Source organism: Toxorhynchites rutilus, chromosome 2, assembly GCF_029784135.1.
Source record: "Toxorhynchites rutilus septentrionalis strain SRP chromosome 2, ASM2978413v1, whole genome shotgun sequence".
Classification (NCBI taxonomy): Eukaryota; Metazoa; Arthropoda; class Insecta; order Diptera; family Culicidae; genus Toxorhynchites; species Toxorhynchites rutilus.
Genome location: NC_073745.1, coordinates 31,736,980 through 31,809,068, shown reverse-complemented (window position 1 = coordinate 31,809,068; position 72,089 = coordinate 31,736,980). Strand labels below are relative to the sequence as shown.

The 72,089-nt window shown below is 39.3% G+C and overlaps 1 protein-coding gene across 1 annotated transcript; it reads right to left on the bottom strand.

Annotated features, from left to right (window-relative positions):
- Positions 1–30,728: 30,728 nt before the first annotated feature.
- On the bottom strand, positions 30,729–44,444 carry LOC129769609 (galactose-proton symporter-like). The gene is made up of 3 exons (XM_055771986.1): positions 44,233–44,444; positions 31,978–32,174; positions 30,729–31,913 (listed from the first exon to the last, which is right to left on the bottom strand). Exons 1-3 carry the CDS (start codon positions 44,300–44,302, stop codon positions 30,738–30,740), a joined length of 1,443 nt encoding a protein of 480 aa, XP_055627961.1. The 5' UTR covers positions 44,303–44,444; the 3' UTR covers positions 30,729–30,737.
- Between the last annotated feature and the right edge of the window lie 27,645 nt (positions 44,445–72,089).

Here is a 72,089-nt window from a genome sequence, read left to right as displayed (position 1 = left end):
AATTTATCTTCTAATCGATCCCGTTGAATTTACCTTTTACTTTGAAATTCCTAGTACTTCTACCAAAACTCATCATTATAATATCAGATTATTTTCAGACACAATTCTCGTTCAAGATTTTCCAACCACTTGCAAATAACATGTTTCTTCGTTACATGGAATACATGTTTGATACAGAAAATATGATAGAATAAAAACAGACCCCTCCCCTCTTCTTCCCTTAGAGAGGGGGAAGAATATCTATTCACCATAGAAAGGTTTCGTGCCCCCTAAAATCTTCGCATACCAAATTTGGCTCTATTTGCTTGATGAGTTTTCGAGTTATGCAGAAATTTGTTTTTCATTTGTATGACAGCCCACCCTAAGAGAGGGGGAGGAGTGTCGAACCACCATAGAATCATTTATTGCACCCTAATATCTCCTCATGCCAAATTTGGTTTCGTTTGCTTGATTAATTCTCGAGTAATGTAGAAATTTGTGTTTCGTTTGTATGGCAGCATGTACACGATTAAATCCAGCTCTGTTACAGCTCAAATACCAATGAGCATAAAATAAATAAACAAATGGGATAGTAAAAAAAAACATGATAGAGCAATAAAAATACACATTAAATTTGAAAATTGTAATAATGAAATTTGAAAATGATGCGAGAGACTTCGCTGATTCATTTTTAGAGATTAGTGTAGGCTCAATTAATATGCCGTCTTCTTCCCTATTCGTCTTTGAGGCCGAGAGATCATTTAAAAATGAACATGGACTTTGAAATATGTTTTTTTTTAAATGAAGTAGATAACTCTAACATGAGCATACATACATAACATAAAGCATATCTTAAAAATGTGAAAAGAATTGGTGAAAAAAGTAGAAGGGTATGAGCCTAGGGGCATGGACGGAAGTTTGACGTAGGACTAGGATTGTTCAAAACAGTTGTTTTTTTTAAACGTAATTCTTTTCATTGTTCAGAAATCTGTTAGTTCAACTCTTTTGAAACTCCAAATAGTAGCCCTGAAAAGGGACGTTAGTTATATGTACTCATAACCCTCAAACGGTTTGTAACGAACAATAAAACAAAATTAGCTTCTGGCAGGAAGTTCAACTGTCTACTGAAAATAATTAATGAATATCAGTGTGATAGGTTCATGTGGAGTGAAGATGAGTTCGGTCGTTGGTTACACACGATTATCCCTAAGGTCTCGACGAGTGCATGGTTCAAGGGATTGAATGTAGGTCGTGATTTCATTCGCGTGATATCTCGGCTTATGTCCAATCACTACAACCTAAACGCGCATCTCTATCGCATTGGGCTCGCAGCAAACAATCTTTGTGATTGTGGCGATGGCTACCACGATATCGAGCATGTTGTCTGGTCGTGTATCCGGTTCCATGCTGCTCGCTCTCAGCTCTCTAGAGCACTGAGAGCACAAGGCAGAAAATCGGATATCCCCGTCCGGGATATCTTAGGTAGCCGGGATCCTGATCTTCTGCTTCATCTATACCTGTTCCTCAGAAACGCCGATGTCAACGTTTAATGATGTTTCCTTCGTTGTGTCCCCGTTTCATATCCCTCCTATCCGATCGATAAACTTTTACTTAGTCGCGGCAATACATACACACACTCTTTACAGATGCACGGGCCGAAGGTTGTGCAGTCCACTGATCATTCAACAAGAGCCAAAGGTTGTACCGCTCATGACAACTCTACACGAACTGATGATTGCGCCGGCTAGTGACCATTCTATCCTGGATTCCTCGAGTCGAGAAAGACGCACCACGCTAGATATGGGGTACAGACTAGGGAGCGTTGCTGATTAATGGTCAGCTGCATCCCAATAGGAAGTAGCCCGTGTCGGGCACACGTATAGAGCATCGAAGACTGCAACATACCAATTATGAGAACACTTGTAATACTAACCTCGAGCCAACCGCGAGTAATCGGTTACATATTACTAACATAGTTGTAAGACAAAAATTGTCAAAATATTGGACTCCCGGCCCCGTCAGGCTAACGCCACATGTGCCTTAATAAAAAATATATTTTGGAAAAAAAAAAAATCAGTGTGACACATAACAGGGTGGAATGATAGATGAAGTATATGTGTATTGGTAAACGAAAAAAATATCGTCATTGATTACATTGAATATGAAGTTTATGGGGAAGAAACAAAAAACAAGTTAAAAATACTTATGATTTCGTGATATGTTGAAGTAAAATACGCATTAACTCATGAAGTTGCATTATTTTTAATGGATAGATAATGGATAATGGATTGTAAATTCTTTCCATTGTATTATTCTTATTATTAGTCTTATTCTAAGGCATCGGTTTGCAGACTATCACAATCAAGCCGTATTGGTTTTACTGCTCGATCTGTCATAGAAGGACATGAGTCACTGAAAACTATGAAAATGAGTCATAAAGATTATTAATATTTCTTTTCGTTTCATTTTTTTGATGCGATGTAATGCCGATCTCAATAAGTTTTCACATGATAATCGCTGCCATCCTCCTTGTATTGATATAATTTTTCGCTGTACAATTGTCCATGTTGCTGCAGCCAGGAAGACACTCGCTTAAGATGTTTGTCACCCCGCCATATACAGAAGTCATTCGAAAACTGAACTATCTTCAGCTGGACTAGACTGCGTCAGTCACCGGTGACTGACATTATAAAATATGATAATAACGGTAACTAAATAAGCATATAAGCTTATAAGCATTACTTTACGACCAAAAATAGCTTCCACTACGATAAGAAACGATGGCCCTAATACGTTTAACAATTTCCATAGAGTCGCTCTAAAACCGTGACACTCAACGTGTTAACGAACGATCACTCTAGGGGTGACACTTTCCTCGTTGCTTTGATGGAATCTTGCATGAAATTTGGGTGATGCATGAAATCTTGCATCTGATTACTTCAACATTTTTACATTCGAAAAGGGTTTGCTAATTTGTTCGATAGAACGATTTATTGCACACAATTTTGTGTTGTATACAACATTCATGGGGACAAAGTTGAAAGAACTAATGCATAATACATGATTTACCTTCGCATCCGCTCGCAAAACATACCTCTTTTGATTGTTAAATTGCTCACTTGTTTTATTACTTCCACTGTTGATCTCTCAGGCGAAAATAATGTTGGATAAATTTGCCGTCTAATGGTATATATTATAACATATATCTTATGAACGATTCTGCGTTATCAGCATTCGATAACTCTTAATAAACGTTACATTCTTCGTAGAGTGACCCCCCTATATAGAAACCAAAGACGTAGTACGTCAAAACTGTTGTTACGTATTAATGCCACCGCAGCGCATTTTATTATTAGGAATTAATTGTTTTGTTATGAAATTTATTCTGAGTTCAATGTAAAGGGGGCGAAGTCACCATTCTATGAGGATAAGAAGCCGTTCGAAGCGGGGCTTCTCGCAAGCAAACCTGTGTTCCACCGATTGCCCGGTTAGTTACATAGGAGATAATGCTTTAGTTGGGTTTAGTTATTGAAAGTTATTGAAATTAACCGGGAATACGTTTGCCCGGTTTTTGTTTGCTTTGAAATATACCATTCATTTTCATATTTGTAAAAATTACATACATATCTGAATCAGTGTTGCCACTCGTATATATTCGTTGCGGAAGGGACAGATTTTTCGTTTTTTCGGTACAGATTCTGTACGGTTCAGACTACAAATTTTCTTCATGAAGTACAGATTGGTACAGATTTTTTCCGCTTGTGGGATTTCTCAATTTTTTTTTCTCAGTGTTATTACTTGAAATCACCACACTGAGAGGAAAATTTAGTATATATGCCGAATTTTTTTCGTAAATGTTACCAATTCGCTAGTCATTTTCTACCCTACTAATCATTGGTACATCTTACAAAAGAAAATTGGTAGGCATTATTTTTGTAGGATGGTGGGCATGTTGGCCCACCACCTTTTATTTTCCCGCAGCGAAAACAAGTTCTCGATATCTTTGTGGTCGAGAATTTGTTTTCGACGAAGAGAAACAAAAGCTACATATATTTTAATCTAATAAAAACCAAAAAACCTTACCTCCGAATGGCTTTGTTTCCTCAAGAAGAATGACGACTGCGAAGTACGCACATTACAGTTACTAGAAATGAAAACAATCAAGGTTACACATGCTATGAAGTAAAATGTACGAATCTTTAGTAGGGATGTATATTGCATAAAACATCCGTTTTACAAAGTTTTGGTAATATGTACAAAAAATGCGTACATTTTACCAATGTTTCAACTACTAAAGATTTGGTAGCTGCATTTACTAATGTTTTCCTCTAGTGCAGAGATACATCTCTTGGTATGAATTATTTGTGCTAATGTGAAGAACAGATTTGTGATTCATGCATGCTTCTGTTGTTATCCTGCTCCGAGATGAAGAATAGAAAGTGGGAAGATTCACGGGTTTTGGTTGTGTTGAACTTTGATTGTGTTAGTAGCCAGGAAGATAGTAAGTTCACATACCAGGCATACCAGTCAGTTACTCAAATGGTACAAAATTGAATGTGTCAACGAACAACGTTGAAAGAGGATATACAGAAGCTAATTACAGATTTTCAAATCATATTTTTCGCATTATGAAAAAAAAAACAGAACATATCACGAACTAAAATGTTTAATTTTTTCTTTGATTTCAGAAATAGTATCCTAATGTGTTTAGATTCTAGAGTAACTTCGTGGAAGTTTGACTTCTGTCAACAATTGTAATTACTTTTTTCACAATTAGTGTGCTGAAAACTGTACACGTACAACGCTAGTACAGCTGTATGTCTGTCCCTGGTATAAGACGCAAGCGGAAAACTTTTCGTCTCAATCTAAGTCATACGGAGTCAATTAAATTAATTTTTCAAGTTCATTTTACATGAAAAAAACTTGTAACCTTTTCTCCCATGCACTGTCAAATGTTTATCTGTCAAAGGAACAAAAGATTGTGTGACTCTGACTTTGTTCGTTTACGTTTTTGGTCGACGTAACGAGAAGTAAAATTGAATTGAAATTAAGTTTAAAGGGTGTGTCACATCAAATTGCATCACGGAGAAAACGCTGTAGAAATTCGCCCAGTAGACCGATCCTTTTGAAAATTTTAGACAGTAAAATAAAAACTATTAAACAACTTTTGGCATTTTCTTTTTATTCATACTTCGAGCCCAAGCCCGTATGCTCGCACCATCCTCTTTACCCCGTCCATAAGGTTCTGTACAACGTCAGGTTGTAGTTTTTTTTTGAACAGAAATCCATTTTCCCTTGAAGTCCGCCTCCGATTTGACAACTTTTGGGTTCTTCCGGAGGGCCTGCTTCATAATCGCCCAATATTTCTCTATTGGGCGAAGCTCCGGCGCGTTGGGCGGGTTCATTTCCTTTGGCACGAAGGTGACCCCGTTGGCTTCGTACCACTCCAACACGTCCTTTGAATAGTGGCACGAAGCGAGATCCGGCCAGAAGATGGTCGGGCCCTCGTGCTGCTTCAATAGTGGTAGTAAGCGCTCCTGTAGGTACTCCTTAAGGTAAACCTGCCCGTTTACCGTGCCGGTCATCACGAAGGGGGCGCTCCGCTTTCCGCAAGAGCAGATCGCTTGCCACACCATGTACTTTTTGGCAAACTTGGATAGTTTCTGCTTGCGAATCTCCACCGGAACGCTGAATTTGTCCTCTGCGGAGAAGAACAACAGGCCCGGCAGCTGACGAAAGTCCGCTTTGACGTAGGTCGTCCATTACCAGGCAATGCGGCTTCGTCAGCATTTCGGTGTACAGCTTCCGGGCTCGCGTCTTCGCCACCATGTTTTGCCTTTCGTCGCGGTTAGGAGCCTTCTGAACCTTGTATGTACGCAGGCCCTCCCGCTGCTTGGTCCGCTGGACGAATGAACTTGACAAATTCAACTTATTGGCGACATCCCGGACCGAACTTCTCGAATCACGTCTAAACTGCTTAACTGCGCGCTTGTGATCTTTTTCACTGACGGAGCATCCATTTTTGCCGTTCTTCACCTTCCGTTCTTCACCTTACCGATGTCCCGATGTGACAACTCCGGATTCTCGAAATGAGTGCACAGGATTAATTCACGACGCTCTTTTTCGTTCGACGACATTTTTCCAAATTTACGAAAAATTGACAGTGAAGCATGGCCAACATGATCTATACACTCTTATCTGATTATAAGCGAAAGCTGAATATATAATTCCTAAAAATTAAATTTCTACAGCGTTTTTTCCGTGATGCAATTTGATGTGATTAGAACACTTCAAAAATACTAAAATTTCAGTTTCTATTAAAATGTCGGGCCCTTATGATTTTGAACGACAGCATTGATTTAGGAAAAAAAATCACAGTAGGGTTGTGTCCGAGACACAACCGCATAGTTGACGTAGGATTCCGTTAGGCTATCTGTTCATTTTGGATATGTTTGAAGAATTACCTCGTTAAACTTTTGATAATGATTTGGTGGTCCTGAAAAGGGCCGTTTTGTTTGGTTGTTGGGTATTGTTTGTTCACTCCACCAGTGTTTACCGAGTTATGATGACAGAAGGATGGTAAACAGTCGTTGGATGGTGCGTATCAGATAAAAGATACCGAAGTGGAACGAAATATGACGAAAACCACCCTCTGTGATCCTAGACGAGATGCCTCCTGTGTTATGTATGGATGAACTAAAGAAAAAAAAATCACCAGTGTAATATAAGATAATTACCAATACCGAACACAATTATCAATTTTTCTCATCAGTAAAAACATATTACTTTAATATAGAGAAAACATATTTGAAATGGAAAAGATAATTTTCTTTTATAAGTTTTACTTTCTGAGTGTGCTCATGCTAAATTTTTCACAGTACACGATTGGTCATTGATATAAAATTTCACGAAGCAACCAAGTTCCAAATTTAAATTTTATTTGCTAGAATTAATCGTATCACTAACCTTACTTGCAATATAAAAATGCCCCCGACTTGCATATAACGTGTGTTAAATAAAAAATGAGAATTTTTTCAATCACATATAAAAACAATTTTTTTTCATCGATTTCAGTATTTTTTATTGATAACATAATGTATTTTCTTCAAAAACATGTCAGTGAATGTTTGAGTAAGGGCCGTGGTCTGCTGTTCGACGCAACTTTGTCGCGATGCTCTCACAAGAACGTTACGTTACTTACGTCCATTTTCCGGATACAATTCCGGATTCTTGTAGTAAGTTGCTTCGTGTCCTTGGCCCTCCAATTGTTTTTATACACTAGGGCACTGAGTGAGCCAATGAAATCCTCTATTGGGCGGCACTGGTGCAAGTTTGTTGGGTTACGATCTTTCGGCACGAACGATATCTTTTTCTCCTCAAGATACGCCAGCGTCTTCTTGGCGTAATGGGAAGACGTCTTGTTCGGCCAGAAGACGACTTCCCATCCGCGTGATGCTCGTTCAGGAACGGCAGCAGGATTTTATCGAGGCACTCTTCTCGATAGATTTGTTGGTTGATCGCCAGACCGCTCAGCTTAAACCAAGGCTTTGAAATGCCCCGGTCGAAAATGGCGATGTACAACATAACCTTTTTTTCAAACTTGTGCTTGAACTTGTATTTCACTTCAGGCGGTGTGGATGACTGTCGCTGGAGTAGTAATTATCATTTCCTGGAATATGCGTTTTGGACAGCGGAAAATAGCTTTCGTCGTCCAGAACGAAAGACGTCCCGCGGTATTTTTTGGTCATCCACCGACACTGTGATTTAACCGTCTCAATCTGCTCCTCCGTGTACTCCGGCGACCTCGTCTTCTTCCTGCAGACGATTCCTTCCATCTTGAGGGTCCGGACGATCACTTCCGACCTTCCGCTCTACGTTTAGGGAACCCAGGATACGATATACCGTACTGACAGGTACATTTTCTTCCTTAAAATGTGCCACCGTGAACTTTTTTCCTTGCTGGAAATGCGTTTCGGAGAACCGTACAATGCGTTCGCGGAGCACGTGCTGTTTCGACGCCATATTTGCTTTGACTAAATTCAAACTAGCAAAACCAAATTCGCCTACTGTTTCTAGGGAGCCCAAAGAGCAATTTTCTTGGAGAAAGAAAATTTTACGCTCTTTATTTGAGTTACTGGAAGGTTTTGAAAAAATTCTCATTTTTTATTTAACACCCTTTATTTGCAATACCGTTTTCCCCCGGGCACCTTGGTTTTGATATCTCTGTTAGGGAACACATTTCGGTAGGAACAAAAGTTCCCCCTACTTTCATGTATTTGCAATGCCGATTTCCCCCAGGCAGCTTGGTTTTGATGTCTCTGTTAGGGAATCGCCGCATGTGTCGTCAATTTCGACCAATCAGAATTGGGTATTTCCGTTATGGTAGCGGTTGAGATTTTTCAATTGTTCGATAGTTAGTTTCATGACATATATTATTTTTTCCAATATAAAAAATTGTTATGAAGCACTGAAAACGATTGAAGCAAAAATTTCATCAATCCATCATGAACTGACTGAGCAATAAGCGTTTGAAATTGGACAATTTTCACGATGTGCTCGATTTTCGATTTTCAATTTGTACCCCAAAATGTTCCCGAAAGACGTAATCCTACGTCAAAAACTAGTTCGTATATATAATATTTAAATAAAGTAATATATATTTAAATAATTTTAGTACTATTCGAGCAAGATTAAGTACTACAAATTCAAAGAACAATCGATTATTTTCATTCAAGATTCTAAAACTTGGAGCTGTCTTCAGGGATGATAATCCAAGAGACGGTACACTTACCTCACCATAAATCGAATAAAACGAAGCAAAAGAGACGAAACTGAGTTGAACCTTATGGTGGGTTTACATTAGGGAGATCTATAGCTATAGATGGATTTATTCACGTAAAAATAGGTGTAAACGGGTGAGAATAAATATGATACACTTATTCGAGGTATATATAACTTGAATAAATTCAGCATATGTAAACGCTTGTGAATTTCTCACTGGTGAGAAATCACTAAAGTTGGATGCAGTTCTACTTTAGGTGAATAAATTCACCGAAAATATGAATATATTCATTATAGAAGTTCACGCTAGTGTAAACGGTTGATGCGATTTCTATAAATCTCATAATATTTCTTCGCATGAATATATCATTAGTCTAAACCCACTCTTACATGCATTTTACTATTATTGGGGTGCCCATTTCCATTTTAGGGTGGTCCGAAAAATCAATTTTCCCCCCTTTTTTCCAAAACTTATAACTTTTGAACCACTAGACCGATTTAGACAATCAACTTATCAAATTGAAGCCAATGAACAAATATTTTTTGAAAAAATATTGCCCTTCCGAAAAAATGATTTTGTATTGATAACTATTGATTGTTTTGATTTTTTGCAGGTTTTATCTTTTCTCGAAAGTTGAGATTTTTTTTACTTAACATATCCATTATAGTTTTTTATTGAGTTATGATTTTTCAAATTAACCGATGGTCTAAAAAATAAATTTTTACCCTTTTTTTCGCTACAAAAATTTATAACTTTTGAACTACTGAACCGATTCAGTTGAACGACACATCAAATAAAAGCCAATAAGCTAGTCTTGTTTGAAAAAATATTACAGTTAAAAAAAATTGGTTTTTGTTTTCGTAATTATTGATTGTAATTAATCTTCAAAATTTACATGGTTTCGGAACCAAGGGCACTATTTTTTCACATAACAGGTTTTTTTTAGGGTTTTGAGTTATCATCTTTAAAAATCAGCTCTATACTAAAAAAATCGACAGTTATGCGAAGACATTTCGGATCGATCGCAAACACATTCTTTACGTTTGGTGGTCATTAAACTCTAAGCAGTACCCCAAAAAAGCGTACTTTTCCATTTATTGCACTCCATTCTCAATAGCTTCAAGATAAAAAATTGAAAAAAAAATATTGAAAGTGCATCTGATGATGGTGCATGGAGAAATATCAGCAGAAAAAATTTCATCAAAAATTTAAGTCCAATTTGCGTTATCGCTGAATAAAAAACATGTAAACAAAACACGAACGACAAATATTGTTTTGGTTCTCCAAATTTCACATTTGTCATAATTCAACCAAATAATAACAGTTTCAAAAGCGAAGGCCACAGACTCGAGGCTCCTGAAAAGAGGATTGTGGAAGATCCTCGTTCCCTTTCCCTGCTCTTTCTGCTGTCGTTCTCTTCATTATCATCCTCAATTCATTCGCTTCGCCATCATTCCATCACTCGAAATCCGGCAGAATAAGTCGGAGAGAATGGGAAAGCGGAAGATGAAAAGGAAGAAGAAGCACAAAAGGTCGAGGGTTCGAACGAAGAAAGACCGAATAAAACATACAATTAACTCAGAATCCCTTCCATTCCACCCCCGCCATTTCGTCCCGATCCCAGCCTCCGATAGGATCCTTTCCAAACGGTTGTCCTTCCCCGCTGAGGCAGAGCGATACGACGATTGGCAGCGATTGCATCGCTGCTTCGTGTCCCGCTTTGGACCAGGAATTGGATCTTGTTTTCCTCGGAGCATTCTTTGGGACTGGTTTTTCAGATGCTTTCGAAAAAAAAAATATGTGGAAAAAATAAGCGACTGCGACTGCTGCCAGTGGCAAAAGACGACCAGAACCAGATGAAGCGGCGGCGCGAGAGACAGAGAGATGCGTGGGAATTTGAACATGTGCAAGATATTACGGTTTCAGAATTTCTTGGCAACGGCGAAAAACAGGGAAGAGATGAGAAAAAAAAAGTACGTTATTGTTTGTACGAAAACGTAGAGAGAGAGAGTCGCCCTGCTTTTTGCTTCCTCCGTTTCATTTTGTTATTATGATCATGATGATGGCGATGCTGGGCTTTTCCACTCTTTCCTAATATAGTTTTTGAGCAGCACATTTGGTTTGTCTGATTTTTTGTTTTGTTTTGCGTTGCGATGCTCCATTGAACTCGGTCGCAATTAATTCGGTCCTGTTTGCTGCTGTGGGATAACGAGTCACATTTCGGAGAAATTATATACAGTGTCACGCGAAATTCATTCGGTCACGAAGCTGCGGCTGCTGGAACTGGTTCCGGAATGGTAACGGGCCGGGAGTCGATCCTGAAATTAAGTCACAATCATTTAAACACACGTTACTTGAGGTTTCTGGGTGTTTGTTTCCACGTGGATATTGGTTTTTAATCTTCATAATGATTGTCATGATATTAGAAAGCATTTTTTCATTAATATCCAAGGATGATTGATCTTTTGATCAATTCTGTAAAACTGCATCATTTTGGTTTCATATTTAGGGACCATATGAATTTTCGGGATTCAGTACTACGTTTTCAAATCTAAATTGTCATAATTGTCTTTCACCAAACATTAATTTTCGTACGAACATTCCAATCAGTCACATTCTATGCGAAGATTTGAAAGTTTGAATGGTTGAACTTATTGTTTTTTTTTCTTCTTTTTTTTCTTAGTGTCATCTCTCCCACCCTTCGTTTGTAGTTTTCTTTCAGAATTTTGTAGGCGTTTCAATGAAATAAAGAAGTGAAATTGCTTTTTTTTCTTATTTCTCTTACCTTGTATTATTTCCTATTAATATATTTCTGACCTCCTGTTAAAGGTTGTACATTTAAAATATCTGACAAAATCTTTTTGGGGTTTGAAAATGCGTTTCATTTTACAGATATCAATGTAACAGATATACATAAGTACTACATGGACTGAAAAGTCCCTGGATTTTTTATGAAAACAATCGTTTTTTGGGCATAGCTGTATTTATTCCTCAACTTAGTTTCCTTCGAGGGCAATACACTTGGTATAACAAGTTTCCAACATTTCAATTCCCTTTATGTAGTACGGAACGTCTAAGTCTCCGAAATACGCCTCAGTTTCAGCGATGAGTTCCTCATTCAATGTGAATCTTTCCGTGGAGCCACCGAGGTTTGGGAACATGTAGTAGTTGATGGGGGCCAAATCTGGAGAATACGGTGGGTGAGCAACCAATTGGAGTCGTATTTGGTTCAACTTGGCCATCACTTTTAAGGACGTGTGCGACGGTACAGAACATTTTTCTTCACCATGTGGAGCCGTTTTGGTCTTTTGGCCGCTTTATCTGGCTTTCGTGGCTTGCCAGCCACTCTGCAGACTGCCTTCTGGACTCAGGAGGAGTGTGCTAATGGATCCACGTTTCATCCATTGTCACAAAACGTCGAAAGAAGTCCAAAGGATTACGCTTCAACAACGCCAAACCGGCTGTTGAATCATCAGCGCGCCGCTATTTTTGGTCGACGGTCAGCAAACGCGGCACCCAACGCGCGGATAGCTTCTTCATGTCCAAAATGTTGTGTAAAATGTATCTCACTCGTTCTTTTAAAATGCCTACGGCCTCAGCTAACTCGCGTAATTTCACTTTACGATCGTTCAAAACGAATCGATGCACTTGTTTCACGATTTGTGGATTCGTAGCCTCTTTTGGCCTACCAGAGTGAGGTGCATCTGCGGTGCTTGTACGGCTCATTTTAACTTCAATAAACCACCGATAAACTGTTGTTCTCGAAGTAGCAGGAGTGGAAAAACATTGCATCAACATCTAACATTTTTTCGAGCATTGATTGTTCAAGAGTTTTTCCCATAAAAAAAAAATCAATGTTTGATCAACGATATTCCTCTTTTACCATTTTCTATACGAATGCTCAGGTAATGACACTGAAACAACTGTAGTAGTCACGAAGAATGGATTGTAGAGCGATTAGAGAGCTCTAATTTATTTGATAGAAACGATCAAGCTCTACATTTTCGGAAAAAAAAACTTTGAAAATGTTACTTTATTTCATTTATTTAAATATTTCACAAGTGTCATTAGTAAATAGTTCTAGCTAACGTAAACTAGAAAAGTTTTAAAACTCTGTCATAGTTAAGAATTGAGATGCGTAGAAGGATTTTATTTTTGACGTAGGACTACGTATTTCATTTCTATACTGGGGTGTAAGTTCAAAGTTTCAAAAATGAAAGCGTTACGCCGGAGTACCAGACTTTGAGCGTTAATAGCTCCTTAATAACTGAACGAAATGGTGTGATAAACACTTCATTCGAAAGATAAAATGTCTATGCGTGATACCGTTCTGAATCATATTTCGGACAACATCATATTTCAGATACCTTGTTCTAATATCTTGAAATGCTTAATGCACTGACGATATAACTATAAAATTAATATCAAAATTGCTTCTTTAGAGTAATCTCTTGGTTTCACCATCATTTCATATGAGAACTACATTTGAATTATCACATAATCGCATAATCTGACAACACTACTCATTATCGTTTGTGTTTGACGTTTGTTTACCGTGAGCACGTAGAATTTACCCGTTCATCAATATTTAATTTTCTCACATGTTTCATCAGTTCTCATCATCGGTAACAGTTTACTGTGACTGCTTGGTAAGTGTTTCGCAGTTGACTATATAATATAATCAAGTATAACGTAATTTTCCTTCAAAAAATTACAAAATAAAGTGTCCGAAATTATATTTTTATAAATAATGTCGGAAATCCACTCAGTTTATGATTGCGCAACGATTGAGGTAGGATCGCTGGAATGAATGGATGTTTCCTTAACACAGACTTCAAAACCTGGGGAAATTGGCATTGCAAAGCAGATGCAAGCTGCGGGCACTGTTATACTCGCTTGCATTTTTGCAAATCGGAATGTGTTTTCCCGACACAGATTCCGAAACCGAAAATTGGAAAAAATCGGTGTTCAATACTTACCTGGAAAAGTGTGTATTTAACAGTGTATTTAACACTCACCAGACATCTAGAATATAAGACACACCTGAAATGAATTACTTACTGTGCGAATCCAAAAACTGATAACAAAACACGCATTGTTTATTATACACAAACCAACACAAACCACAGTTGTTAAAAACACAAGAGAAAACTGTATAAACATAGAGACGAAATAGAGAAGTTGAATTGCCAAAGCGAACGGAAGGCGTTGAGGAATTTTGATTCGCGAAGGAATAATTTCGGAAATTTTGTGAAGTGTTTCAAGTAGTTTTGAGTAATCTGCAAGTGGGTGAAAAACGGAAAAAGAAGGTGCCGCAATTAAATAAGTAGGGGAAAAGGGAGGAATTTGGACCACCTAAGCAAATCGTCTAATATTTCCAAACCAATACGGTCTAAAAAAAAATGTCGCATTGTATACTGAGCTACACTTGTTTTCTCTCAATCAATAATGTTTAATCATTATATCAAGCTTCAAACTACCAAATATATCATGAAATAAAAGAGATGATTTTTGGATATTAAAATTTTATGCGGGGTGATTTGGACCGTCTGTGGGGTGATTTGGTCCAGTGTTTGTTTCATCGAAAAAACATACTTATGTTTATGTAAAGTACTTTGGGATAATGTTACAATCAGTAACAGTATTTTGGGATCGATACCAGGAGTCTTGGCCAGATTCCAGACCAGAAAAATTGGATTGACACCATTTCGAATTCTGCGCGAATCTTTTCACTGTTGTTCGAGAATTTTCAAAACCTTTTGATGCTTGGATGCTTTTGAAATCTGATCTTGATGGCCTGCGTTGCTATTTCAAGCTCCTCCTTCTTCCAACGTTGTCTGCCCATCCTCGTTTTGTAATTCCGTGACATCTGGATTCAATTAGATCAAAGAAAAGCCTCAATCCTGTAGGACCAATTCACCCCACAGAAACGTGTCCGTGTCACCCCACACAACATGCAAAAATTAAAATGCAATTTTTTTCATTTATTGTTATCAAACTTACAGTTTCGCTGCATCGAATTGTTCCTTTTTTGTAGACGAACAGAACTTTACTGCACAATACACGAAAAGTTTGTTTAATCAGCGGGAAAAACCTTAAAACCATGATCGGAAAACTCACATTTTTTGACAATCAAAGTGCATGTTGTGTTCATGCTACCGTTTCCTTCCACCTGTCGAATTTTACCATCTGTTTTTTTACGTTAGTTACATACGGTTCAGTAATAAAAGAAAATGACATTATAAAAAATCCAAGTTGAGCTGTAATTTTTGTGATAAAGGGGTGGTCCAAATCACCCCATATGACCAAATCACCCCGTGTTACCCTACTGCGGCAATCAGTGCTTGTACAATCGGCATTGCAGATACATGCAAGTCGGCATGCAAAACTCGGTCTTTCAAGACTGCATTACAAGATATCCCTACATGTCGTCAGCTCACTGAACTTCTACGCATACCGTTTGATGATTAGGCAAAATTTTATAATTATTTGCTGCGATAATTATAAAATGGCCTCGATTCCGGAGACTCGATTATCCGGGATTCGATTATCCGGAATTTGAGACTCGATTATCCGGAGTATTTCACTTTTGATTTTCGGAAATTTTGAAAAATTTGTATAATAATTCCATATTGAATAGCTAATATGGGTATCAAATGAAAGGGCTTGACTAGTAGAATGCAGTTGTTTATGAAAAATGCAAATCTAAGAAGGCGGACACTACAGAATGGCGCCACAAAATGGTCGACTATGTATTTTTTGCAATCCCTTCAATATTGGTATCAAATGAAAAAATTAAATGATTTAACTAATAGAATACAGTATATCATCAAAATATTCCGAAGAAAGTTAGGTAAGAAATAAAAATTTAAAACAAAATAATTTTTTGAATGGTTTTAATGTAGAGAAATATATGTACTAATGGTACAGATAAATGATTAAAAACTAGAAAATAAAATAAATAAAAAAAACTTTTTAAGTTAAACGGTTTAATGTACTAAAAGCTAGAAAATAATTAGACAAGTAGCAGTTAGTAGTTATCGCATCCGTTCCTTCATTAATCTAGGGCAATTATGATACTAAAATAAAATCGTGTGGTATATGATGAAACAACTAACTGTGGATAATGGAAATCCAACGTTCATTCCTTACCTAATTTTCTTCGGAATATTTTAATGATGTACTTATATTCTATTTATTATATTATCATTTGATACCAATATAAAAATACATAGTCGACCACTTTGTGGCGGCGACGTTTTTGACTTTATGTTGTTTATTATGTTTCGTGTTCTCCAAGTCAAATCATTCAGCCATTTTTTAACGACGAGCAAATTGAATTTTTCAAGATCATGGATTACGCAGTTTTATAATGACCGTAGAATTGAATGTATGTTCCAAATTTCAGATCAATCAGTCAACAGGAACGGGATCAATTTTCTATTAATGTGGGACCCTACAAACATTCAAACATACATAGAAACAGGTCAAGCTGAATGAAACGATTTAAAAAGTAATTAGTGGTTTAGGGACTGCGACCATCTTGAAGTTAGATTTTTCATTATCTACTATGTTCTACTAACGGGTGTTAAATAAAAAATGAGAATTTTTTCAATCACATATATTTGTTTTTTAATTTTTTTTCATCGATTTCAGTATTTTTTTTATTTATAACATAATGTATTTTCTTCAAAAAAATTTTAGGGAATGTTTGAGTGAAGGCCGTGGTCTGCTGTTCGACGCAACTTTGTCGCGATGCTCTCACAAGAACGTTGTACGGCACTTACGTCCATTTTCCGGATACAATTCTGGATTCTTGTAGTCAGTTGCTTCGTGTCCTTGGCCCTCCAATTGTTTTTATACCTAAAAATAATAAAAATAATTTGTGAGCTGAGTGAGCCAAAGAAATCCTCTATTGGGCGGCACTGGGGCAAGTTTGAAATGCCCCGGTCGGAAATGGCGATGTACAACATAACCTTTTTTTCAAACTTGTGCTTGAACTTGTATTTCACTTCAGGCGATGTGGATGACTTGTCGCTGGAGTAGTAATTATCATTTCCTGGAATATGCGTTTTGGACAGCGGAAAATAGCTTTCGTTGTTCAGAACGAAAGACGTCCCGCGGTATTTTTTTGGTCATCCACCGACACTGTGATTTAACCGTCTCAATCTGCTCCTCCGTGTACTCCGGCGATCTCGTCTTCTTCCTGCAGACGATTCCTTGAGGGTCCGATGGATCAATACGTGGGAGCAGCCATATTTCCGACCGGCGTCACGCAGGCTGGTTGCGTCGTTGTTGTCAAATAGCTTCTTTAACGATGTCTTCCTCTGCTTCGTCATTATCGTCACCGGACGACCACTTCCGACCTTCCGCTCTACGTTCAGGGAACCCAGTATACGATATACCATACTGACAGGTACATTTTCTTCCTTAAAATGTGCCACCGTGAGCTTTTTTCCTTGCTGGAAATGCGTTTCGGAGAACCGTACAATGCGTTCGCGGAGCACGTGCTGTTTCGACGCCATCTTTGCTTTGACTAAATTCAAACTAGCAAAACCAATCACGCCTACTGTTTCTAGGGAGCCCAAAGAGCAATTTTCTTGAAGAAAGAAAATTTTACGTTCTTTATTTGAGTTACTGAAACGTATTGAAAAAATTTTCATTTTTATTTAACACCCGTTAGTCGAGAACTTTCTTTTGATACCCATATTGATGAGGTTTAAAAAAAACATATATGGCGGCATTTTGTGGCCATTTTTGATTTGCATTTTTCATAAATAACTGTATACTACTAGTCAATCCCTTTCATTTGATATGCATATTGATGGGGTTCTGAGAAAATGTCTAATCCGCCATTTTGTAGCGGTCGCCATCTTTGATTTACATTTTCCATCAATAATTGTGTTCTACTGATCAAGCCCTTTCATTCGATACCTATATTGATGGGGTTTTGGGAAAACCCATATTGATCGGATTTTGAGAAAATATGTACAAAATCTGCCATTTTAGCGGCCGCCATCTTGGATTTTCAAGATCATGGAATACGCAGTTTTAGAATGACGCCAGGGATAAACATGTGTTCCTAATTTCAGATCAATCGGTCAACAGGAAGGGGGTTAAATTTCTACTAATGTGGTACAGCGCTACAGACAAAATTACAAAGTTACTAAGTCACAAACATACAAACGGGTCAACCTAGATAAAACCGTTTAATGAATAAGTGCAAATCATAATTATATTACGTTTACAGAGAGAAAATTCGTTTTTATGACTCGATTATCCGGAGGATTCGATTATCCGGAGTCAAAAAAAAAAATTATAGGAGGTTGTGTTCAAGACACGACCGCATTGTTGACGTAGAACTACGCTGTGGTTTAATTCAAGTCGCTTGTTTACCAGCGAAATAACCATTCAACCAGTTTGGTCGCCCTGAAACGTTTTTTTATTGTACAATCAGTTGGTTGACGATAATTGTTTGATGATTCATTCTTGTGCTCGTAGAACAATACATGCTCGAGATAAGCGCAGCTGTCATCCTTAGTGGAGAAAGTTTTGCTACTGGCAAGCGAAATCAGATCACATACAACATTCCAGAACGACATTTACTTTCTTGGTGACTAAATAAGCGAAATAAACTATATCTGCACCCGAACCCAAATAAATTAATGACTCATTATAACTTATTGAATAACTTGGTTTCCCTAAATATTTTTTGGTGCACAACCTGAACACCTGTTTCACCATACCGTCAGTATGGTATCGATGCAATGTCGAAAGCACCAACGAAACCTTTATGATGACAGAAAACAAACAATGTGAACAGCTTGGAAAAGGAGTCATTACTAATGCCCTAGCGTAAATAATTCCCTCCCGGTATCTCCCGTCTATGTTTATATTTAAAAATTACAAATGGGGTTTCAGCGTAGCGAAGATGCACTATTTTTATGTACGGGTTATGAAGCACGCACGTACGTATTCAAATATCCATATATCGATGACTTGAACCAACTAAATATACAAACACTTATCTCTGTTTTGCGCTCTTCTCAACAGAAGATTCTGTAAATATTACCAGTCTAGAATAGCTTAGCTGTCATCCTTTGTGGAGAGAGTTTTCCTACCGACATGCGACAAAATTCCAGAACATTTCTTTTCTTGGTGAGCTGATGATAGCCTAGCTTGAATGGCGTCAGTTTGATGCAATGATTGTAATGCCAGAGACAGCAGCGAGTGAGTAATTTGGTCACGTCCACAGCTCAGTCCGAAACGAAGACAAGTGATAGCGCAAAACAAGAAAGAACATGCGATGTTCATTGTTTTGTATTTAGAACGATACTGAAAGTTTGCCTTCTTCTTCTTCTTCTTTTCCTTTGTTTACGGAGACTTTAACTTTAGTGATTAGTTTGCCTTTCCTCGTCGATAAGTTGATCGTTATTGACAGCTCTGTTCGGGAAAGCACATAAATGGATAGAACAAATGTATGAGGAAATAGGAATGCCACATACAGACTAGGGGCGGTCCACATACCACGTGGACAATTTTAGGGGGGATAGGGGGTAAGACAATGTCCACGCTTGTCCACGGAGAGGAGGGAGGGGGTATAGATCGAGTCCACGTGGACAGGAAGAATATTTTTTCAATACAACCACCAGTATTCTGATAAAAATGTACGTGGAATTAGGTAGCTGATTCGGAATATTTCAGGAGGTGATAGCGGATCATATTTGATGAAAAAATTCTACGCATTTGGTCTATTCTTAACTAGAGTTGTTGAACTTTTCTTGAGTCGAATTTTATGTCTTGGACTGACTCTGATTTAGAAAGTACCCCACCTAAAATGATTATGCTACTAATTTGTAAGATAAGAAAATTTTACGTAGAATGCAGTTGTAAAACATTTAAATTAATGAAACCAAGTAACTTTTAGAGGTAAAGATGAAATTTAAATTTTTGTGCTTTTATAGGTTTTAATAAATTTTCCAAAAATGCATGATAAACTGGATTGTTTCTATCAACCAAATTGAAGCTGTCCAACCATTCTAACATTGTCCATTACAATTCTTTCCTTGACACTACACTGTTATCCTTCTTTTTATCTTGCAAAAATTTAAATGATTCACAACATAATTTATGCACAATTCTCTCAAATGAAAGCAACTGAATCGTGCTAAGCAGCGTAATTTTTGAGTTCAATTCAAGTCAAAAAAAGTATGGGCGTGTCAATTGTGATAATATGTACTTTACTGATGGGTCCTCTATGAATGAGTCCACAGGATTTGGAGTGTTCAACGAAATTTTTAGCACCTCACACAGTCTTCAGAATCCTTGCTCTGTGTATATTGCTGAATTGGCAGCAATACATTGGGCGCTGGACAGCGTCGCCTCACGACCTGTTGAACACTATTACGTTGTAACGGATAGTCTTAGCTCTGTCGAAGCTATCCGTTCAGTGAGGCCGGAAAAGCACTCGCCGTACTTCCTTGAGAGAATACGAGAAAATTTGAGTGCTTTAACCAGACGCTGTTATGTCATTACCTTTGTCTGGGTCCCTTCACATTGCTCAATTCCGGGTAACGAGAGGGCTGACTCATTGGCAAAGGTAGGTGCAATTGAAGGCGATATTTATCAGCGTCAAATCGCTTTCAATGAATTTTATTCTTTAGTCCGTAAAAATACCATCGCTAACTGGCAACGTAAATGGAACGAAGATGAATTGGGCCGGTGGTTTCACTCGATTATCCCTAAGGTTAGCCTCAAACCATGGTTCAAAAGTCTGGACTTGAGTCGGGACTTTATTCGCACCTTCTCCCGACTCATGTCCAATCACTGTTCGTTAGACGCGCTACTCTTTCGTTTTAATCTTGCCGATGGCAATATCTGTGCTTGTGGCCAAGGTTACCACGACATCGAACACGTTGTTTGGTCGTGCGAGGAGTATCTTGTTGCCAGATCGAATTTAGAAAACTCTCTTCGGGCTAGAGGAAGGCAGCCCAATGTGCCGGTGAGAGATGTGTTGGCTCGGTTAGACCTTGATTACATGTCCCAAATATATGTCTTCCTAAAAGCTATCGATCTTCGTGTGTGATTGTCCTTATATCCTTATATTCTCCTTTTCCTTTTCCTTCGCGAGAAATCAAATCCCTTCTTACTAACAATAGAATAAGGTGAAATGTAAATACATGTTAGATATAAGATAGGCTTAAGAATTGAGTATGATGAATGTGAGTGCGAATGTGAGTGTGAACATTGTCAACATATCCTTATATCCCATCCTTTTCCTGAAACAAAATGTCACCCTTCTAAACTCGAGCAAGCCGCGAGTAATCGGTTCTCTACTTCATTAACATTAGCATTAATAAAAAATGTTTATATATACTTGTAACTATACAGATAGGAGTTTGGCTCCTTTAAACTTATGTAACTGAGCCTGTAAAAATAAACGATTTAATAAAAAAAAAAAAAAAAAAAAAGTCAAAAAAACGGTCTCAAGCAAAGGTTCAATAATTTTTTCGTAGATGAGATTTGACCATAAGCGTGGAAGATTTTTTTCATCAAATGCGATCCTCTATCACCTGAAATATTTCTGATCAGTTAACTAACAACTTGCATATAACAATATTTCAAACAGATATAATAGTTTTCGGTATTCTATTTAATTTATGAGAAAGTTTTCTCGACAGTTTAACCCATTAGCGATCAAGCTGTAAAACATATTTTTTAACGAACTTCATTGGTGTAATTTTGATTATTGGCGTTACAGAAACCCAAATCTTCAATAATTATTTTTTCCGTACTTCCGTTTTCCGGAAAATGACAAAAAACCGAAAAATCGGCAAACAAAAACAAAAGCCTACCATTTATGATCCTGTAGGAGGTTCAATCCAATGGTTTTTTTTTTCTACATCACAATGTTTGCTCTTTTATCAAAGTAATACTGTAAGAAAGTTTACATATTTTTTATTAGGTTATGTGAGGTTATGTACTTTTCGCACATAGTTGCTTTTAATTTTTAATGATTTTTAATGATAATGCATTTGTCAAAGCAACAACTGGACCTTATATAGAATATTTTCAAGTTTGCAGTGGGCAGATTTGACCATCGATTTGCGGTGCGTTCATTATTTCATGAAATATTCATGATTCAAAATAAAAGGATAAACGGATCATTCGATAGAGAATACCTCTGTAGAAAATAGTCCTACTGAAACGTTCTATGAATCAAATGAAAGCGAAATAATCAGGTTGATTGGATTGTTATTGTTTCATCTTTTCTTGCAATGTCTTTTGTCTACAACGCATATACACATTAAACTAAAATATGTACGTACGATGTCCATAAACCAGAAAGTTGTAGTTTGAAAATGCTGTTTTTTTGTCTTCATGTCATGATTTATATCAAAAGTACGGGCGTTTCGACATCACCTAGAAATTTCGACCCTTTACTCCTTAATGGTTTATCAAATGAAGATCTTTAGATATCACTGCATGGTCTCTATTCCATCTTTTCTTTTCTTAAAATTCATTTTAATTGATAAAAAAAAACTATGCATTCAAAATTGTTGTGTTTATTTTTGTGCGCTTCATAAATTCGAAAAGTTCGCCACTGATGGAGCTCATATTAAATATAAAATCAATATAAAATCCTCTTCAAGGATTGTTGTTGCTACTGCCAACCCGTCAGGAAGCATTAAGATTTTCAGATGGATTAAGCACATTTCCGATGTAAAGCTGTGAGCCTAAACCAACTGTCTAGTATTGAATACGTATTCTATGTGGTAGCAACACATTTTTTTGCAAGTGTTTAAAAAATCGTGAACTAAAATTGTATCCGATAATGATTTTGAATCCATTTTATTTTATTCGATTGGTGTTGCTCAAGATCAATCTTTGGAATTGTGTGATGTAGATTCGGGTGCGGATTGTTCAACTGTATATTGCGCGTTTCCGTGTTGGAATACTAGATAGCCAAAGCGTGGCAGGGTACAGCTAGTAAAATTTGAAAAAAAACTTAAATGGAAATAAAATTTTATGTAAGCGCAATCCAGATATTTCCTCGATTATACTAATTAAGTAAGCAAAAATGTCCACGTGGACAACAGGGGGAGGGGTATGAAAATGTCCACGCATGTCCTCGGAGGAGGAGGGGGGAGTGTAAAACCGTGCTTTTTCTGTTCACGTGGTATGTGGACAGCCCCCTATGAGATTGTAATGTATAGCAAACCTAAGGGAATTTCCGATTAGTTTGGCATTTAAATCGCCAGAATCCGTCAACGGCAAAAATAGTTATTAACGTTCACTTTATTTCATAAAAACGTGACCTGTTTTCTGATTCGGCAACTTTAATGAAAGACGTAGTTCTACGTCAAAAAAATCAACACTCCGGATAATCGAGTCCGATCTGTACTACCATAATGCATGAATTGACCTAAAGTGGGATTTGTTTGCAATTGAATTCATAAATTGTCTCATTCATTCAATAGTTTAATCAATAATTTAATTTAATAATTTAATAAACACAAAAGATATCTCTGCGCATTGGTGGTATCCGTACCCAATGAGGAACATCCGAGGTGCGATTATTGCTAATTGAACAAAAAACAAATGATTACTAAGCCATCGGCAGTCCTACGTCAACCTTGCGGTTTTATCATAGATATAACTCATCCATAGTTTTATATCAGATATCCTAAAATCCTGTATAGTCCTCGTTCGATGAACCAGTCATATCCTTTAGACTCATCACTTTAATCGTCATGCGAGGAAAACTTTGATGGTTCAGGTGAGATCCAAACTAAATAGAATTCAAGGCTTGTTGGCTTAAACACATAATATATTCTTCAGTTCTTCTGAGTACAAAAAATTATAGGAGGTTGTGTCCAAGATACGACAGCATTGTTGACGTAGAACTACGCTATTTTTGTATATAAGTCGCTTGTTTATAACTTTGGATATTATTCTATAATGCTGTGAAATTTTAGAAACAACTGCTTAGTAATTGTAGAATCAGTTGACGATAATTGATTGATGATTTATTCTTGCCCTCGCAGAACAATACACTAGCTGATCGTATGTCGCAATTTATTTCATGTCAATGCATTGAAAATTTACCCCGAACGCTAATCCAGTGGCCTTTTTCGCAATTGACATAGACTCGGCACAGTGAATTATATACATGTTGCACCAGCACCATTATTCCACATCTCATAACTACATCAATATATCTTTGGCACCGCATGGAAACAACAACAATGACAACACTTGCAAGTATCAAATATCGTGCTACATGTTATTTAGTATTGCCTCAGTGGAATCGCACCTCCAGCCATCGTTCGTACAACGTATACCAAGCACCAAACAAGCGTTCGCCATAGCATGCATACAGAGCCATACATTGGTGGCTTGACACTACTAGGAATATAAACACTTCTCATCATTTTGCGCTATTCTCAAAAGAAACGCTTCTGTTAGTATCACTGGCCTTGGATAAAGTTGCATTACTTCCTCATGCTCGTGTACCTGTCATTGGTTAAGAATGTTTTGCAGTTTTGCAATGCATTGCCAGTAGGCACGCGAAACCAAACCACAGACAAAATTCCAGAATGTTTATTTTCTTGGTGAGCCGACTCCACACAACACACAGCTCAGAACCTTAATGCAATGGCGTCAGTTTGATGCAATGATTGTAATGCCAGAGACATCGGCGAGTGTATAATTTGGTGGCGTCCACAGCTCAATCCCAAACGAAGACATGTGATGACGCAAAACAAAGAAGAATAAGCGATGTTCATTGGTTTGAATACAGAACGATACTGAAAGTTTGACTCAGCGAGATCCACTGTTCATAATCTAGACAAGTATTCCCCTTCATTCTGCTTTTTTTTCTTTGTTCACGGAGACTTCAAATCCTACGATTTTTCCTTCGTTGCTCGTCGTAAAGCTGCTTGTTCTTGACAGCTCTGTTCGGGAAAGCACACAAATGGACAGAACAAATGAATGGGTAAATGGAAACGCTTAAAGTTTTCATGAATTTTGACCATTTACAAACCAGGGGATTCTAATGTATAGCATATTGAACAAATCTTAGGGAATTTCCGATTCGTTTAGTATGTATATCGCCAAAATCCGTTCGCGGCAAAAATAGTTATTAACGTTAACTTTATTTCATAAAAACGTGACCTGTTTTCTGATTTGGCACCCTTGATGAAAGACGTAGTTCTACGTCAAAAAAAAAATCTGAAGGATTCAGCTCGATTTTGACACAGTAATGGTTTCGGCATGTATGGCACCTTATTTTGAATTGAGGTTATACATAAGAATTCATTCTCAAGATTTGTTATGTTTTCGATTGACATTAGGTAACCTACTGGCGAAGCTAGTATTCAGAACTGAATATAAAAAGGAAGGCACAGTTTACAAACGACTCAGCATAAAAAAAACAGTGAAATGACTAATAATAAGCCAAAACACATAAATCACGCATTAAAATGTATTAGAACCCATCCGAATTCCTCCTATTCTATCCGGCTAGACCTCAAACCCAACGTGACGAGCATCGAAAAGTCCATTCTCGGGAACGAAACCCACCCAGAGGACATGAATTATGGATGACAGTCTCCGCAAACCGCGCGCTTCGGCCGGCCATCGGTTCCGAGAGACCGGGGGTGATTTGCGGCCAGCATTAAGATACGAACTAACGCTCGCCACTCAGAGCCCCCCACAGAATGGGAAAAGAGATGCAAACGCAAACATTTATGTATTCCCGTCCCGAGACCCGCCGCGGCTGCCGCCACCTTGTGGTGGTGACTTTCTGCTAATTGATTCCATTCCTCGAAGCCACCCGGCGGACTGACCGCGGAACCTAGACCGACTCGTCATGAAAAGATCGATTTGCTGGTACTGGTGCTCTGGTGCGAAGCGACACTTCGGACGAACTCTCCGGCGGTTGCGGACAACGAGCAAAAAACGAGCAATACATTAACAATGTTTTAACCCGACTTGAGAGCCTTGAAATTGATCTTTCTAGGTGACCCGATGGTGCCGTGCCGCGGTGGGGGCGTTATGGGGGAAGGGCGAGTTTGCTGTTTGACCTCACCTTAAACTTCAAGCCACAGAGCGGAGGTGTCCGTTTGATGACCAATAGAGGCGTCGTGGAAGACGCTTAGAATTGTGCGGTTTGTGTAGGAAATTGTCGGCGGGAGATGATTGGGATCTCGCTTTTGAGTGTGTTTACCTGTTTGTTTGAATTAATTAGGTAATTGACACGACATGAGTTTAATGTGACGAATGCGAGTTTGAATGCGTTTGAAACAAATATTCGATCGCGAGCGATCGAATCATTCGCCTACAGTCAATCATCTCCTTAATGTATACCGGTAACCACAATCAAACGAACCCCTCCTTAACCAGCGATCAGTAATGTTACCGAACGCTTTCGAAGTTCATCAAGATCATCAAGAAGCAGCGCTGCACCTCGGCCTGCTGCGATCCGTACCTTATTATGGTGGAAAATTTATTTATATTGCATTTGACCCCTCGCCCCGTTAATATTGTTTTTTTGTTGTTGTTCTTCCGTGGCAGCAAAACCTACCTTGATCGATCGGAAAGAATGATCGAAGCGAGGGTTCGAGAATCACCCCAAGGAAGTGAGTACAAGTGCGGAGTTGAAAGGGCATGAAAAACAAGTTTTCCGAAATTGCGTAGGCTTTGTGAAGACAACAAAAATAAAGGATATTTCGGTCCCGATGATCACAGAGGGGAATTGGAATTAAAAGGAAGCCCTCTGGGATTGGTGTTTTATTTTCTTTCGTCCGAACTGAATGTGCACTGTTCACTGACATGAAAGAACCAGTACGGGAACGGGAAAGGGCAGCCGAAAGAAGGACGAGAGGATAATAGGTTTTTTGGGTTCTTCCTCTTTTTGTATGGTTTAAAGTATAAATCAATCTGAAATTTTCGTTTTTCTTCCCTTCACTTGCTTTGCTTCAAGGAATCTCGTAACGGACGTTGCTGATGGAGGGGGACGATTGTACACCTGCAGATCACTGCTAGTAGAATGGAAATAACCTGAGATGGAAACTGATTGCTCATTGAGGTGATTTTATTTTATCATTTTTCGAAGGGAGAACAGGGAAGAAGCGAGAACCGTCAAAAATTGTAATAGGGGTTGATGTGTCATGTCAAGATCAGGTTGATGCTTGGAATACGATCGTTCAACGATGCCCGGGATCATTTATGAAGCGGCGGAGGCAGTGACAAAACGAAAAAAAAAATCGATTCGGGTCTATAATTGACCCAGTAACTATTTCAAAATGTCAGCGAGTTGCAGCGTTCAGCTAACTCATATGGCAAGTAGGTTGTTTGCCCGGGTTGCTAAGCTCGTTTATTACCGTTGAAAATGAGCTCCGATTTTCGCCCCAATTATGAATAATTTCCCGCGTCTGGTTTAAGTCAACTTTGCGAAAGCCCTCCGGAGGTTTACTTATCCGTGGCAGAACTCGACGGACGTCGGAAGATTACCGCATCTTTCACAACAACGACCAACCACCATCAAGGTTGGAGGTAAATATTTACGCCCAGTCGTCGGTCTTCGCGCGTCTATTTCCAGATCAATCAATTGTTCCATCGTTAGCGCCTATTTGCCGCATCGTATTAACATCTGCATGTGATTTGTTGAGAGCCGAGCTGAGTCAGTCACCCAAAGGCCATCAAACTTACACTGATCTTTCACTCTCTCACATTTGTGGGCGTTTGGTTGCCAAACAGACGGTATGACACTAAGCCCGCATTGAGCCTCCAATCGAACTCGGGGAACAACTCAACAATTGCCAATCCCATCGGCCATTAAAACCGTGCTCACAACTCGAATCGACCCAAACATGTTTCTCGTGAATTGTTTTCTACATCCTAGTAGGCGCACAGCTCGGTGAAATAGATCAAATCTTCTAGGCAGGTGAATATCGGGAAGAGAAATCTACCTCGCTGAAAACCTTGCCCCATCAGTGCCAGTCAATGAACTCTTTGACGTGACATGAGTGGGAAACAGTAGCGTGCCAAGTGCGCTTTTGTCACCGCGCCATGTGTAGTAGGTACAATAAACCACATTTATTTAGAATGGCTTTTTTCCCATTCCTTCCTCGACCGTTGTTGACGTTGTTTGACGATGCAGAAGAGGGACGTGTAACGCTAGAAGCAAAAGAAAAACGCATTGTTTGATTACAAATAAGTAAGTGTCTGTTTGTGCCTTCTGCGACGGTAGCAAAGAAAAAAAAAGGAAGAAAGAGTCTCGCAAGTACTGTCTGGAAGGATCGCTATGTACGAATTGGTCGCCTCGTGCATATGATAATGGTGACTAACCGTGGGATCGACAGTATTTTGGTCGACTGTCAACACAACAACAGAAAAGTGTGGTACTACTAAAAGTCGGAACAAATTGGATGAACTTGTAACTTAGATTATATAGCTGAAGGTCGTCATAATCCGCCTTTTGACGTAGAACTACGTCTTTCAGGAAGGGTGCCAAATCAGAAAACAGGTCACGTTTTCATGAAATAAAGTTAACATTGATAACTATTTTCACTGTGAACGAATTCTCATGATTTGCATACCAATCGAATCGGAAATTCTTCAAGATTTGTTTGATATGATATACATTACAATTCGCTAATTTCTAAACGGTTTTAATTCATGAAAACTGGAAGAACTTCCTTGTTCTGCTGATTTGTGTGCTAACCCTACCCGTATTTCGAATGCTTATAACTTGAAAATTTCTCAATAGATCGGAAAGATGTTTGCATCAATTGATAGGAAATATTTCTACGCGTCTATCACAATTAATAAAATATTATTTTTCATTAGATGTACAATTGAATAACTGTAAAATGTCAAGCGTTATTTAAACGACCTAACTGCCTCGTTTTGATTGGACCGATTCACGGTTTCCCCAACATAGACTTCTAAATCGATGTACCTGTGGAAATACGCTCTGCAAATATACATGCAAGTTTGGGGTATTTTTGTTCACAACGAGCTGTGTTTCCCTAACACGGCCTTCAAAATCAATGTACCTTGGGGGAATCCGCTTTGCAAATATATGCAAGTCGGGGGTATTTTTTGGTGTTGAGTACTTTTGTACTCGCTTGTCGTTGTGCAGGCCGGAATATGTTTCCCTAAAACGTACTGAGAAGCCTGGAAAAATCGTCATTTCAGATACTAGAGATGGATGAACTTTCGCGGTTCGAGAACTACATAAACATGAGAATATTTTCAGAGGGAAATGTTAAATACAATGATCGTTTGACAATTCTTTCGTTCACATATTTTGGTAGTCCTAGGCATCATATCAAACGTAAAAGGACGTTCATCGAATTTATTTGTAACGAATAACAAAAACTATTACAAAAATTTCGATGCAATCTAAAATAATATTCGAAGTGGTAAACAAGTGGATCGCATAATATATTTGCGTAGTTCTACGTCGAAAATATGCGGTCGTGTCCTAGATACAACCCCTTACAATTTTTTCAATAGCTTATTTCTAATATTAAAGGTAAATATGTGTTTTTCCTCGTGTAAGGATTATATTCTCTGAAGTTTGAGTTGATTCTTTCCCTAGTGTCCACGGCCTTATGAAGGGTTAAGCTAGGTTTTATAATCCGATAATAACTTGAAAGAGCTGCCGGAACAGAACTCAAAAATGGTTTATCATCGGTGAATAGACAAATACCTAATTCTATTTAACGCGAGATGATAAAGCGTAGAAAATTTCGAGGAATAGGGCTTATCAGAAATGAGTGTTGAAAAAAGTTGAAACATATCGATGATTTGGGTGGAAAATTGAACAGTTCCAAATTTGAAAGTTATAATATAATTATTACAGAATCCTAATACGTATGGGTTTTAATATGTCGAAAGTGTCAAGTGTCAAGAAAGATTTTGCTACCATAAAGACATATTACAGTGGGACTCACGATGAAAATAGGCTAGAACTAAAACCGGGTAGTATGCCCACTCTTCCTCGTTTCCCTTCCAACCTTCACGTAATCATCGAAGGGTAAACATGTTAAAATGATGCAATAACAACCAAAAAACGCTCTTCTGATCAACATATCCGATAAGGGACTCTGTACGTGATGGAACCAAAGCCAAAAGAAGCACGCAGATGATATGATGGGGTGTTTGCATCTCTGTGCTAATGGTTCTGTATTGGATTAGGACAAATGTAAGTGTAAAAAAATGTAAACAGTGATGGGCACACTCTGAAAGAAACCACCTTTTTTCCGTCTCCCTCCCTCGTCTCTCTCTATCTCTCGATCTTCCATTCCAAGATCTTTCTCTTGACCGTGGACTATTCCCGGGGCTGCCGAAGGACAGCCAAGTTTCCGTGTCGCCGACCAGGAATGGCTAGAATTCTCACTGTCAATATTGCATTTGTTTGATCGCTCGCTCGCGATCCAAGAAAAGCACATACGAAACGTTCGTTCGCTCGTACCCATCTGGGATCAATATTTGCTTAGGTGTTATGTTATATTTTTTGCCTTCATCGGAGGTACGGAGGGAGGTAGCGTCGTGGCGTACCTTACCGAGATAGCGAAAAGGGATGACGGATGAAGCAGAGGTCTTCTTCCAAGTCGTCCCTTCTCGTCCACAACCAAGTGGTTTGCTAGAATGGATTGGCTTGTTTGTCCGTCTGGATGGAGCGCATTATCAAAACAGTAAATACTGCTTGCTCATTTACATTTGGTCAGCAGCGCGGCGTTCCGATGAACGATGAACACATTTCAAACCGGTGGCAGGTAATAATTTAGCCCATGTTTGAACAATTGACATCAAGGAGAAAAAAAAAGTTGATTCGAGAGATCCGTACAAATTCGTCAGACTGATATATCGAATGTGTATATAGAAATGTATTCAAGGCGGAAGTTCTTCCACAGGGTACTTCAACAGCTGTTACTAGAAAAATATGCTTTATTTCGTCCACTCAGTCGTTCAAATAGTTCCGCGGTTGTTTCGTGCCTCGGAAAACAATCTCTCCCCGCTTCGAGAATTCGGTTCGCGATTGTCGGATGCTCATCTTGGCAGTCTCCGGCAGATACCTGTAAAACACCACTGCCAGCGCAATCAACGGAATGCCACAGGCCAGCGTAATTCCCGCATAGTACGATTCGTTCGTCAAATCCCACGAGAAGAACACGGCGATGATCGTGATCTGTAATATGTTTTCCACTGTTTGTACCGCGGCGATCGAGGCGGCCTTTTTCTGCGTGGAGAACGCTTCCGAGCAGTACACATCCGGCACGAAGGTCACTCCGGCGGAAGCCACTACGTCATAAGTGAGCATGATGGCGATACCCACGTCTCGATTGATGGATTCCGCGCAAAGGAACACAATGCCAAAAATCGTCAGAAAAGCGCCACTGGCGAAGGAGGACATCGCCATGGGAACTCGACGACCGAACGCATCAATCGTGTAGAAAAACAGCACTCCCGCAATCAGACGGATTGTTAAAATCATCGTCGCCGATAGGCTGTAGTTTTCCATCCCAAACAGCTTATCGAGAGTATACAACCGGACCAGATTGAGGGCCACATTGAACGATAGGACGGAAGCTAGCTTGCCGAGCGATAGCAACGCTAGTGGTCGCAGATTTCCGTCTCGAAAAGTCGACCTCGAGCTTTCGTCATCCTCCTGAAGCATCGCCTTGAATTCGGTGTAATCGTTGCGAATGTCCCACGTTTCGGTGGACTCTTGGCGTAGTTTCATCATCGTGGTGATCGCTTCCGCGTCGCGTCCTCGCTGAATCAAATACACCGGGGATTCGTACGTTAGAAACTGAGCTAATCCACCTCCCAGCACAGCACAAGTCAGTCCAATGATGCCGATGATACGATTCGGTTCGATCGCCTGTCCGAACGTGGCGGTCGGACTGAATGAACCATGACTTAGGACACCAACCGTCAGACAGTAGTGTACAGCCGACATATTCATACCGCGCATTTCTTTGATGGCAACTTCTCCGCCGTGAATTAGCACCACCAGGTAGGCGCTTCCGTGCGCCAGCCCGAACAGGACTCGGGCAAATGTGACGCCAACGATGTGCTGGGGCAGGGCGATCATCAGAATGCTGGCTACAATCACCAGACAGAGGTAGACTTTCTGCAAACAAATATGAAATTTAGCTGACTTGACTAGAATCAAAAAGCGATAGGAAGCAGCATACCGAAATAGGTTTCTTCTCGTATCGTTCCACTAGGAGATACCCGACGACGGATCCAATCATAGCCGCGATGTAGAAGGATAAAGTTGCCAGCAGGACGGTGCTATCGGAGTGGTGGAACGTCCACGACTGGCTATGGAAGTCCATGTTGAATATTGACGAGCCAATCACAAATCCCGTCGTCATCAGCGTCATGATTCCTGGAACAAAGTTTTAGTGCAAATTTAAAATGAATTTTAAAATTAAAGAATTGAATTTAAAACATAAAATACTAGAGGTGGGTTATATCTGTGATATAACTGCAAGGTGGATGTACGACTACCGTTGGCTAAGTAAACATTCGTTTCAAGTTGCTCCTGAATCAATGGACAACAAATGAATAGATATTTTGAGAATTTGAATCTATTTATTTATTGTCGTCAATCTATTGTAGACCAACACATTCTTGATACTTCTTAATACTACTTACTTAAAGCTGACGAAACCTGGCTGGATAATTCTTTTGTTTAATTTAAAAAAGGGATTTAACAAGTTACATAATGAAAGGAATAAGGAAAGGAAATTATTTATTTATCTATTTCCTCAAACCAGCATAGACCATATATGTTGCTCAAATACTAGAATGATGGTAACCTGTATCTCATTCTATTCAGATGTTTTTTAAGGTGAAGGTTGGAGCTAGTCACAATGGCGCTCATTTTAATCAATAATTTGGCGATACAGTGTGAGGAATTGATCGTTTTCGCACACTTCCCATCAAGTAATGTCAACCAAACTCTAATCGATTACTCACAATATATTAAATTTTCATCTGCTGTCGCACTGTATAGTGAAAAACGTCGGAAAACTCGAGCTTGTGCTCTGAAAGTTAAATTTTCGTTTTTCAATTTTCCACAATGGTTTTGTTTGTATTGGTGAAAGCATCGTTATTTTTTCGACACTGATTCCAGACAACATCATCGAAACAGCCATAGAAAACACTCAATAAAATGTTATTCCTGAGTCATAGCGTCCCATGTCATGAAAATCAATAGAATAAAATTGTGTTGATATCAAAACAATTACTATTTTCACGTTCAATGGGTCTATAATGTAAGTTTTAGCAACTTTAACATTGGTTGAGCAAATTGTATTGCAGAGTTCGGAACACTGCCACGGCTGCCTATGCTTTCAAAAATAGTAAACGGAAAAGTATTACATTCAATCAAAATGCCTCGGCCAACGAAGAGAAGGGTTAAGCCTCTCCAACGTGAATATGTGAAAACAATACGATCAACGAACGAAAATATTAAGGAACTAGCTGACCCGACGAACTTCGTCCCGCCCAAAATAGATTTTTTGATTCGAATACTTTCAAACATCCACGTTTTCTTACTAAGTGAACGTTAGTGAGTCCAATCACTGAACTCTTCATTGATTGATTACCCTTTGTCTCTTTACAATTTCCTTTTACTATAAATTGTCTAGTACTTCTACAAAAATTCGTCCTTATAATATAAAATTATTTTCAGACACAATTTTCGTTCAAGATTCTTCGAACATTTGGAAATAACATGTTTCTCCGTTGCATGTTTGATACAGAGAATATTACAGAATAAAAACAGCTCAAATCGGACCATTCCTTCCTCGGGTTTAGGGCACACCAACACATTTGGCCTTCCATTTTTGTTTATATAGATAGAAGATAGTTATTCCGTCTGAAAATCCTTTTTATCTTTCGAACAAAAAACAATTTCGTTAGCGCCATCATCAAACGGTATAACAACGCTTAGTTAATTGTATAACATATGGGAATTCTATTTTCCGAATTTTCCGATTTTTCTCTCTGCTATATTGATCTACGGGATGAGACGAATACAACGAAATATAGATGACTCTAATTGAACCATTACTTCCTCGGGTTTTGCGCTTACCAACACATTTGGCCTTCCATTTTTATTTATAGACTAGCTGACCCGGCAAACTTCGTGCCGCCCAAAATTTATTTTTCGTTATCACATTCACGTTTTTTTTTACTATGCGAACGGCGCGTTGGGCGGGTTCATTTCCTTTGGCATGAAGGTGACCCCGTTGGATCCGTACCACTCCAACACGTCCTTTGAATAGTGGCACGAAGCGAGATCCGGCCAGAAGATGGTCGGGCCCTCGTGCTGCTTCAATAGTGGTAGTAAGCGCTTCTGTAAGCAGTCCTTAAGATAAACCTGCCCGTTTACCGTGCCGGTCATCACGAAGGGGGCGCTCTGCTTTCCGCAAGAGCAGATCGCTTGCCACACCATGTACTTTTTGGCAAACTTGGATAGTTTCTGCTTGCGAATCTTCTCCGGAACGCTGAATTTGTCCTCTGCGTAGAAGAACAACAGGCCCGGCAGCTGACAAAAGTCCGCTTTGACGTAGGTTTCGTCGTCCATTACTAGGCAATGCGGCTTCATCAGCATTTCGGTGTACAGCTTCCGGGCTCGCGTCTTCCCCACCATGTTTTGCCTTTCACCGCGGTTAGGAGCCTTCTGAACCTTGTATGTACGCAGGCCCTCCCGCTGCTTGGTCCGCTGGACGAATGAACTTGACAAATCCAGCTTATTGGCGACATCCCGGACCGAACTTCTCGGATCACGTCTAAACTGCTTAACTACGCGCTTGTGATCTTTTTCACTGACGGAGCATCCATTTTTGCCGTTCTTCACCTTCCGGTCGATGGTTAGGTTCTCGAAGTATCGTTTTAGTACTCTGCTGACCGTGGATTGGACGATTCCCAGCATCTTACCGATGTCCCGATGTGACAACTCCGGATTCTCGAAATGAGTGCACAGGATTAATTCACGACGCTCTTTTTCGTTCGACGACATTTTTCCAAATTTACGAAAAATTGACAGTGAAGCATGGCCAACGTGATCTATACACTCTTATCTGATTATAAGCGAAAGCTGAAGATATAATTCCTAAAAATTAAATTTCTACAGCGTTTTTTCCGTGATGGAATTTGATGTGACACACCCTTTACTATAAAATTCCTAGTACTTCTACCAAAACTCGTCATTATAATATCAGATTATTTTCAGACACAATTCTCGTTCAAGACCACTTGTAAATAACATGTTTATCCGTTACATGGAATAAATGTTTTATACAGAAAATATGATAGAATAAAGACAGCCCTAAATCGGACAATTCCTTTCTCGAGTTTTGCTCATATCAACACATTCGGTGATCCATTTTTATTTATATAGATAGAAGAAAATATAGGAGTGCGTTTTCTCACACTATCAGTTTCCTCTCTTTCTGAGAGAGGGGAGGAGTGTCCATCTACCATAGGAACGTTTCGTGTCCCCTAGAACCTTCACATGCCGAATTCGGCTCCATTTGCTTGAATAGTTTTCGAGTTATGCAAAAATTTGTGTTCCATTTGTTTGGCAGCTCCCCCTTAAAGGGGGGGGGTGTGTGGAGTGTCTAACCACTGTAAAAACTTTTATCGCACCCTAAAACCTCCATATGCCTAATTTGGTTTTATTTGCTTGATTAATTTCCGAGTAATGCAGAAAGTTGTGTTTCATTTGTATGGCAGCCCCCCCCCCCTAAGAGAGGGGGGATGAGTATCTAACCACCATAGAAACATTCATTGCATGCTAAAACCTCCACATGCCAAATTTTATTTCGTTTGTTTGTTTAATTCTCGAGTAATGCAGAAATTTGTGCAATTTTCGAACTTTATGTTGTGGGAATTCAATTTTCCGAATTTTCCGAGCTTCCTTCAGAGTTTTCCGAAATTTTTTTCTCTCTACTATATTTATCTACGGGATGAGACGAATACAACACAATAGAGAAGGCTAAAATCGGACCATCCCTTCTTTGGGTTTTCCGCTTACCAACAGATTTTGCCTTACATTTTTATTTATATAGATATAATATTTGGAAATGCGTTATTTCGCCTGAAAATTCATTTCCGCTTACGAACGAAGATCAATTTCGATAGCGCGAATATCGAATGGACTAACATCGCTTATTATGATGTAATTTTCGAACATGTGGGAACTCAATTTTCCGAATTTTCCGACCTTCCTTCAAGATTTTCCGAAAATTTTCCGATTTTTCTCTCCACTATATTGACCTACGGGAAGAGACGAATACAACAACATACAGGAGGCTAAAATCGGATCATCCCTTCTTCGGGTTTTCCGCTTACCAACAGATTTTACCTAACATTTTTATTTATATAGAATATCAAAATCGAGTTACTATGCGGAAGAATTTGTTAATACAAAAAGGGTTATAAATATACTCGCGTATGATCAGAATTTTACTTCGTATGCTAATACACATTCTATGTATATTTATATATGCATTTGTTCAACGGAACACATCGTTCATACATTTTACTTTAGTATTGATGTGTTATTTATTTCAAATGTATTCTACACTGCCTTTCGCAATTATAGAACCACTCATTTATTCTGAGTTTTCAGAGATATGTAAGAAGTCGATTGAATTGAAGTATATAGTGTAGGACATTATAACTATCTTCATTTATAAGACAGGTCATTTGAACTTTATTGTTGTGTCCAGGCGCGAAACATTCAAAAAACTAAAATTCCAATGTTGTATAACTATAGAACCAGATGGAAAAACTCTTACCTCTTTCACAAAATTAACGTCAATTTCATATGCATTACGATAAGTTTCTAATTCGAAGGTCATCCTTAGTTCTCCATCAGCCCCCCTTCCAAGAAGTTCTCCTTCAATAACCCATTCGGGGTGGTTTCGACCAAGCTGCGTCATGTTGCAGTGTGTATCTTGTTCTATGCAGAGGATACTGCCCGTTTAAGTTCTCCGAATCACTCATTCTGCTTGTATACTGTATGTTCTATTCATTAGATCACTCCTCATAAGTTCTTTATGGGGTTTTGATCTGGTAAACAATTTGATCAGTTCAGAATCTGAAGCCTCTATTTATTAAACTATGCCATGACTTTCCGGATTTTATGAATTGATGTCAAATTACTCAATTATCACGGTGTTTTCGATGCAAAAACAGAAGTAAATGATTCTGAAGTACTTCATTGCACTTCTGACCAGTGTTGAAAAAAATCATCTTCGTTTAGCTCGAAAGCTTATATTTTCGGGCTAGGTTGCATCGAAAACCTATATACTCCAAACGAAAATCAAAATGACAGATCCAAGCAACCAGTGAATATGAGCAAATGAACTTTTGTTCATCAATATGTTTTGATGTTTATTTTCCCACCCAATGTCATTTTCATCTTGATTATTCAGAATGCCAGAACAGAATTTCATTTTAGCCAAATGAATATCAGCTGTTGTTTACTTTTAACGAGAGGTAGCTGTGTGCGGCTGGATTTTATGTAGGTCGGATTGTACTGATGCTTAAGTCCTTCCAAATCAACGAAGGCAACAAGAAGATTATGATATGTTGTAATCCATTTGACCATCGAGTCTAGGAGCAATTGTTATTCAATTGCAATACGGTGTTTAGGGATCGTTCGCGATGCCGTTGTTACCGTCTCGCCAAACAAAATCCTGCACGATTTCTTGCAAAGATCGTTTCATCGAGCTCTGGCGTTTTTGTTCTCTAAATGATCCCGCCTAACTAATTTTATTTTATTTTTGAATTTTGGCTCAAAATCAATTGCAGAACGAATATCGTTTCGAATGTAAGAAATATCAATTTGTTGCTTTGTATATTCAAAGTATAAATAACAGCGAAGTTATGAACCCCACTCAATGCCGCATTCATTCATTATAGCAATTTTGTTCATGCATCAGCGATATGAACAAAATGAACTCGTTTGTTATTGTCATCAATATAATGAGGGCAGTGTGTTTCGAGCTGAAAAAAAGTCATTTACACTGAAATAAAATCATATTCGTTACTCGTTATATTTTCTTCAAACCATCAAACTGCCGCCTCCAAAGTTAGTGGTTGAAAAAACTACATAACATGTTTCGTAAGTCCTTCCAGTATGAAGAAATTCTATTCAAGTTGAATTTTCTTCATCAAAAAAGTTCTCCTTAAATAGGGAAACCTATGAGATTATCTTCCACATTAGTTTTTGGACCCGCAGCTTTGGAGATAGGATTTTATTGATTCGGGGAGAAATTTCTCAAAAAGGCCATCAACACGAATGAACAGTCAGAAGTGCAACGAAGTACTGCAGAATCATTCACATCTGTTTTTGCATCAAAAACAAAGGGATAAGTGGGTAATTTGGCATTAATTCATAAAATCCGGAGAGTCATGGTATGGTTTAATGAATAGGGGTTTCAGATTCTGAACTAGTCAGCTTGCTTACCAGATCAAAACCCACCAAGAACTTATAAGGAGTGATCATACGAGAAGTAGCAGCAGCTTACAAGCAGGATGAGTGATTCGAAGAGCTTAAACGAGCAGTATACTCTGCTTGGAACGAGATACACACTAAAGGGTGTGTCACATCAAATTGCATCACGGAAAAAAACGCTGTAGAAATTTAATTTTTGGGAATTATATCTTCAGTTTTCGCTTATAATCAGACAAGAGTGTATAGATCACATTGGCCATGCTTCACTGTCAATTTTTCGTAAATTTGGAAAAATGTCGCGGAGTTCGGTCCGGGATGTCGCCAATAAGCTGAATTTGTCAAGTTCATTCGTCCAGCGGACCAAGCAGCGGGAGGGACTGCGTACATACAAGGTTCAGAAGGCTCCTAACCGCGACGAAAGGCAAAACATGGTGGGGAAGACGCGAGCCCGGAAGCTGTACACCGAAATGCTGACGAAGCCGCATTGCCTAGTAATGGACGACGAAACCTACGTCAAAGCGGACTTTCGTCAGCTGCCGGGCCTGTTGTTCTTCTCCGCAGAGGATAAATTCAGCGTTCCGGTGGAGATTCGCAAGCAGAAACTATCCAAGTTTGCCAAAAAGTACATGGTGTGGCAAGCGATCTACTCTTGCGGAAAGCAGAGCGCCCCCTTCGTGATGACCGGCACGGTAAACGTGCAGGTTTACCTTAAGGAGTACCTACGCTTACTACCACTATTGAAGCAGCACGAGGGCCCGACCATCTTCTGGCCGGATCTCGCTTAGTGCCACTATTCAAAGGACGTGTTGGAGTAGTACGAAGCCAACGGGGTCATCTTCGTGCCAAAGGCAATGAACCCGCCCAACGCGCCGGAGCTTCGCCCAATAGAGAAATATAAGGCGATTATGAAGCAGGCCCACCGGAAGAACCCAAAAGTTGTCAAATCGGAGGCGGACTTCAAGAGAAAATGGATTTCTGTTCAAAAAAAACTACAACCTGACGTTGTACAGAACCTTATGGACGGGGTAAAGAGGAAGGTGCGAGCATACGGGCTTGGGCTCGAAGTATGAACAAAAAGAAAATGCCAAAAGTTGTTTAATAGTTTCTATTTTACTGTCTAAAATTTTCAAAAGGATCGGTCTACTGGGCGAATTTCTACAGCGTTTTTTCCGTGATGCAATTTGATGTGACACACTTTTTATACACCCAGGTATTTCAAAAACTCAGAGTGCATGATCGTTTTGCCGGATAGGTGAAGCTGGAATTGGGCGGGTTCGTGCTTCCTAGAAAAAACGACCATTTCGGTTTTCTCCGTAGAGAATTCGATACCCAGCATTAGGGACCACGTGAACAGATTGTTCAGGGTATCTTGCAACGACTTTTGCAGAACGACGGGATTAGTACCCGTGATGGAAATAACTCCATCGTCTGCAAGTTGTCTCAGCGTGCAGTCTCTAGTTAGACAATCATCCATATCATTGACGAAAAAACTGTACAAGAGGGGGCTTAGGCAGGAGCCTTGCGGTAGAACGTAACGAGAAGATTTTGAGTTGCCATGAGAGAAATTCATGTGCTTTTCTGACAGTAAATTGTACAGGAAATTATTCAGAATTGGTGAAAGTCCACGATTATGAAGCTTCTCTGAGAGAATTTCCATGGAAACTGAATCAAATGCCCCATTGATATCGAGAAAAACGGAAGTCATTTGTTCTTTGCGAGCAAATGCGATTTGGATTTCAGAAGATAGCAGCGCGAGACAATCGTTCGTCCCTTTACCTCGGCGGAAGCCAAACTGCGTATTTGACAGCAAATTGTTCGTTTCGACCCACTTGTCCAAACGAAGTAGAATCATTTTCTCTAACAATTTGCGAATACAGGATAACATTGCAATCGGCCTATACGAGTTGTGATCGCAAGCCGGCTTGTTGGGTTTCCGTATGGCTATCACTCTCACTTGTCTCCAGTCATGCGGGACAATATTCAGCTCCAGAAACTTGTTGAACAAGTTCAGCAAACGCTGTTTTGCCAAGTCGGGAAGATTCTTCAACAAGTTGAATTTAATCTTGTCCGACCCCGGAGCTGAATTGTTACATGAGAGAAGGGCAATTGAGAATTCCACCATCGAAAAAGTCTCATAATCGCTTTGAAGTGGAATGTCGCGTACGACGTTTTGTGCAGGATCGGAGTCGGGGCAAACCTTTCTTGCAAAGTTGAAAATCCAACGGTCAAAGTATTCCTCACTTTCGTTTGTATGGTTCCAGCCACGCATTTTCCTAGCCGTATTCGAAAGAGTGCTCATAGCGGTCTCCCTTGACAAACCATTGACGAACTTCCGCCAATATCCACGCTTTTTTGCTTTAATCAAACCTTTTAGTTTGGCTTCTAGAGCTTGGTACTTTAGAAACCATTCCACTAATCCAGTTTTCCTGAATTTTTTGAAAGCGGATGATTTTTCAAGGTAGCCCTTTGAACACTCCTTGTCCCACCAAAGTGATGGAGGACGACGTCGGAAAGTGGTAGCCGGTACACGTTTCTTTTGAGCTTGAAGTGCGCTTTCGTAAATCAATCTCGATATAAAGTTATACTCTCCGAGTGGAGGGAGTTTTTTTTTTATTAGATGATGATGATGATGGTCCCGCCTCCTTCCCCTACAGAGGTTTGAGCAAGACGAGTTATCTAAAATATATTATTTTGTTTTCTCAGCATTGGAATCAGCTTAGCAAAAAAAAAACGAACTGATTTTATTTACAGATATAAGTTCAAAAAATTACAATGTCAAAAGACAAGCCAATACTCAGTCTTGTCCGCTACAGAACCGATACGGTCCCGACAAGGCCCTTGCAGCTAAATGGTCCACCAAGGCACAAGTCCAACCGCCAGCCTTGTTTTGGATTGACTTTAAATATCCCCATCCAGAGAAATCGAGAAATTTTTCTTTACAAACAATTTCTAGACCGGCTCTTACAAAACTTTTGAATTCTTATCCTTTATATCTGTACAACACGCGCGACGCTCAAACTTTTGTAGACTTTTTTTTTTCAACTACTACAATATAAAAACAACAAAATGAAAATAGTCCATCATCACCAAGATCATGACAGACATAATAGAGTCGAATACAAATTAAAAAACAAAAAATATGACATAAAAGAAAAATTGTTCTAAATTGTCTAAACAATATAATCCGTTTAAAACAAAACTTCGTCAGGTCATACATTGAGAATAATAAAAACAAAAAAAAAATCAAAAAACTGTTCACTTTAAGATATCCGTTCGTATAAAAATTCGCCAATCAACATCGTTATCGAAATAAAAAAAAGTTTTGGCTGTTATGAAAATACAGCTTTAACGTGTGAGTGTTATTGCACGTTTAATATGTCTTGGCATCGAGTTGAAAACATTTACTCCTTTAAAATATAGGAAATTTTGTGAAGCACATGTTAAGAAATGTGGTGTTCTTATTTCATTCGCGTTTCTAGTATTATATCTATGAAAGTCACATCCCCTTTCAACTCGATCACACAAATATCGAGGCAGCAAACCGTTAACTACCTTAAAAATGAACATCATAGTTAAATACACAATTCTTTGCTTCACAGATAACCATTGCAGAGCGTCCAGCATCAAATATGAGGAAGTGAACCTGCTACATTGAAAAATCAAACGCATTATTTTATTCTGCAAGCGCTGTAATCTCGATATTTGCGTTTCATTGGCCAAAAACAAAATGGAAGAACAAAAGTCTAGATGGGGAGAGATAATTGATTTGTATAGCTGTATTTTACTGCAAATAGTTAAATCTTTTCTTAGGCGACACAAAATTCCATACTTCTTGGCAATTTTCTTGATGACATTGTCAATGTGAGTATTGAACTTAAGTTTGTCATCAATAATCACGCCAAGATATTTAATCTCCCGAACGCGATCAATGGTCTCATCATCAATCACAATAGAGACGTTTTCATTTATTCGATTTCGCGAGATTACCATATATTTAGTCTTATTAATGTTCAATTTTAATTGCTTATACTTCAACCATCTACTTAAAGAACGCAAATCTCCATTCATGTGTAAAACGACCTCATGTACATTCTTAGCTGCAATGAATAACACAGTATCATCAGCAAAAAGATTAATATCGCAATATCGTAAAACTCATCGCATGTCATTGATGTACATAATAAATAAAATGGGCCCTAATACACTTCCCTGAGGTACTCCACGATTATTCCCTACGGGACTGGAAATGAAATCGTTGAAAGCAGCCCGTTGAGTTCTGTCATATAAATAGCTTTCAAACCATTTATATGCAGTACTCGTAATTCCAAAGCGCTTAATCGTGTTCAACAACAAGGGCCTAGAAATTGTCTCGAAAGCGCGCTTTAGATCCAAGAAAACAGCAACAATCGTGTCTTTACCTTCTAGTTTTTCGTTCCATTTTGCTAACACCAAGTTCAATGCGGTTTCACAGGAATGACCTTCCCGATATCCCGATTGTTCTGGTATTAGTAAAGAGTTACGATTCAAATATTCTAACAGCTGGCCTTTAACAACAAGTTCCAAAATTTTCTCTAACGTGTACAACATGTTGATGGGACGAAACTCTTCGGCTTTAATCGTCCCTGCAACCTTTTGAATGGGAACTACTAAGGATTCCTTCCACACTTGTGGTACATACCCAGTTAGCAATGATGTATTAATGAGGTCCAGCAAGATGTGACAAATTACATGAAAGCAATCTTGAACAACTCTAGCATTAACATTATCTATACCAGCCGTTTTTTTCTAATGAGAAACAAATATTTCTAAGTTCATTCAACGTAATTGGGTGAAAATCTTCAAATTTACAACTACTATTAACCGGCTGTTTTATTTCATCGGGTTCATCGACCAATTCAATGGATTGATTGATCAATGAAACGCTGTTGACGAAATAATCGTTGAATTTGGATGCTATTACTTGCTCAGATTGTTCTAATGTGCCATTAAAGGTTATGGACCGCGGTTTGCAACTACTAGGTCTTAACAATAATTTTAAAATTCTCCATAACTCTTTGCTGTTATTTTGATGCTGATCAATTTTCCTCTGAAAATATTCACAACGAGTTTTCTTTATCGTTTGTGAATATTTATTGCGCGCAATCGTGTACATGTTCCAATGATGATTCCTATTTGTTTTACAAAACCTTTTGTACCATTTGTCCCTTTTTCGTTTTAGACGTAAAAGATCCAAATTGTACCAGCTGTTTGAGTTTTTTATAGATACATACTTTTGATCAACTAGTTGATTTGTACACATTTTCAGAACATTAGCCAAAACAGCTGTAGATTCATCTATGTTACCCGAATGAAACGGAAAATCCAGGCTTCTCACGACAAGGTTCGAAACAGCCTGTTTCGAATACTTCATGCATTGAAACAATTGCTTCAGATATTATTTCCGCAAATATGCCCAAGTCAATATTCTTCGTGATGATGATGATGTTGAATTAAAGAGGCTTTAAACTTTTCAGTTCATTCGCCTCTAATTCTTCGTGAGGTCATACGAAATATTGAAAGACTCCCGAGAGCTTGATTCATTAGCGATCGATAAAATTATTGGTAGGTGATCACTACCGTGATTACTTGGATTACTTGGATTACCTTCCACATGCAATCCAGGGATAACGAAGAAGAGCACAGCGATATGTCTAGTATGCTTGCCCGTGCAGGAGGGTCGGCTATTCTAGTTGCTTCCCCAGTTTCATCCGGTTTCAATTTTGACCGTAACACCCTTTAATTGAGAGAACATAATAACTATTATTTAGGATTAATATTCTGAGCCGAGAAATCAGTAGGGTTAATTGAATTCCATTTTTGTTATTGTTGATAAAACTACGAAAAAGATAGTGCTGTCAAACGCTAGGGGCTGATAAATGAACATTCAATGATAGTCACACCACTCTCCGTTCGAATAATTTGGACTAACCTGCCGATAGCGTATTGGATTGTGGCTTATTCTTCTGGCTCATCTCCAGCCACTCCGTACAGCCTCCCATGGTGTTAACTTGTTGTCCTTCTCAACTTTTATTATTGCAGAAACACTGAACGAACAGGTGTAGCTCCAACTTCTGTTTGCTCTCAGCTTTGGGTGACTAAACGGAAATGATAAATACACACTTTTCCGCATCATTACTTTCCGCCCTGCTGAAGCTGACTGTTATCAGACGACATGTTATCATCTTCGATGGGTGGTAAAAGGGGTTATCAACGTTGTTCACTGATATGATAGTGAGTAACAATAGGCTGATTCGCACAGACATCCGAAACCCGGGGTGGAACATTGTTTCTTTTTCGTTATTGCGTGATGAAACAGTGTTTCAACAATTTATCAAAACCCAATTACAACTTCCGATGAATCACTTCGTCATCAACGCAATTCTATTTCATGACGTGCCGCAAAACGACTGTCACTGGCTAGACGCGTCACAATGACAGCCAGCGAACTACGAAATCACAACCAAAACAAACACCTCTGGAAGGGTACTTCTAGCAATCAGTTGAACTCCGCTAACCACTCGGACAAATATTAACTGTTCCAAGTCATACGAGTTGGAACCAAATAGGAGTCTCACGATTTGTTGAACTGGTAGTGTCAAAATTCGAGTGCAATGATTCAGCTTCCAAGCTGTTCTAATTAACTGTCCAAATGAAACGGGTTTCGAGTTTTTCCCGCTAAACGCGTAGGCAGCAATATGCGCCATTCGTTTTTTCCACCAATTCAATTATTGATGCCATCAGAATGTATTTTTTTCTACTTCCTAGAGCTGTCACTTTTTCGTGCCGTACCTTATTTCAACAATGACTGTCAGAAATGTGTATTCGACTCTCGATGCTCAATCCATCCATCCAGGAAGAGATTATGAATAGGCTATTTTCGGTTGGTTTTATTTTTCTGACCCATTCATGCCGGGCAAAGAAATCCATTGTTCGCGCAAGAAAATTATGGTCGTCGGTTCTGTGCGAAGAGAGTCGTCGTCGTCTCCGACAATTACCAAATTAGCAGTCAAATCAGCGCCCGCAGTGCTTATTTTCTGCTGACCACCGCCGGTGTGTCTTGAATAGGGAATTCCACACTCATCATTATCATCATCATCATCATCCTCATCGCCAGCATCGGTCAGTTCTTGTCTGGCAAGCATCCTCGGCATGGCATGGGGCCCCCAGAATGTTTTACATTATTTATAGGCTTTCGTGGTTCGCGACGGACGAGTCTCGCATACAAGGTATCCCGGGAGATGGCGCAGAACGAAACACGCGAAATAAGGAACCAAATGCATTGGGGGAACATTTGATGAATGGGAAATCAATTGAGTGTGTGTTTTTTATTCGCGGAATGATTGAGGTGAAACATGCGATCCATTCTGCAACGAGATACTGATGGTAATTCTTCAATGCAACTACGTGGTGGTTTCACAGCGCTTTTACAATAAGCGTAATGTAGTTATGTAAAAACCCAGAATCGTCAAAACTGTCCTCCATGACTTTTGTAAAATCTGTACAGGAATACAGTAGAACCCCGATTATCCGCGAAATAGACGGGCTAGACCACCGCGTACAACGAAAATCACGGATAACGCAATAAAGGGCTAAACATGAGGTACAAACACGAAAAAAAGATATTTTAGCATGCAAACTATATTTTATCAATACAGAACTTATTGAACTATCCATCTGTAAGGTCCTGTACATCAGTGATCAGATAATGCGGAAGCCATGACTCCACCACTCACTGACAAATTTCGGGAAGGTTTATAGAACTATTAGCTGACCCGGCAAACTTCGTCCCGCCCACAACTTGTATTTTGTTATCAATACCTTCAAACATTCACGTTTTATTACTATGAGCAAGTTCATGGGTCCAATCGCAGAACTATTCATTGATTGATCTTCTAATCGACCCCGTTGAATTTACCTTTTACTATAAAATTCCTAGTATTTCTAACAAAACTCATCATTATAATATCATATTATTTTCAGACAGAATTCTCGTTCGAGCAAGTTGCAAGTTCGACCACTTGCAAATAACATGTTTCTCCGTTACATGGAATAAATGCTTTATACAGAAAATATGATAGAATAAAGACAGCCCTAAATCGTTAGATTCCTTCCTCGAGTTCTGCTCTTATCAACACATCCGGCGATCCTTTCTTTTAGTATAGATCAGGGGTGGCGAAACTTTTGGGCACTACGGGCGACTTATTGTTCAAATGTAAGCCTGCGGTCTACCAACGTAGACTGTATCAAAAAGTCATTATAAAATGAATGTAGTACTAGACGATAAAACAAATTTTGAACCGTCCTGTACTCGCGCGCAAAATCATACTCTTATACTCGCGCACGGTGTCACAGACTGTGTGTTTCTCTGTAATTTTGCTATTGTGTATTTTTAGGTGCTATTGGTATTATTGTGAATTGAAAACAGATATTTTTTTTTTTTAAATCATTTATTTTCAATTGGCTCAGCAACGTTAAGCATCAATGAGCCGTGTTTGTGAATAGGGAAAAGCCCGTGTGAGTAGAACTATGCAAATGTTCTTTCTCAAAAAGGCATAAAAACCCTATAGTTTTTTCAAGAAATGATACAATATAAATAATTATATAACAATACATAATAAAATAATACTTGAGGCTTCTTCTTGAGGATTTTTTGATAGAGAAAACCACCTCCTTGAAGATTGCGTGCGAATGCGTGAATCTGAATGTGTTTAAGTTCTGAGGGAAATAGTTGGAGAAAAATGAAAACATTAAAACCATAGATTATTGGTAAATAATAGAAACAGAAAAAATACACACATACTCATACTTGAAAGTGTATGGACTTGAGGAAATAATATATCAACGAAATAGCATCGAGATTGCGTGTAGCCAGAACGTCGCGGATCGAAACATAGGGGGTCATTCCCTTTTCGCGGAAATTTTCTATTAAAGATAACCTGTTATTTTGAAAATCAGAGCAATACCACACAATGTGATCAATATCGTGATAACCTATACCGCAAACACATAAGTTACTATCACTAATATTAATTCGGAAAAGATGTGCATTCGAGGAATAATGATTAGACGTTAGTCTGCACACTACCCGTATGAAATCACGAGAATAATTATATCCTTTGAACCATGATTTGAGGGAAACTTTAGGAATGATAGAATACAGCCACCGACCTTTATCACTTCCATTCCAACTTGTCTGCCAAGATTCAAGTGCACGTTCACGAGGAATATTGAGATATTCATCAAAAGTAATGGGCCTATGAAATAAGACTACTTCCATGGCGCCCTTTTTAGCTGGAAAATCTGCTTTTTCATTTCCTGGTATCGAACAATGAGAGGGAATCCATACAAAAGTGATATTAAATGATCTACTCATCAAAACACTTACAAGCTGTTGGATTCCAGACAAGAAATACGAAGAATATCTAGACCTTACCGAACGAAGTGCCTCTAAAGAGCTGAGACTATCAGAAAAGATGTAAAAATGTTCGGGTGACAAGGACTGAATATGTTGTAAAGCAGTGTATATCGCAGCCAATTCCGCAACAAACACCGAACAAGGTAAACTAAGCTTACGGAATGTGGAGAAGTCAATATTAAATACCCCAAAGCCTGTGGAACCATGAAGACTGGATCCATCAGTAAAAAAAGTTTTGGTTGAGTCAATATGTTTATATCTTGACAAGAATATTGCAGGCATAACTATTTGGCGGAGATCACCTGAAATACCACTAACATAAACTTTCATTGTCAAGTCAAAATTAATAGAAGGATTGAACAAAATTGAAGGAATGGATTGGAAACCAGATGAATCCGATGGGCTTTCCAGGGTCAGAAATTCATGATATAGTAACATTCGCTTAGATTGAGTACCTAAGGTTAGCATTTTTTCAAAGTTTGCTATCACTATCAGATTGAGTGTTTCACAACGTATCAAAAAACGGAATGATAACTCGAAAAAGCGCACAGAAAGAGGAAGGATGCCAGCTAAAATTTCTAGGCTCATTGTATGCGTTGACTGCATACATCCTAGAGCAATACGCAAACAGCGATATTGAATTCTCTCCAGTTGCAGAATATGAGTACGGGCAGCGGATCTGAAGCAAAAACTTCCATACTCCATAACAGATAGAACGGTTGTTTTATACAACCTAATTAAGTCGTCAGGATGGGCCCCCCACCAAGTCTCTGTTATGGATCGAAGAAAATTTATTCGTTTCTGACATTTTTGTTTCAAGTAGCCTATGTGTTTACCCCATGTGCCTCTGGAGTCAAACACAACTCCTAAATGCTTGAATGACAAAGAGAGCCTAATTGTTCTACCCAAAAGTTTAAGTTGCAGTTGAGCAGGATGGTGTTTTCTTGAAAACACAACCATCTCTGACTTTTCAGTAGAAAATTCAAAACCCAATTTACAAGCCCAATCAACCAAATTATCAAGAGAAATCTGCAAGGGATTATACAGATCAATACTGTTATTGCCCATTACCGACACTACGCAATCATCTGCATATTGTCTCAAAGTACAATTACCTGATAAACAAACATCAATGTCATTTACATAAAAGTTGTAAAGGATTGGACTAAGACATGAGCCTTGAGGAAGGCCAATGTAGCTAATCCGTAAAACTGACGAAGAACCATGGGAAAAACTCATATGTTTTTCACGCATAAGGTTAAACAGAAAACTATTTAATTTTGGAGAAAACCCATTTAGATGAAGTTTTTCAAAAAGAACCTCAATGGAAACTGAATCAAAGGCACCCTTGATGTCTAGGAACACTGATGCCATTTGTTGCTTTTTACTCAAGGCGATGTCAACCTCTGATGAAAGCAGAGCAAGAAAGCATTAGTTCCTTTGCCTCTACGAAACCCGAACTGCGAAGGTGAGAGAAGGTTGTTGGATTCTATCCAGCTGTCTAAGCGACTTAAAATCATTTTCTCTAATAATTTGCGAATGCAAGAAAGCATTGCTATTGGTCTATAAGAATTATAATCAGACGCAGGTTTACCAGGTTTCAGAATAGCTATAACTTTAATCTGTCGCCACTCATGTGGAACAACGTTCTGCTCAAGAAAAACATTGAACAATTTTAACAAACGTTTCTTCGCATTATCAGGAAGGTTTTTCAATAAGTTGAATTTGATCCTATCTGACCCCGGAGCCGAATTGTTACATGACAGAAGTGCAAACGAAAATTCAGCCATACTGAATGGAGGCGCAATATCATCAGATGTCTCCAGGAAGGGAGGTGGAGCGGGGGCTGAATCTGGGCATATATTCTTGGCAAAGTCATAGATCCATCTTTCAGAATATTCAATCTGTTCATTTGAATGAGAAGAATTTCTCATTTGTCTGGCAACTCTCCAAAGAGTGCTCAAAGAAGACTCTCGGGAAAGCCCATTCACAAAATTACGCCAATAACCTCTATTTTTGGCTTTTATGAAGCTTTTGAATTTACGCTCCAGATAAATGTAATTGTCGTAACGTTCGCAGGAACCCGATTTACGCCAATCCTTGAACGCATTCGATTTTTCTTTATAAAGATCTGTGCAATCTTGATCCCACCACAGATTAGGAGGACGACTGCGAAACGAATTCCCAGGAAAACGTTTCGTCTGAGCATCAATAGCACTATCATGCTAGAAAATTATACTCTTCTAACGGGGGTAACTCATGAACTAATGCCACTGATTCTGAAATAATTGAAGAATATCTCTTCCAATCAATGTTTCTAGGTAAATCATGCTGAACATCATAGTTCCTGACGATTCAGAATAATTCGAAATAGAAACGGTGATTGGCAAATGATCACTTCCATGTGGATCTTGGATAACCTTCCAATAACAATCTAATGATAAAGAGGAAGAACAAAGGGATAGATCTAAGCGACTTGCGCGGCCTGGTGATGGAGCAATTCTTGTTATATCACCTGTATTCAAAATTGTCATGTTGAATTCATCGCATAGATCATAAATAGAATTAGCTCTGCGATCGTCAAAAGACTCACCCCAGCCAATTCCATGTGAGTTGAAATCTCCTAAAATAAGATGAGGTTGCGGTAGAAGCTCAATTATATTCACAAGGTTTCGATAATTAAGCATTGTACTTGGAGGAATATAAATAGAAGCAATGCACAAATCTCTACCCTTGATACGTGCCTGACACGCAAGAATTTCAATTCCTGTGACTAAAGGCAAGGGAATCCTGTAAAATGGATAGCATTTTTTAATACCTATGAGAGCTCCTCCATAGGAATCATCACGGTCTAAACGAATAATATTGAAATCATGGATGTTTAACACATTGTCCGAACGAAGCCATGTTTCAGATAAAGCAAACACATCACAATTCAAAAAATGGAGCATTTGCTTGAAAGAGTCAAGTTTTGGTAGAAGACTTCTACAATTCCACTGTAAAATAGTAAATTTCTCTGCCTCATTCAATAAATTAGGCATCGAAATTAATGAAGGAGAGGAGGGGCCACTTTGAAACCATTTACTTAGCTAACTGACTGATAGTAGGGAGCCAAGCAGAAATGAGACATTTGATTGAATCTGAAATTCCGAAAATATCAAAGATCCATCCAACAATCGAAGAAAAAGAAATACCTCCTGTAAATGATTGGGGTTCAGGAGCCGATTGAGAAGCGAATCTGGAATGACATGACAATTCAGGGAAATGAACGTCATAGTTAGAGGATCCCCAACCAGGAGGGTTATTGTTGGAAGGAGCAGAAAAATGAGAAGAAGCTTCTGGTTGATTAGAGGATAACCCTCTTTTTTTTAACAGGCTTGGAGGAGGAAGTATTTTTTCTCTTTCTAGCTCTTCTCGCGATTATTGGATCGAAAGTAGTATCCGATTCATCATCCTCTGATAAAACAGAGAAACGATTTTCTGAAACCTCGTATACCTGAGGTGAAGCTGCCTTAAGAATATCAGCAAAAATTCGCTTAGAACGATCCTTAAGTGATTGTTTAAGTTTAATAGAACGGGATTTGTATTTTGGACATTCCTTAACTGTGTGAGGAACACCTCCACAAAGAATGCATTTATCAGCATCCTTATTGCAAGTGCTTTCATCGTGGTCGACTCCACATTTAGAACATTTAATTTTATTGCAACAGAAGGTTTTAGTGTGACCTAACTGTTTGCAATTAGTGAATGTCATAATTTTGGGAGTAAATAATCGAACTGGAAGACGAAGCTTATCAATGAGCACATAATTTGGAAGAGCTGTGCCCTCAAAGGAGATTCTGAAAGAACCAGATGGTAAATATTTCTTTTCGTTACCATCCATTAAAAATGAATTCAGGGACCTTACTTCCAAAATTTTCACATGAGGAAGTTTTACATCATGAAAAATACCCTCTGCGTTTTCGAAATCTTTTAGTTGGAGAGATTTTTCCGAAACCACACCATCGATTTCAACAATGTGTGCCGGAATATACACTCGATATTCATCAGTGAACAAAGAATTATTAACAATCGCATTAGCGTCTTTGCAATCCGAGAGCACAACACGAAGTTTGTCTTTATTCACTTTTGTAATTTCCAAGACACTTGAGTACTTAGACTTCAAGTCTTTGCAAATTTGGGTCCCCCTCAAGGTTTCCCTTTGGGACGGAAGAATACCACCCAACGTGTTTTCGATGATCCCGAAACGTTCTGGTATTGTCGAATTCGAGAAAGATTCTTGGAAGGAACATTCTCAATGATTGAATGCTGAAGAGAATTAATTGGATTTTGAACCGAGGTGAGTGAAACAGGATCATTTGTTGGATGTGTAGAATTTTTTGTTGGGTTGGGTGTCGAATTTGACAGTAATTGATTCTTCTTTTTCTTTGAAGGACGAACTTCAGAAAAACAATCATGAGGAGTATCTACGATGGTCATATCAACATCGGAGGTTTCGTTCCCCTCCATTTAGAAAAAATTGTGAAACAAAACTGAGAGTAGAAAGAGCATAAAACGTCTAACACGCACAGAAGTTAAAATAATTATATATGTGTTAAAATAAATAAAAATTAAATAAATAAAGAAACAGATAAATAGAATAAAACAAAACAAAAACTTAGCTGTTTTATATTTTCCAGTGGCAAGAAATCTTCAAAAATCCTGTTCCAAGGTTCAATACAGCTTCACACACCGAAAGTACTTGAAAATGCAAAAATCGAATATCTTCTTCGGGGAATTTCACTCGCTGAACAAATGGGTCCAGTAGTGGAGCCGATCTGGCGTGGAGGTAACATCCATACTTCTCACGCTCAAGATCACGAGTTCAATTCTCACTTCCGACACTCTTCCAAAATGGAAGGAAAAGTGACGAACCAGCCAGAAGCGTTGAAAGTCACTATAATACAGAAAAAAAAAAAAAAAAAAAAAAAAAAAAACAACAATGGTTCTCAAATGGGGATCAACATAGGGTAGGAGCCTGCCTGTTGGTCTCAAATGTTCCTATCTCACGCCTCCACGAAGATCATATGACGACATTTTTAGATCGGGCGTGAACTGGAAACACACACCTGGTCTTGGCTCCGAGAACGGGTGTCGAAAGTGGCTAAGTGAGGGGGTGCGAGCGAGTCAGAGCGCTATATCTCTCCCGGGGAAGGCCTCCCGGGTCATGGAGGCCTTGCCAACCCGCTGTCTCCCGGGCAAAGGAGATACACCCAGAAAATGGAGCTACGTCCACGAAGAGTAATTAGAATGCGATCACCCGAGGAGGGTCCCCGAACTGGAGCTGGTCCTGAAACGGGCGTAAGAGCGAGCGGCCAGCGGCTGGAGGGCGATGTGCAAGAGCGGGCCACCAGCCGGGTTCAACCCGAAGTGCTACCGTCACACGGAAACAGCAGCCATCGACATCACCCAAGAAACGCTGCGCCTACGAGACGTGTTGCGACTGCCAGACGACAGTCGTCCACACTTGTGGGTACCACTAGGCGCCGGATCATGTGGACACACGAAATGAATGAATTCGTGATCCGCGCCTATTACATCTGCACTGCTTTGGAGACGGACATGAGCGGTCGCCCTCGAATACTAACAATGTTCGAGGAAGCGTATCCAGAGTTCGTCGGGAGGCTTGATCAGAACGCGATGAACGCGAGGCGTAGAGCGATAGTACGCAACAACATGCTCTCCCAAACGCAAATCGACGAGATCAAGCAGCAGGTGCAGAGAGAAATAAGCTCCAGGAACAACAGAGCAAGCGATGTGTCGAGACGAAGTTCAGTACGGCTGAGCAATTCATTCGCGAGTGGGGCACGCGAATCAGCACCAGTGGAGGCCACAGTACAACAACCCCCTGAGCCGGAAGACCCACAGCCAGATCAACAACTACTACGCGATCTGGTCTTCCACTACGACGAGGCGATCTCACAGTTCCGCGACACAGACCCATTGTCGCGCCCCAGGATTCCGAAGTTGCAGCATTCCCGCAGGCTGACAAGTGCAGTAAAGCTCATGAACGAGCACGTTCTTCCGCTGCACTTGGTTGATGCTGAGAACATGGAGGAGCTGCAACTGAAAGTTTACTGCGCTGCTGTGGCGACCGCCAAAAGTTTAGGATACCGTATTAGGCCAAGAGGCGGACTGCTCCAACATCTCCGTGAAAGGCGTGAGCCTCCATGGCGAAGGAGATTGGAGCAACGGATCCTAAACAAGCGCGCCGCAATTGGAAGACTGATGGCGTACAAAAGAGGCAGCAGATCGGTGAAATTATGTCGCCAAGTTGCTGTGATCGTGCGGCCTACTGAACTTCGCCAGCTGGGAGCTCACCAGCTGACGGAAAAACTCGACACACTGGTACAGCAATTGAGCGTCCTTACAAAACGGCTGAAACGTTACTCTGACTCTGCAAAGCGCCAGGAACAAAATCGGATGTTCAGAGATAACGAGAAAGCGTTCTACGACCACATTAGCGACGAGAAGCCCGACTACCGCGAAGGTTTGCCAGATATTAGCGATGTGACGAACTTCTGGGCTGGTATTTGGGAGACCCCAGTAGAACATCGCGACGGGCAAATGTGGTTAAGACGGGAGGAGGAGAGTTGTGGTGAAATTGGAGAGATGCCAGCTATCATCGTCGGAGAGAACGATGTCCGCGAAGCCTCGCGGTACCTGAGGAACTGGGCAGCACCGGGCCCCGATGGTGTTCAGAACTTCTGGCACAAGAAGCTGACCGTCGCACATCCAAAGATAGCTGAGTGCTTCAACAAGGTGCTACGTGACCCACACAACCTTCCTGAATTCGCCACCCGTGGCGTCACCTTCCTCCTCCCGAAAGACAGCAACACATTGAACCCATCAAAGTACAGACCGATAACGTGCCTATCGAGTCTGTACAAAATACTGAGCAGCATAATTACCGCCAAAGTTTCTGCTCACTGCGAACAGCATCACATCATCGCAGAAGAGCAGAAAGGATGCAGGAAAAATACGCATGGCTGCAAAGACCAGGCCATCATCGACGCAGCCATAGTCGGCCAGGCGGTTTATAACCAGCGGAACCTAAGCATGGCCTATATCGATTACAGGAAGGCTTATGACTCCATACCTCACTCGTTTCTCGTCCGGGTATTGGAGCTCTACAAAATTGATCCCGTCGTCGTTAGGTTCCTGCAGCATGCGATGAGGCAGTGGAGTACGTCTCTGCACCTCAGTGATGGGGAAAATGTGTTGCAGTCTAGAACGCTGCAGATAAAGAGGGGGATATTCCAAGGCGACTCTTTCAGCCCGCTTTGGTTTTGTCTGGCACTGAACCCCCTCAGTAGGACGCTCAATAGAAACGGTCATGGCTATAAAATAAGGTATGGCGACGGCGCCCACGAAGAAGTGACCCATACCTTCTACATGGATGATCTCAAGGTCTACGCTGATTCACGTCAGCGTCTAGGTGTAGCTATCCGGGTTGTCGAAGACATAAGCAGGGACATCTGCATGGAGTTCGGCCTCGACAAGTGCCGCTGTGTCCATCTGCTGAAAGGGCAGCTTACCGAATCCGGAGGTTACGAGGTCTATGACGGCGAGTTCATAAGAGACATGGTTCGTGGCGAATCCTATAAATATCTTGGATCCCGACAGCTCACCGGGATTCGCCACTCCGACATCAAGACGGAGCTGCGAGACAAGTTCTTGAGTCGAGTGAACTGTGTCCTGAGGACTTTCCTCAACGCGGGGAACAAGGTACGCGCGATCAACACATTCGCGGTTCCCCTGCTGACCTTCAGTTTTGGTGTAGTCAAATGGAGCAAAACTGACCTAGAAGACCTTGAGAGGAGGATGAGGAAAGCATTTAAAGAGGCCGGAATGCACCATCCTCAATCGGCACTGGAGAGAGTTTCACTGCCACGCAAAGAAGGGGGACTTGGAATAGTCGACATATCTGCACTGTGTGTTGCTCAGGTACGACAACTGCGCGAGTACTTCGCAGAACGCGCCAACCAAAACGCGCTATACCGGGCTGTCTGCGCCGCCGACAGAGGATACAGCGCTCTGCACTTGGCGCAAGCGGAGTACCAACTCAACTGCAATCTGCAGACAGTGGAGGAGAAGATTGCAGCTTGGAAGCAGAAGGCAGTGCATGGTGCCCACCCCCATCAACTGGACCGGCCACACGTCGACAAGGCCGCATCTAATCTGTGGCTAACGCGTGGTGAACTCTCTTCAGTAGTAGAAGCCGACATGATAGCCATCCAGGACAGGATAATGCCGACGAGAAACTGCAGGCGGTACGTCTGGCATCAAGACGTTGATGACATTTGCCGGATGTGTCATCAACCAGGTGAAAACATAGAGCACATTATGGGAGGCTGTCCCGTTTTGGCCAACGCAGCCTACACCGAGCGCCACAACAACGTGGCCCGTATTGTTCATCGACAACTGGCGCTCCAATGTGCTCTACTGGAAGACAACGTACCAAACTACCGGTACCTGCCTGCACCTGTCCTGGAAAATGACCGTTTCAAGCTGTACTGGGATCGCACTGTTCTGACCGACCTCTCGATCCACCACAACCGGCCAGATATAATGGTTTACGACAAGAGCGACCGCAAAGTCACCATCATCGATGTCGCTATTCCACTGAACCAGAATCTGGAGGAGACCCACGGTCGCAAAATCTGCAAGTACCGACCATTGGCCGTGGAGCTCAAGGAACTGTGGGGGCTAAGGGAGATCCCAAGAATTGTTCCAGTAGTTCTCTCTGGAACTGGAATTGTCCCGAAGACACTTCTGGAAGCGCTAAAGGTGTTGAATATGGAGAAGGAATTGGCCGGCATCCAAAAGTCGGTCATCCTTAGCACCTGCGCGATTATCCGACAATTTCTCGGTCAGGACTGAAACAGCACGAGCATGCAGATACGTGCATTCCGCTGAGCCTAGTCCCCCTTTGGCATTCAGAAGCCCGGGGGCAGGTGAAAATTCTGGCTAGGTTCGCCTAGTTAAGAAGTGAGATAAGTCTGCCAAACCTCAGTGATGGGGAAAATGTGTTGCAGTCTAGAACGCTGCATATAAAGAGGGGGATATTCCAAGGCGACTCTTTCAGCCCGCTTTGGTTTTGTCTGGCACTGAACCCCCTCAGTAGGACGCTCAATAGAAACGGTCATGGCTATAAAATAAGGTATGGCGACGGCGCCCACGAAGAAGTGACCCATACCTTCTACATGGATGATCTCAAGGTCTACGCTGATTCACGTCAGCATCTAGGTGTAGCTATCCGGGTTGTCGAAGACATAAGCAGGGACATCTGCATGGAGTTCGGCCTCGACAAGTGCCGCTGTGTCCATCTGCTGAAAGGGCAGCTTACCGAATCCGGAGGTTACGAGGTCTATGACGGCGAGTTCATAAGAGACATGGTTCGTGGCGAATCCTATAAATATCTTGGATTCCGACAGCTCACCGGGATTCGCCACTCCGACATCAAGACGGAGCTGCGAGACAAGTTCTTGAGTCGAGTGAACTGTGTCCTGAGGACTTTCCTCAACGCGGGGAACAAGGTACGCGCGATCAACACGTTCGCGGTTCCCCTGCTGACCTTCAGTTTTGGTGTAGTCAAATGGAGCAAAACTGACCTAGAAGACCTTGAGAGGAGGATGAGGAAAGCATTTAAAGAGGCCGGAATGCACCATCCTCAATCGGCACTGGAGAGAGTTTCACTGCCACGCAAAGAAGGGGGACTTGGAATAGTCGACATATCTGCACTGTGTGTTGCCCAGGTACGACAACTGCGCGAGTACTTCGCAGAACGCGCCAACCAAAACGCGCTATACCGGGCTGTCTGCGCCGCCGACAGAGGATACAGCGCTCTGCACTTGGCGCAAGCGGAGTACCAACTCAACTGCAATCTGCAGACAGTGGAGGAGAAGATTGCAGCTTGGAAGCAGAAGGCAGTGCATGGTGCCCACCCCCATCAACTGGACCGGCCACACGTCGACAAGGCCGCATCTAATCTGTGGCTAACGCGTGGTGAACTCTCTTCAGTAGTAGAAGCCGACATGATAGCCATCCAGGACAGGATAATGCCGACGAGAAACTGCAGGCGGTACGTCTGGCATCAAGACGTTGATGACATTTGCCGGATGTGCCATCAACCAGGTGAAAACATAGAGCACATTATGGGAGGCTGTCCCATTTTAGCCAACGCAGCCTACACCGAGCGCCACAACAACGTGGCCCGTATTGTTCATCGACAACTGGCGCTCCAATGTGCTCTACTGGAAGACAACGTACCAAACTACCGGTACCTGCCTGCACCTGTCCTGGAAAATGACTGTTTCAAGCTGTACTGGGATCGCACTGTTCTGACCGACCTCTCGATCCACCACAACCGCCCAGATATAATGGTTTACGACAAGAGCGACCGCAAAGTCACCATCATCGATGTCGCTATTCCACTGAACCAGAATCTGGAGGAGACCCACGGTCGCAAAATCTGCAAGTACCGACCATTGGCCGTGGAGCTCAAGGAACTGTGGGGGCTAAGGGAGGTCCCAAGAATTGTTCCAGTCGTTCTCTCTGGAACTGGAATTGTCCCGAAGACACTTCTGGAAGCGCTAAAGGTGTTGAACATGGAGAAGGAATTGGCCGGCATCCAAAAGTCGGTCATCCTTAGCACCTGCGCGATTGTCCGACAATTTCTCGGTCAGGACTGAAACAGCACGAGCATGCAGATACGTGCATTCCGCAGAGCCTAGTCCCCCTTTGGCATTCAGAAGCCCGGGGGCAGGTGAAAATTCTGGCTAGGTTCGCCTAGTTAAGAAGTGAGATAAGTCTGCAAAAAAAAAAAAAAAAAAAATGGGTCCAGTAACTGCACTATTTCTTCCGGAAAAGGTTTTCAAAACGCTGAAATGTCTTAGAGAAAGAAAAATCACAAAGAAAATCTGAAATATTCGTTATGATGAAAATTATACGTCACATTTATTCCACAGCTTGCTGATGTATGAAAAAAAAAACAGATATATTGAAATGAAAAAACTCCAAAAAATATTTTTTCTTCAGCTTAATTCAGTTTCAATTCAATGCAGTCTCCTCGAAACAAAATTATTCATTGTCGGTCTGTAAGACCGTATGCTCGAGTATAGGAGACTTAATTTATGAAAATCATAGGTCATACTCAATGTCCTGGAATAAAGGTAATGAAGATGGTGGTTTTTCAAGCGACATAGCATGCTCTGCCATAACTTTTCCTCAAATAGTGACGTCAGTCGTTGTGTTTATATTTGATTGCCCACCGCATCCGTGTAAAAATGCTATTTTCAGGAAGTGTTTTATCAATTAAAAACGTACGTTTTATTAGAGTTCCCGCTGAATATGAAGCTAATGTGGCAACGTGCAGTGGAAATTTGTGAAATCACGTCGAAAAAGACAAAAAAAAGTAATATTCCCATGTGCCATATTCACACCCCCACGTTCATAGAATCAAAGGAACTTTCATTATTTTAACGTTACGAAGTTGATGTTTTGAAGGCTTTCAGTGTCGATGTGTATGTTGTGTATAAATAATCGGCAATTAATAAAAAAATCACCGAAAATATTACTGCTTTCGAGATCTAAGTATACGACTGCTCTCTGGAACTTTTTACTACATAAATAATCGAAATAAGCCACAATACAATTGTCATCTGTTAAAAAACAAAAAGTTGAATGATTTCATGAGAATTTCGGCTCAAATTATCATGCAACCGTGAGTACTTTGAACATTGTTTTGTTTCTTCCATATACATTCCATATTGAATGCAAATAATTACGACACGATAGTTTGCTTGCCAATACATATATACTTCGCCTACTGCTCCACCTCAATATGTACCTCATTGGGTCATACTAATAAATATTCAATGATAAATAGTTCTATAATATATATATAATTTTTTAAATTTCTATATTATAGTGACTTTTAAACACTTTTGGCTGGCTTTTGACTTTCACTTCCAATTTTGGAAGAATATCGGGAGTGAGAATTGAACTCGTGACCATTAGCGTGAGAGGCATGGATGTTACCACTACGCCAGATCGCCTCCACAAAATAAAAATAATAATAGATTACTAAATAATTGATAAGTAATATTTAATTTTCTGTGAAGTTTCATCAGTCAAAGTCAATCATTCTTTTAAGGAAATTGTCATTTATGAACATGCAAAGCATTAATCTGCCATAAAAATAAAAAATAAAAAATTATTTTAATTTTTTCACCTACCCATTAGGCTTTGCTTCGTACACCAGGCCAGCTTAAGCGAACAGTGTTCCACTGTAAACACTACTGCAAGGAGCTGAAAGATCAACGCTAGTAAACCTTGCCAAATGGGGGTACTGTGTAGAGTTTAATGACCACCAAACGTGATTGCGATCGATTCGAAATGTTTTCGCATAACAGCCGCTTTCGTTAGTAATTGAATTTTGTGGTGAACGCGACGTTAACTATCATTTCCATTTGCCACTTCGTTGAAACAGTCCCAAAAAGTGTCATGAGCCTCGCGTGTAAGGTTTAATTCAGTCTCGTCTCTTTTGCTTCGTTTAATTTGATTTGTGGTAAAGTAAATGTACCCTATCTCAGATTATCATCCCTGAAAACAGTTCCAATTTTTTAATCTTGAATATAAAAATAATTGATTTATGTTCTTTGCTTATTTGAATTCGAAGGACTTACTCTAACTAGACTAGTAAGAAAATTATTTCAATATATTCACAAAAATTTCATCAGAAAAAAATCTGTTCAATATTCCTTGCAGAAAACTTGATACTCTATTAGGGAATATTCATTCTATACGGAAAATTTAATCATAATTCATTATATTTGATTAAAATGCGTTTATTAATCCCTAAAATGTTAACCTTTATTTGCTTCATTGCATATCTGGGCATGCGGCCTCGAAGTTTGCCGGATTTCTGGTATCCAGTGCAATACTATCCGTTTCATAACTAATAAGAACTATCTTAAAAAATATTGGCCCCGATTGTGTGAATTAAATCGAACGGTCAATCCGATCCCTGTAACTATCACACCAAGCGAATTTTCGTATTTTTTAAATCGATAGAATCTTCTCGAATCGAGTTCTTTCTAGAACGTCATGTGTTGCGAATTGCATATTTTGATGCGTTGTCGAAATGTTTCACAAGGCAAAATATCATGAATGCAACAAGTAAACCAAACAGCTCGTAAAATTATGCCGACAGATTTCAATCGACTGTATCTATGATAGCAAAATTGAGCTAAGGAGCAACATTTTGTTCAACTAGAATTGCCGTTTTGTCTCAAATTCCGAACACTTCATTTTCAAAAAATTTACTGAACTTTAATATCTTCAATAATTGAATAATATATACTCTGACATTCTTTGTGGTGTAGGCTTCATTTTAACATCATTCACAGGTATCGATACTATATGTAACTTAAAATACTAAGCATTTGCAAAAAAGTGACGTCAAAACATAGCCATTAAAAGTTTGTGTTAGCAAATTCGGAATTTGAACCAAGTTCCGAAGCACAATATCCAAATTTTTGGGAGTGTTATATTTTTTCAAAGAAGACTAGCTAATTCGCTTTGATTTGACATATCAATCATCTGAATCGGTCTAGTAGCTTAAAGATTATGATTTTAAAAAAAATCATTTTGCGTGTTCGGAATTTGAGACAAATCTAATCAAACATATTTTTAGATTTTCACCATGAATATGAATTTGTAAATTAATTTTATGGTAGCCAAATGAAGGAAAAGGCTCTATTGTATCCAAAAACCACATTAATTTTTTATAAAAGTACCATTTTGAGTAATGAGACACTGTCCAATGGCCAAAAAAGCTTAAGTGTTTGGAATTTGAGACAAAACGGTACATGATAGAGACCAACATGTAATTTTAGAAATTTCTAATGGACTATCTGAGGGAAAATATTAAAACGGAAACTTTAAAGAAGAAATATCTACTAATATGTTTTATTGAAGTTAGCTTAAACACATTATAAAATAATCATGGAGTTGTGTTTGTGTTTGGAGTTGACACTATCCTAGACAAGCTGGCGCGCGCCTACGCGGGCGACCGATAGACCGCGGACTACCGTTTGGCCATCCCTGGTATAGATATAAGAAGATATAGGAGTGTGTTTCATCACATTAAAATCCATTTCCAGTTTCGAACAAAAATCAATTTCGATAGCGCAAACATCAAATGGACTAACAGCCCTTATCACCATGTAATTGTAGAACAGATGGAAATTTAATTTTCCGAATTTCCGAAATTTAATTATTCCGAATTTTCCTTTTCCTTCAGATTTTTCCGAAAATTCTCAATTGTCATGTTTGATTGGAATATTTTTGGTATTTTTGGATTGGATTTTTGGTTTTTGAGACTTTCAGCCTCCTGGGCTGGTTCGTCTCAGGTTCTCGGATTATGCAGAAGTTTGTGTTACGTTTGTATGGCAGCCCCCTTATAGAGGAGTGAGGAGTGTATTTACCAAAGAAACGTTTCGCGCCCTGTAAAACTTTCACATGTCAAATTTGGCTCCATTTGCTTGATTAGTTTTCGAGTTATGCAGAAATTTGTTTTTCATTTGTATGACAGCCCACCCTTAGAGAGCGGGAGGAGTGCCTAACCATCATAGTTCCCTACTCCCCCCTCAGAGAGAAGGGAGGAGTGTCTATTCACCATGGAAACGTTTCTTGTCCTCTGAAACATTCGCATGACACATTTGGCTTCATTTGCTTGATTAGTTTTCGAATTATGCAGGAATTTGTCCTTAATTTGTATGGTAGCTTCCCCTTAGAGAGGGGGGTGGAGTGTCTTACCACCGTAAAAACATTTATTGCACCCTAAAACCGTCAGATGTCAAATTTGTGATGCAGAAATTTGTGTTTTATTTGTACGTCAGCCCCCTCTTAGAGTGGGGGGTGTAGAGTCTAACCACCATAGAAACATTTATTGCACCCTGGAACCTCAATATGCCTAATTTGGTTCCATTTGTTTGATTAATTCTCGAGTAATGCAGAAAATTGAGTTTCATTTGTATGGTAGCCCCCCCTTAGAGAGAGGGGTAAAGAGTCTAACCACCATAGAAACATTTATTGCACCCTTAAGCCTCCGTATGCCAAATTTCGTTTCATTTGGCTGAATAATTCCCGAGTAATGTAGAAATTTGTGTTTAATTTGTAAGGAAGCCCTCCCTTAGAGAGAGGGGAGGGGTCTCAAAATATCACGAAAACCTTCCCCGGCCCCAAAAATCCCTACATACCAATTTTCATGTTGATCGGCTCAGTAGTTTCCGAGTCCTTAAGAATCAGACAGACAGACAGACAGAAATCCATTTTTATATTTATAGATTGTAAAGAAAGAAATTAAGAAAGATAGAAGTTGGGTGTCAAAGAACAATTTCGTAGAGCGGTTTGAAAGCTTTAATTTAATTGACCAAAAAACAAGTTTAAAATGATTTTTTATGATAAAATTAATAATAACACATTAAAAATTGCTTACTTTCGAGTTTTTCACTTCCAAAATGTTATTCAAATCAATCAATTTAGATTTTTCATCTTTCAAATGGAATCGACAGAATCGTCTTCCGTAGTGTACTTTTTAATGTAGAGCCACTTTTGGGCAACAAACAAAAAAAAGTTCTATAACTCTGTCAATCTTGAAATTCGAACATATGCGTAGAAGAATTTTTCATCAAATATGATCGTCTATCACCTCCTGATAAATTCTGTATAAATTTATTTTTTTTCGTGTGAGAAAGGTGTTTCCTGGCTTTAAGGAGATGGATTAAAATTAAATTCTTTTTTTATATTAAACAAATTGTGAGGGGTTGTACCTAGGACACGACCGCATATTTTCGACGTAGAACTACGCATTTACATTATACTCCACTTGTTTAACACTTCGAATAGTAATTTAGAATGTATCGAATTTTTTGTAATAAATTATGTTCTTAGTTACAAATCAATTTGATGAAAGCCCTTTTACGTTTGATATTATGCCTAGGCCTACCAAAACATGTGAACGGAAGAGTTGTCAAACGATCATTGTATTTTACATTTTCCTCTGAAATTATTGCACATCTCATGTTTACGTAGTTCTCGATCCGCGGAGTATCTAGTATCTGAAATGATAAAATGACGTCTTAGGGAAACATATTCCGGTCTACACAACGACAAGCGAGTACAAAAGTACTCAAAACCAAAAAATACCCCCGACTCGCATGTATTTGCAAAGCGGATTCACCCAGGCACAATAATTTTGAAATCCGTGTTAGGGAAACACAGCTCGGTGGGAACAAAAATACCCCCGACATGCATGTCTTGGCAGCTAGGGCGTTTAGATAACGCTTGACATGTTACAGTTATTTGATTGTTCATCTCATGAAAAATACCATCTTATTGATTGTGATAGACGCGTAGAAATACTTCCTATCAATTCACGCAAACATCTTCCCGATCTGTTAATAAATGTTCGATTTATGAGCATTCGAAATATGGGTAGGGTTAGCACACAAATCGGTAGAACAAATGTATGGGAGAAAAGGAAGTTCTTCCAGTTTTCATGAATTTAAACTGTTTAGAGATTAGCGAATTGTAATGTATAGCATATCAAACAAATCTTAGACAATTTTCGATTCGATTGGTATGTAAATCATGAGAATTCGTTCACAGTGAAAATAGTTATTAACGTTAACTTTATTTCATAAAAACGTGACCTGAAAGACGTTGGGCTACGTCAAAAAACCAAAAATATTCGCATCAAAAACAAATAAAAAACATTTTTTGACTCATTATATACAGGATTCGATTATATACAGTGAAACAAATTCCGAGACTGTATATAATCCAGTCTGCCCTGTATTAGTATACTTCGTTGCTGTGGCTGAAAGCAGACAGAAGACCACAAAGGGTTGATACAGATATCGATACAGATTTTTTGAGAAAAAAACACAGATAAAAAGATTTTTTGAGACCAAAAACACAGATTTTATTATGGCAACCCTGCTCCATAGACCTGGTGTGAGGTGAGACGACAATTGTCACGATACGTCACCATCACGCAATTCCTCTCACTCTATTCCGAGAGTCGTATCGGGTGAAGTGAGAGGTTTATTTTATAGTAAGTGACAGGATGAACAGCAATATGGTGCCCATCTGTGTGTTCATTCTACTGATTGTCAAATCAGATCAGAGATGCAATATTTGCAGAGATGCCATATTTGCAGATATGTTTTTGCAGATATTTTTTGTCACAAACTTTTATTCCCGCTGCAAACCTTTTAAAATAGTGACAAAACAAAATAAAAACATTATCAGGATTCTACAGTAGTGAGTTTATGTGTGGGAGAGGGAATAAGCTCCGATAAATTTCGAAACTGAAGTGTTGGAATATTAACAGGGTTATTTAAGGCATGCTTGTACGAATTTTATCGAATAGTGCGTAGTGTTTTTATATCAGCCTTTGACCAGTAAGTATATTTAATATTATACGCGGAAGTATCGAGTGCTCATGTGAGCAAGTGTGAGCAAGATGTGAGAGTGAGAGGAAATGTGACAGCTGCCAGCAGTAACCAAAGTGGTTTAGAATTAGCCACAGGTGTGCTAGATTTTTTTATAGTACTAAAATTTTATAAATTAAATCAACTTTGAAAAATTGTGAAGGGTCAAAAAGTCGATTGATTTAAAAACAGTTCTCTCGGATACCTTATCAGGTTTCCCAAATATATCACTCCGCCATCGCGATTGGAGTTCGATATAGAGTATGCGCGATGAATAACGGAACATACCGACGGTCCGATTGAGAGAGTTTTCTCGGTTACCTTCTCAGGTTTCCCACACTTACCTGTCCGATTGGTTTTCGATAGCAAGTACGTTTGATGGATGAAGGAATATATAGTCGATCCAGTCAATGCTATAGGTTTTCCTTCTCAGGTTACCTGAAGAAATTCTCTGCCGCGAGTTGTGACACATGAGATTTTCGTTCGAGTGGTCGATAGTTTGCGTTCACATAATCACATCACTTACCTCAGTGAATCCCGATTCATACCTCTCCCTACTAACAACTATCCCTTCCATGATAAACGCTAGGGAACCATACTATAGAGGCGACCCTTCTGGCCTTCGGGCGGCGGATATCATACTGACATTCCTTCCCATCCCCTGGTGACTGTAAGGACTTGGCCGGCGTCGTTATTGACAATTTAAAGCTCGAATCACCGAAAATTGCACAACGAGAATGATTTGCTAGTCCCAAGCGTCATTCTGTGTGTTCTTTGTAAATTTGGTCGGTTCAGGTCAATCACGGAGAGCAACTACGAAGTGTACAGTCTACCCAAGCTCAAGCTCAAAACAAAATAAAAACATCATCGGTTTCGAAACTCGTCTAAAATTTTTTCAGATTTCAATTTTCACATTTTACACCCACATCGTTTCAATGCAGCTTTTCAATGAGACTGCCAACTCCAAAGACGAGTTGGCATGAAATTCGATAATTGTCGTATACTATAAGAAACATGAACTTCCTAAATGCAGCATCCCGAATGAATCATCATCCTCTTTGTCTCGACAGAACTCGACATTTATTAGTCCTTTTACAATTAGTTAAGTCTAATTTATTTCTCTTCCCAACAGCTCCGTTCGCAAGTTCACATCCTCGTTCGGAGTATCGTTTAATTAATCCGCAGTCTCCTTTTCTCATTCTCTCTCTCTCTCTGGATCATCCAACGAAGCAGAAGCTAGCCAGCAGTGGCAAAAAATGCACCATAAAAAACCATGTCGTCTACATGCATAATTATGATCAATCAAGACTGCGGGTCCACGCAACTAGGTCCTCGGTCCTCTGCTGGAGCGGCGCCTCTTGACAGTTTGAAGTGAAAGCAAAAAAAAAGAACACAATTGTTTGATTCAGTCCATTTGCGGTTATTATTTTGTCTGTATTGTTTGTGTCATTTGCCGGTGCCGGGGTTTCCGCGAACGATTTGCTCAATTGAGGCTAGCGCGCTTCGAGCGGGTTGCACTAAATGACGCTCTGGACTAGGGATTCTTTAACACGTTCGACGCCCAAAGCGGCTTTACTGGGTTTCTTGCGGAGCCCAACTTGGGAATAAATTATTAAATGATGATCAAACTTAGTTTGTAGAGAACTTTTACATGATCTAGCAATATTTTATTTAATTTGAAGATGAATTGACAACAATAACATATGCTAAAGTCATGTTATATGGGTTTTGCAAAAAGCTGCCATACAAACCATCCGCACTATAAATCAATAAAAAGTACAGTATAAACATTATAATAATATGGTTATAATTTTATTATTTTTCTACATATTCTATAGTTACACTTAGGTGCCTATTCTATCAAATTTCTTTTAAAAATCTTATTAAATTTGAACGAGGAAAGTGTCACCCATATCTGGGTGACGGGGCGTCGAAAGTGTTAAATAGAATTTTTAATTTGTTGCCTCAAAAAAATTTGTTGGTCTCAAAAAAAGTCTTTGTTCTAATCATCATAGGCACCATTGCGTAATTTCAATGGAAGCCATTTTACTAGATTCCCTCGAATGTCCGCTTGCTGTGATGTACGTTACCCCTTTTCATATGGCGACCAGCTCTCCGCTGACAAAAACCTTTCCGAGCCAATGTTGCACGGAAATACACTCATATTTTAAAATTAGCTTCAAATTTGAGACATTTATTTATTTGCTTCTTTATCAATCTAAACTAATTCAACGATATGGAATAATGTCCGCGGGAATGATACGCCCGGGAAAATGCATCCAAGCGTACAGTGTCGCACAGAAATATGTGAACGACGGATTGCGAGATAACCCATGCCTTAGGCTTTCAACCAGCGGAGTAAGTGGCAACTTTTATGATGAGATGAACTGCAACCACCATAAGGGAGACAGACTTACAAATGTAGATCATGACGGTCTGAATCGGTCGTTGTTTCTTCTAAGTTTTACGATCTGGTTTATGGTGGCTGCGGCATGGAAAATAATTGCAACAATAGAGGTCTGGGTGGGTCTGTGTGCACGCACTGTAAGTACCACCGCCAGCGTCGTCTGCTGATGCTCCGTTGATGATTCTGATGGAAAGCAATTGTGTTTTGATGAGCGCGAAATTTGACGTTTGATTTATGCCCCAATGCGGGACATGCACTCGAGACGCTCATCAATATTAATTGGGAGACTAGGCGTCGCTGGCGTCATTTGCTCTATTTGTTTGTTTTAATTTGTAGTTTATTGGTGTTATGAAGTGCGCCAGCAGTGGAAAAAAATAAACCACATCGAGGGAATGCGAGAGCTAGTAAGCTGCATAACTGAGTCAAACGCTGATCCTCCGACCAGTCATTATTGACTCGTGTTTCGAATTAAAACCCACTAAAACAATAATGAATTGCTATCCTCCCATAGTCGGTGAAACATCCTCAATTACCTGATAGCAATCAGAAGAGGAAGAGCCTTCCCTTCGGGACGTTATCCGATCAAATTGCTGGAAGCAAAGGAAAAGATTTTGAGATCTCTTCGAGATCTCAGTCGAAGTCTACCCCTATTCAGTTTCAATCTTTTCTTACGTTCTTCACCCATCCTTTTTCTTGCGAACAGTTCTTCCCCGCCGGTGTATTAATATTGAAGTAATAAATATCCTTGCACTTGTATGATTCACGATAGTCTAGAGTGGTCTTGCGCAGAAGACCAACAAAACCACGATCGCGAAGCGATCCACATCAAGGGCCAACCCTCGGTAAGCCCCTAACCCATCAAGTGTTTCACAGATTCCCCTGGCTTCACTTTGATTCCCCCATTTACTGATCGGTACTGGGACAAAAAAATAGAACGAGATACGAAAAAAAAACACAAAACACACAAAACACCCTCGAGAAAGACGTTCTAATTTATTTACTTACGCTCTTATCCTGATTTGTCCGTTTCTCCTGCTTCGTGCGTTTGTGCGTTCTTTGCACTTGCGGTCCACTCTGTGCCTCGGAGGGACCTCTCTCTCCCATTCGGGTTCTCTCCCTCCATTGGTTTGACTTTCCGGGAGATAAGGCAGCAACCGATTCGCCTCTGTAGCATCAAGTGAAGCGATAAACCGTCCATATTTCGAAACACTATTCTATTACGGGGTAGCGAGACTCGGTCGAGAAACGGACACTGAACAAGAGAAAATGATCATTAATATTTTTCAAATTCTTCTTCCTGTTTTTTTTTCGGGATTGGGTCCTGTGGAAGCTGTACGCAGTCATTGTTTTAGATTCGAAGAGGAAGGCAGTAAACACGAGGGTCTACCGAGCGGAATGCTGTCATCTGAAGGCAGATTCGGCTGCACTTTTCTGAAGATCATGTGTTCAATTTTGTGGAAAAAAGTCCACTGGAATTGGCAGACCGTTTGGGGATGAGTTTCGTTATGTTTTATATCCCTACCACTTAGGTCGACTCAATGGCAGTTGTTCTGGTGTGAGGTATCGTGTTAGCTCATCATTCATTTAATATTAAATTGGAATTCAATTAAAATCAATCAATTATTCTAATAATAACCATTAGTAATTAATAAACCATTAACAGGTTGTGAATGGTTTATTAATTACCTCGCTTAAATCTGAAAACGGATTAGAATACTTTCCGAACCGCTTCGTGAAGATCGTGTTTTGTTAATGTCAGTACTGATTTTTTTTTTCAATTCAGCAATTCCAAATGAAATCGTCCTAAAAATGCAGATTTTAAAAACTTTTTATTTTTTGATATTTTGGATTCCATTGAAAGTGTGCATTCCGTTTGTGTTGGAGGAAATATGAGTTTTTCACAGCAATTGGGAATTTTTTGACTCAAGCGTAACTTTTGAAAAGGGCGTATGGATTTTAGTAAGAGAAATCTTTGATAATTTATATCTCAAAAACTATGAGTCGTACCGTAATAGTGTCTTAGAAGAATTATTGATGGTTGAATATGAAAAAAATGTACACTGAGAAAAAAAAATTAGTACTCTTTTTTTTATTTACAAAACAAAAATTCAATTTGCAATATCCAAAATACATATTTTTTAATTTTTTTTAAATTTTTTCATACAAAATAGAAGTCATGTAGAGACAAACTTTGAGACAGAGACAAACTTTGTGAAACTTCGAATTTTTAGGAATTTTCGAAACTTCGAGTTTTTGTATGTTAGCGGTAATTTTTAATCACAAATTATGAATCCTGATGTTATTTAAAACAAAAAAGGTTATTATCAATCTCCTTCTAAATGCAACCATTCTCGAAATATTTGAAAAAATATATCTAATTTATTGTTTTTTTTTATAGTAAATAATCCCTTTTTATATGTTTGTCGTGTTATACCGTCATGTTCATGAAATTTTATGAATTTGCTTATAATTTCCAACAAATTTTCCGAATACATCATTATGGTTAATTTTTTGACTGAAGTGTAACTTTTGAAAAGGTAGTATCGATTTTAGTAAGAGAAATCTTTGATAATATATATCCCAAAAAATATGAGTCGTACCAAAATAGTGTGTTAGAAAGAGTTATACAGTATTGTTGGCATAATTTGAAAAAAATATACACTGAGAAGAAAAATTAGTACTCTTGTTTTATTTGCAAAATAAAATTTTAATTTGCGATATCAAAAAATATGTATTATTTAATTATATTAATATGTATATTAATTAATATGTATATTTTTTTATTTTTTTTATATAAAATAGAAGTCATGTAGAAAATTAAAAAAATGGGCCCAAGATAGAATAACTATTTTTGACGAAATTTGTGGAACATCAAATTTTTAGGAATTTTCGAAACATCGAATTTTTGTATGTTAGCAATCATTTTTAGCCACAAATTATGAATCCTGATGTGATTTTAAAACAAAAAAGGTTATTATCAATCTCCTTCTAAATGTAGCCATTCTCGAGATATTTAAAAAAATAGTTGTAATTCATTGTCTTTTCAATAGTAAATAGGCCCTTTAAATATGTTTGTCGTGTTATACCATCATGTTCATGAGATTTTTTTTCTCAGTGCACTTTTTTTTTATATTCAACCATCAATACTCCATAACTCTTTCTAAGACATTATTTCGGTACGACTCATAGTTTTTGAGATTTATATCTTATTATCTTATTATTTATTATCAAAGATTTCTCTTACTCAAATCGATACGCCCTTTTCAAAAGTTACGCTTGAGTCATTCCCAATTGCTGTGGAAAACTCATATTTCCTCTAACCCAAACGGAATACACACTTTCATTCGATTCAAAAATACTCATGTTTTGTAATTTTTCGATTTCATTTGGAATTACTCATTTGTTATGTGAAAAATTCTCAGCTTTTCAGAAAAAATATTAAAAAATGTAGCGCCTTTGGTCCCAAGACCATGAAAACAATAAAAAACAAATACAATAAAAAATAACGAGAACAGAATTCGAATTGTCTGCAGAAGTAGTAAAAAAGATCAGGCGATTGGCTTTAATTTGATATGTCGATCATCTGAAACGGTCTAGTAGTTCAAAAGTTATGAATATTGAAAAAAAGTCATTTTTGGAAAAAAGGGAAAAAAGTTGATTTGCGGACAACCCTATAATGGAAATGATCTCCCTACTGAAAAAATAAAAAAATACGGGTCTAATGTTTTGCTTGCGATAAAGAATAAAACTACCACTTTTCACGAAAATCTGAGAACCACTATATCGGTTTGGCATGGAATGGCTGAATTCTATGCTTCTTAGCGATGAGTCTTCAGGATTTTTGCTGTGAGTGAACAAACATTTTTCGCGGATGTTTTGCTGTAATGGGCACCTTAAACGATCAAAATTATTAACAATAATTGTCTTCAATATCATGGCAGCCAGGTTTTCTGAACCGATCTTACCTCAATAATTTTTTTTTGTCACCATACATTGTCAATGTCGCCATCAACCCGGGACAACGCAAGTATCCGCGATGACTAGTGACGACATTCGAGTTTGGGAACCAATCTAAAGCCTGTCCACGTTAAATTTCGGACACTTTTCTTTCAGTGTAGTTTACGAAATATTTTACTTATCAATGAAATATTTCACTTACATGAAACCCTCCTCTTTATTTCTATGTCCAACATGTTTACATTCTTCTTCAGTTTGGTAAAATGGCGTCGAATCAAGTGGAAGTACGCAAACGCATTTTGCGCGAAATCTAACACTGTTGGTACGCGATCTCGCCAAAAGGTTAAACTGCCGAAGAGCAACGTGTTTAGTGTGTGCAAATCGTTTGACCAGCGCTTAACTGTGGATCGGAAGGTTGGAAGCGGATCAAATCGAAAAGTATGCTCCCGACAGATGGACCGGAA

What these genes read in the sequence shown, in the direction of transcription:
- LOC129769609 (XM_055771986.1), bottom strand. Translation starts at nt 44,302, where the DNA reads ATGGGAGGCTGTACGGAGTGGCTGGAGATGAGCCAGAAGAATAAGCCA. An exon ending in ATCCAATACGCTATCGGCAG is followed by an intron (nt 32,175 to 44,232) that starts GTTAGTCCAAAT and finishes ACTTTGTTCCAG; the next exon opens with GAATCATGACGCTGATGACG. An exon ending in ACGAGAAGAAACCTATTTCG is followed by an intron (nt 31,914 to 31,977) that starts GTATGCTGCTTC and finishes ATTTGTTTGCAG; the next exon opens with AAAGTCTACCTCTGTCTGGT.